The 62,694-nt window shown below is 34.3% G+C and overlaps 3 protein-coding genes and 1 long non-coding RNA gene across 5 annotated transcripts; 2 read left to right on the forward strand and 2 right to left on the reverse strand.

Annotated features, from left to right (window-relative positions):
* Positions 1-355: 355 nt before the first annotated feature.
* On the forward strand, positions 356-5,572 carry LOC139490111 (uncharacterized). Its single transcript, XM_071276963.1, has one exon. It carries the CDS (start codon positions 356-358, stop codon positions 5,570-5,572), a length of 5,217 nt encoding a protein of 1,738 aa, XP_071133064.1.
* Positions 5,573-11,568: 5,996 nt separating this feature from the next.
* LOC139488832 (uncharacterized) lies at positions 11,569-18,191 on the forward strand. The gene is made up of 2 exons (XR_011656089.1): positions 11,569-17,789; positions 17,865-18,191. It is a non-coding gene; the product is annotated as an uncharacterized lncRNA (long non-coding RNA).
* Positions 18,192-22,146: 3,955 nt separating this feature from the next.
* LOC139488833 (bifunctional arginine demethylase and lysyl-hydroxylase JMJD6-A-like) lies at positions 22,147-34,070 on the reverse strand. The gene is made up of 4 exons (XM_071274774.1): positions 32,857-34,070; positions 27,521-27,656; positions 25,305-25,434; positions 22,147-22,557 (listed from the first exon to the last, which is right to left on the reverse strand). The coding sequence occupies exons 1-4, from the start codon at positions 33,495-33,497 to the stop codon at positions 22,472-22,474; spliced, it is 993 nt and encodes a 330-aa protein (XP_071130875.1). The 5' UTR covers positions 33,498-34,070; the 3' UTR covers positions 22,147-22,471.
* A 14,115-nt stretch (positions 34,071-48,185) lies between these two features.
* LOC139488834 (uncharacterized) lies at positions 48,186-58,841 on the reverse strand. 2 transcript variants are annotated; one of them, XM_071274776.1, is made up of 7 exons: positions 58,687-58,841; positions 58,364-58,427; positions 57,928-58,027; positions 54,573-54,644; positions 53,989-54,237; positions 53,595-53,690; positions 48,186-48,445 (listed from the first exon to the last, which is right to left on the reverse strand). In XM_071274776.1, exons 1-7 carry the CDS (start codon positions 58,758-58,760, stop codon positions 48,390-48,392), a joined length of 711 nt encoding a protein of 236 aa, XP_071130877.1. In that variant the 5' UTR covers positions 58,761-58,841; the 3' UTR covers positions 48,186-48,389. The 2 variants fall into 2 exon arrangements, with proteins under 2 accessions (XP_071130877.1, XP_071130878.1); XM_071274777.1 differs by lacking the exon at positions 48,186-48,445 and adding an exon at positions 52,606-52,669.
* Between the last annotated feature and the right edge of the window lie 3,853 nt (positions 58,842-62,694).

Here is a 62,694-nt window from a genome sequence, read left to right on the forward strand (position 1 = left end):
GATCGGAAATGCCGACCCAAGCTAAACGCACTCGCTGACACATTCATCAAATGTATGACAAAAATATACATTGTCCTAATTAAATTACCAAGTTATTAACACCTTTGAAGTATTTATCATTGTAATTGATTGTAATGACATGATTAACCTGGGGGCAATCACACAGGTGTCGTGTATGTAATTAACTTGGAGATCAGAAATCGATGAAAAAAGGCAATTTTACTAAAACGGCACAAGAGAATTTTGGAAAAGGACATTAGGGCAGAAGGGCGCGGATGAAGGCACTCAGGGCGTGGCTAAGGGCACCCAGGGCGCGGCGCCCTTCTATTTTGGGCTAGCGAGACCACTGGAGTCCATGGTAGGAGAGGATGATGATCTAGACTCTGTATCTGAATTTCAAAAAGAACGAACAAAAGAATATGTTCAAAATCTACATATACCAGATACAAAACCAATTGCAATAGTGAATACACCAGAAAAGCAATCTCCACAACTTAGCGCATATGCAAATACATCTACACCATATGTGCCTCCTAATGTTAACAACAATAATTCACAAATGGAACTGTGTAATTTGATCACAAAGATGATGGCTCGGAAGGATATTGTTTTATCACGACTTATCAAATACAATGATAGCCCATTTCAGTTCCTATCTTGGAAAGAGACATTTAAAGATGTTATGAAAGAACTTAGTGTGACTCCTTCAGAAGAGTTGGATCTTCTCATAAAATGGCTTGGTCCAGATTCAGCAAGACAAGCAGAAAGTATCAAAGCTGCCAGTGCTAGTGATCATGTTGGTGGTTTACACAAAATTTGGGACCGATTGGATGTTCGGTATGGAAGTCCAGAATTGATTGAGCAATGCTTAAAAACCAAACTTGCTAACTTTCCGAAGTTAAGCAATACTGCCAAAGATTATGAACGCCTGTATGAACTATATGACATATTATGTGAAATCCAATTTGTTAAAAACAATCCACAATATTCACAAGTTCTCGCTTATTATGACTCCTCAACTGGCGTTAATCAGATCGTAAATTGTCTTCCTCATAACTTACAGGAAAAATGGTCAACAGAAGCTATTAAATACAAGAAAAGGCACAATATGTTGTACCCGCCATTCTCATTCTTTGTTTACTTTACTTATGACATGGCAAAATGGCGTACAGATCCGAGTTTTCAGTTTGCTCCGCAGACAAATAAAACTTCTAATCCTGCTAGTATGCAATCTAATTTGCGTGTATCTACTAGAAAAACTGATGTATACACAATAGATGAAAAGCAAGTTTGTCCTATTCATGGCACAAATCACGATCTCAATGAATGTAGAGCTTTCCGTCAAAAGCCAATGACTGAACGTATGGACTTGTTAAAGAAAAACAGGCTTTGCTTTCGTTGCTGCAGTCTTCAGAAACATTTACAAAGAAGCTGTAGAGAAAACATACATTGTAATATTTGTAAAAGTTCAAATCATCCAACAGCTTTACACATTTACCAACAAGACCAAAACATAGATCCATATAACGGCTCTCAATCTGTAAATGACTGTGAAAGTGAGAAGATTCACGAAGGGGAGCTTAATAACCTATCACATGTATCAGCTATTTGTACAAAGATTTGTGGAAATCCGTTAAGTAGTAGCAAGTCTTGTGCTAAGATTTTGCCAATTTATGTTTATCCAAAAAATAAAACACACATGGCTCAGAAAGTATATGCAATCATAGATGATCAAAGTACTCATTCATTAGGTACATCAAAGTTTTTCGATATATTTAATGAGAATGCTGAACATATAAATTTTACATTAGCATCATGCTCAGGCAAAGTATCTACAATGGGTAGAGTAGCAAGACATTATACAATTGAAGCGTTAGATCATAGTACTTCTATAAACATTCCATCACTAATTGAATGCAACGACATACCAAACAACCGTGATGAGATACCATCACCAGAAGTGGCAGCTAGTCATGATCATCTTAACAACATAGCGTCGCACATACCACCCATTGACCAGAATATCAAAATTGAATTACTTATTGGTAGAGATGTGATTCAAGCCCATCACGTTCTTGATCAACGCTTGGGAGGTGACAACTTGCCCTATGCTCAAAAGTTGCCATTAGGGTGGGTGATCGTAGGAGAATCTTGTCTCGGTCAGATTCATCGAACTGAAACTGTAACTGTAAACAAAACTTTTATTTTGCCAGATGGACGCACCTCTCATTTTCAACCTTGTGCAAATGCTTTTACTGTAAAACCTGAATTTATCTTTGAGAGAACACCTTACGATGAAACTATTGGACCTTCAATCGAGGACAAACTATTTATAGAATTGATGGATTCTAAAGTGAAACAAGGGTCAGATAATCGGTGGACTGCACCTCTTCCGTTTCGCAAAGACAGACCTGTGTTGCCTAATAATAGAGTACAAGCAGTGCAGAGAGTTAATTCGTTGGAACGTAGTCTTCGCATGAACCCTAACAAAAAAGAGCATATACTTGAATTCATGAATAAGATGTTTGTGAACAAACATGCTGAGAAGGCACCAAATCTACCCATAGGAAATGAATGTTGGTATCTTCCCTTTTTTGGGGTATATCATCCAAAAAAACCTGGAAAAGTGAGAATTGTTTTTGATTCGTCAGCTAAGTTTAGCGGAACTTCATTGAATGATGTCTTAATAAAAGGTCCAGATCTAACAAACAATTTATTAGGTGTTTTACTTAGATTCCGTAAAGAGGCTGTAGCAGTGACAGCAGACGTAGAACAAATGTTTTACAACTTTAAGGTAACAGATTCACATAGAGACTATTTGCGTTTTGTATGGCATGAAAACAATGAAGTTCATCGCCCTCTTATTGATTACAGAATGACTGTACATGTTTTTGGGAATAGCCCTTCTCCCTCTGTTGCCACATATTGTTTAAGGAGAGCAGTGCAAAATGCAGATAATGACATTCAGGACTTTGTTTATAACAACTTTTATGTTGATGATGGGTTGATGTCATGCCCAGATGTTGAGTCCGCAGTTGACCTTATGAAGCGAACTCAAAAGGCTCTTGTAGATGGTGGTGGATTGCGACTCCATAAATTTGTGTCGAATAGTAAAGCCGTTCTTCAAAGCTTTCCATCGGAAGACTTATCTTCGGACCTCAAGGACCTGGACCTTGGATCTGAAACTCCTCCTGTACAACGCAGCTTAGGACTTTCATGGGACATTTCTGTCGATCAATTTACATTCAAAGTGTCTTCAGAGAAAAAGCCGTACACTCGCAGAGGTGCATTGTCGGTCATTAATAGCATATTTGACCCTATTGGGTTTGCGTCTCCAATTACAATGAATGGAAAACTAATTCTCCGAGAGATGATGTCAGAATCTGGACCTGCAAATTGGGATGAAGATCTCCCTGATCATTTGAAATTAAGATGGGAAAATTGGGTATCCTCATTGGTTCATCTTCAAAACTTACAAATACCACGTAGATATTCAGATATATCATTTTTAAACTCTACACATTTGGAGGTTCATGTATTCAGTGATGCGTCAAAGGACGCGATAGCATCTGTGGCTTATTTGAAATTGTTTGGTGAGAATAAAAGTGAAGTCTCCTTTCTGATGGGCAAAGCTAAAGTGTCGCCAGTACACGGCCACACAATTCCGCGTTTAGAGTTATGTGCAGCTGTCCTTTCCGTCGAGATTGCAGATACTTTGAAAGAACACCTCAAATTAGACTCGACTTGTTTTCATTTTTATACTGACAGTAAGGTCGTTTTAGGTTACTTAACTAATGAAACACGTAGATTTTATGTTTATGTGAGCAACCGAGTTAACCGAATAAGAACATCAAGTTCTCCTAGCCAATGGAGCTACATTTCAACTGATCTGAATCCAGCAGATGTAGCAACAAGAAGCCTTAATACTGTAGATTTACCCAGTTCAGTCTACCTGCAGGGACCAACATTCTTGAGTCAAGATTCAGATATTGGAAAACAAATGTATCCACTTGTCGATCCAAATGATGATAAAGAAGTCCGTCCGTCTGTAGTTACTAATAAAACTGACATTAATGAGGAAGTAGGATTGTCAAGCAGGTTTTCGCGACTTGCATCTTGGAAAAGTCTAGTGAGAGCTATTCAGTTTCTTAAAGCCTTTATTAGAAAGTTACATCAAGAGAGTCCACCTTCTCGACAAGAAGTGGAACAATTTATCATCAAAACAGTGCAAGCAGAGGCATTTTCAAACGATATCAATGCAATTAGTTCCGTTGGTCAGTTACTTCCTACGTCAAATTTATTGTCGCTTTCACCTGTGTTAGACAAACATAATATTCTTAGAGTTGGTGGACGTATACGACATGCAAAAACTGTTGAGCTACATCTTCAGCCAATAATTATTCCAAAGAAACATCATTTAGCTGTGTTACTGACGCGTCACTATCATGAATTGACATGTCATCAAGGCAGACACATGACTGAAGGAGCCTTGCGTTCAGGAGGCTTTTGGGTTATAGGCAGTAAAAGGCTAGTTTCTACAATCATCAGACAATGTGTCACATGTAAGAAATTGCGAGGTCAGTTTAAAGTACAAAAGATGTCTGACCTTCCGGAAGATAGACTCACTCCAGGACCTCCCTTTACCTTTGTGGGAATCGATACTTTTGGACCATACCAAATCATCCATAGAAAAACTAGAGGCTCATCAATCAATCAGAAAAGATGGGCAATATTATTCACATGTTTGGTTTCAAGAGCGATACATATTGAAGTCATAGAAGAAATGAGTAGCGCCAGTTTTATCAATGCATATTGTCGTTTCATTGCTATCAGAGGATCTGTTCAACTTATTCGATCAGATAGAGGAACAAATTTTGTTGGTGCAATACAAGATTTAGGAATCACAGCTGAATTCATTGAAAAGGGCACTGTTGATATAATGCTATCACAACACGGAACTATATGGAAATTCAACCCTCCGCATGCTTCACATTTTGGTGGATCATGGGAAAGGATGATAGGTTTAAGCAGAAGGATTTTAGATTGCATGCTCATTCGTGAGAAAAATAGACTCACACATGAAATTTTAGTTACTCTAATGGCAGAGGTCAGTGCTATTGTGAATTCAAGGCCGTTAGTATCTGTCTCTACTGACCCGGATAACCCGGAAGTATTATCTCCGTCTATGCTCTTAACACACAAGAAAGGACAGGATGAACAAACTATGCTACAATTTGGAACTAAGGACATGCTACGTAGTCAGTGGAAGATGGTTCAAGGACTCGCAGATGAATTCTGGTCAAAATGGAATAAAGAATATTTACATACACTTCAAGTAAGGAAAAAGTGGGAATTGCCGATAAAGGACTTAAATATAGGAGACATAGTTCTCATGAGGGACAAAGAGTTACCAAGACCACAGTGGCCGATGGCAATAGTAACAAAAGTTTTCCCCAGTGCCAACATGAAAATCCGAAAAGTGGAAATTCGAACTATTAGAGACGACAAACCCAGTTCATTCATAAGACCAATTGTTGAACTCATTCCTCTCGTTCTTACTGATCCAAAATGACAGTCAGTTATTTTTGCAACTTTATACTATCTTCTTGTTCAGTACATGTATATTGCTAGATAAGCATAAAATTTGTATTTTTTTTGTGGTGATTTTTTAAAAATCAGAAGGGGAGTGTCGTGTTTCCGGAAATGAAACGGAGTTCACGTCTTTGTTTTTTATCTTCTTGTTATATACACTTATTTTTATATCCGGCACGTTTGGAAAATGTGTTCACGCAAAATTTCGTACAATTTCTCATGAAATTTGTAACTTCACGACACCAAAGCGTAAGTTAAAATGTAGCATATTTTTCTTTACATATGTATAAACCTTTTCTGACAAGTATATTATTTCAAGTCGTCTTAAACAGTTGACAAACATTCTTTTTGGTCATTTTACATGAACTGTTTATCATACCTTTTGTTTACATTAATTCTTAAATCCAGTGTGCTGATTTGTATTTCCATTGCTTTGATTAATATGTTTTCTCTTGAGAAGTATTTAATTTGCGATTTTTGTTATTGTAAACTACTCACTTCGATTCGTGAAAAAAGGCGACTATTTTCTACTGTAAACCACAAGCACATGTGCTACTGTTTTTTACTGTAACTGAATTATTTTATTACATCTATTATGAACTGTGAATTTGCTTAGACTATAAATGACAAGCATTGTATAACACAAGTTGAATATTGAACATTTCATTTGACAAAAAGAAAAAAAGATGATTTAAAACCAAATATTGTGTTTTTAGCATTGATACTTATTGTGTACTGTTATGCTAAATTTTTGTAATGCTAATTGTTAGTAAGAATTGCTTATTTTGTATTTTTCAGTTTTTCACCCTCTCCGGAGGTTTGTTTATCAAGTAAAGAATTTGAAGTCTTATTAGTCTTTCTTGTGATCCATAACAATATAGAATAATATATAAGGACATAAGAGAGTGATACATTGCTAAAAACGAGAGAAAAATAATACTTGTTTAAGAATACACACATGAAACACCGATGGCTGTTGAAACAGTAACGGATTGCGATGTACTTGTTTTGGTGACAAATTCTAGAAGTTTACATGCGCACAACTATGGTGGCAGGTTAATGCCATTTTGCGTTTTAGCGCTTTAGCGTTTTCGCCTTACATATTCTATATGGCGAAAACGCGAAATTGCGAAGTCGAAAACGCGAAAACGCGAAAGTTTCGAGTTTTTCGACTTCGCGTTTTCGACTTCACAATTTCGCCTTTCCGCGATTTCGCGTTTTTGCCCAATAGAATATGAAAGGCGAAAACGCGAGGGGACTTCACCGGCCACTATAGACAATTGTAGTTCTCCTCTGCACTTCTGTAGAAAGAAACTAAACGGAATAAAATGAATTGAAACTTAAAATAACCAAATGTAGCTGCATTCGCTCCTTTCCGTTTACTTCTTCAGAGTGATTTGTAAACAACATATGATTAAGTAATAGAAGAAAGGAACCATTTGATGATGCTGACGAATGAGGGTTTAACGTCCAGTGACAAATATCATGTTGATATGTGAACGAGAATACGTTATATGGTTCGCTACTGACCATAAAATCCATAGGGGGTGAGGCCGGAGGCCGAGTCCCCTATGAATTTTATTCCGTGACCCTCTATGGATCCGTAGGGGTCAGTAGTTAATCGTATAACGAATTTATCGGACGCTGGACTTTTTCTGCGGCGTTTTGTTGAAAAATAAACAATGAAACACAACAACATAAATAGATGACGTCGCCATTAACGCATCATGAACCCCATATGAAACTTACTAACCCCATACGGTCTCATAGGGGTCACCACGTGACGGCATGTAACCAACCACAACGTGATAATTCATCTGTGGTCCGATAAGATGTATTAGAAAGACACTTTTAGTCAAAATTGAGAACGTGCTACTTCGAACAGACACAAAAATTAGGGCTGATTGAAAACGTCAATTAAAAACTCATGCATATTCCAAAGGCCAATCCATATTACGCTATATTGAAGTGACACACCCTTTAATAAAATGCAAAGAAAGTCAAAATCAAATGCTCTTTCTAGGATACTGTGGCACCGTATTGTCATTTTTGTTTACTCAGGAACATCTCATTCTTAAAATTTTCAAGGGGAAAATATAAAGGTAGCAAAATTATTGTCGTGGCTAAAAAAACTCTTAACTGACACAATTTCAATTGTCCAACCCATTAACAGACTTTATTCCCATAATTTTCACTAAAACGTGGTATTATTAACGTTATTTTACAATTATGAAATATTGACTAATGTCAATTTATTTTTTAGAACCACAGTACTATTTTTTGTCCTTTAAATGATATCTAAATTTGTTTGTTTCGTCTTTTATTAAAAAGATTGCTATGCGTATAAGCATAAATACTACATACTTGCGCGACGCCTTTTAGTTTTACTGAAAACTGCGCAGACTAAGAAATGTTTTTACAAGTGCAAAATGTTCTACGATAGACATCATTTTGTCAGACAATTTTCTTTTTTTGATTTGGTTCGTATAACATGCCAAAAATCTGTATATTTAAAAGAGTTTAACATTAAATTAAGCGTTTTACTCTTAACAGACGTATAACCAACCCGATTAACAGACCAGTCGCCCATATAGCCGCATACTCAATATAGATTAACCGACCAATCTCTCGGTTAGCCGAGTGTCGGCCGTGTATTAGATATACTAGGAACGAAATAATATGTATATCTATTGTACAAAACCATAAAATAGAAAAGAATTCAAAATTGTATGTCGCAGGTGATTCAAATTTTATTTCACGTAGTGTGAAAATCTTTACTATTTAGCTAACCGAGAAACACAACAAATATTTTTATTACAATTAATATGAAATATGCCAAAAAAGTCATGAAAAATAATTAAAATTTTAGTTGACAATCATAAGACCATCATAAGTCATGTCGCGAGTGGTCTTAAGTTTACGACAAAAGTTATGACAAATCGTAACTTAGGACACTTTCGAAAACATATCTTACGACTATGACATGTCCTAAGACCATCATAAGACATGTCTTAGTCATAAGATACTTTCGAAAACCAGGCCCCAGATTGTGTACATTTAAAACAGAATTGATTATGAATATATAAAACATGTCCTTTTTGTACCATCTGAGGTTAAAATATAATTAACTTTTTGAAATAACATTGCAAAAAGTGTATAGATATATTCTATACTGTAACATCATATCATTCTGTTAGAATAAGTTTGAATAAAACCAATCAACAGACTTATGATACAGATTGTGTATATTAAACAGAATTGATTATGAATATATAAAACATGTCCTTTTTGTACCATCTGAAGTTAAAATATAATTTACTTTCTTGAAATAGCATTACAAAAAGTGTATAGTTCTATTATATTATACTGTAACATCATATCTATCCGAAATGCACTAGAGATTGAGGGTTCATACAATGTAAGGCCATTAAAAACAAACTGACAAACGTTATTATTTCAATTCCTTCTGAAGTCCAGAATCGGCAAATGATGTACCTGTGGGCATATCACAGGGATTATCTTAAAATAAGATGTGGGTATACAATTGTTGTACGTAAGGAGGACAGTAACAGTTTTAAAATTCACGAGACAGTCATTTTTAATCTGAACGACTACAGTCAATTTGAGAATACACGTATCTCATTCTGAAATTTTCAACAAATCTGCAATAAAAATGAAATCCTTTATTTGGCAAAAAGCATTCAGGAAAACAAGATTTCTGAGAGTATTGCATGGCAAAACATTGTCCCTACCTGCTAAAAATTCAGTACGCCTACTTAATCTGTACCTTGTCATGGTCCAGCTTAATAACAAATTTCATATCAATATCATCAAGCATAACAAAAAAGTGTGGAAAACTGATTATTTGAGAGAATTTGCTAAGCCCAAGAACCATATCTCTTCACAAAATATCATCAGAACCGAACAAATTAGAACGTGATCTGTGACTTGTCATGGTAAAACTATATACCAAATATCAAATCCATATCTTTAGGTATGACATTAACAATTCGGAAAATTGATTACTTGCGTGCATTTTCAAGTCCAAGGGACATAACGCTGCACAAAATCATTACACCGGAACAAAATTTAAATTTGATCTTTTACTAGTCGTCATGATACAACTATATCATGTACTTATAGATTATCGTTGATCATCTCAACGAAATTGATTTTCTCGCATGGATACAGATTGTGTATATATAAAACAGAATTGATTATGAATATATAAAACATGTCATTTTGTACCATCTGAGGTTAAAATATAATTTACTTTCTTGAAATAACATTACAAAAAGTGTATAGTTCCATTATATACTGTAACATCATATCATTCTGTTAGAATAAGTTTGAATAAAACCAATCAACAGAATTATGATACAGATTGTGTATATTAAACAGAATTGATTATGAATATATAAAACATGCCATTTTGTACCATCTGAGGTTAAAATATAATTTACTTTCTTGAAATAACATTACAAAAAGTGTATAGTTCTATTATATTATACTGTAACATCATATCTATCCGAAATAAACTAGAGATTGAGGGTTCATACAATGTAAGGCCATTAAAAACAAACTGACAAACGTTATTATTTCAATTCCTTCTGAAGTCCAGAATTGGCAGATGATGTACCTGTGGACATATCACAGGGATTATCTTAAAATGAGATGTGGGTATACAATTATTGTACGTAAGGAGGACAGTTACAGTTTTAAAATTCACGAGACAGTCATTTTTAATCGGAACGACTACAGTCAATTTGAGAATACACGTATCTCATTCTGAATTTTTCAACAAATCTGCGATAAAAATGAAATCCTTTATTTGGCAAAAGCATTCAGGAAAACAAGATTTCTGAGAGTATTGCATGGCAAAACATGGTCCCTACCTGCTTAAAATTCATTACGCTAACTTAATCTGTACCTAGTCATGATCCAGCTTAATAACAAATTTCAAATCAATATCATCAAGCATAACAAAAAAGTGTAGAAAATTGATTATTTGAGAGAATTTGCTAAGCCCAAGAAGCATATCTCTTCACAAAATATCATCCGCACCGAACGAAATTAGAACGTGATCTGTGACTTGTCATGGTAAAACTATATACCAAATATCAAATCCATATATTTAGGTATGACATTAACAATTCGGAAAATTGATTACTTGCGTGCATTTTCAAGTCCAAGGGACATAACCCTGCACAAAATCATTAGACCGGAACAAAATTTAAATTTGATCTTTTACTAGTTATGATACAACTATATCATGTACTTATAGATTATCGTTGATCATCTCAACGAAATTGATTTTCTCGCATAGGCCGGTTAGGCGAAAGCGAGAAAAGCAATCGAGTTGAGATGACCAAAGATATTCTGTTTATCGCTATTTTATCTATTACGACGTTGTCAATTTCATGTTAATTTCATTAGCAACGCCACATGCCTCCTTAGTTTCTAGCGATAAATACCAAATATCAAGCACATTGGAGGAAAGTGCGGAAAACTGATTAGTCGGATTGACGAATGGACACAGACGGACAGAGTGCAAACCTAAAGCCCCTTCGACTTCATAAAAAATAAAGGGAAACCTCGACGACTTAATTTGTGACCGTGGAACGCATATAACTTGTAGATTTTTTAATTGTGAGCTGTCAACCAACACTGTTTGTATGTCGATCGATAAAAAAACAAGAGGCACCAACAAAATCGGTCCAGAAAGCCGATTTTACTTACGATAACATAGTGGTACAAGTAAAAAATCTCCGTATGAAAATGATTTCAGAAAATTAAAATTTAGCTGAAATCGCTAATGAACTGTTATTACATCAAAATCTTGCAAGAAAGCCTCAAGACAGTTGTATATCTTAAGGCTTGGTTAATACCTAAACAGATTAGTAAATGTTCCATTTTCTTATCAAATTTCAATTTGTGCTTTCTGTCCTTGCATTTCTGAAGAAAATTTTTTATGGTAATTTAAAAATTAAATTATAGTTTATACATATTTTGATAAATTCCTTGGGTTAAACTTCCCCTGGTTTGTTTTCATAATGATAAGGTCAACTTGTTAGCTTGTCAGCTTGGCAGTTTTGTTTTAAATAAGAGATTAAGGGATAGGTATTAGATCATAGATAGGAAACAGCTTGATGACAGCATGGGTGTAATCAGAGAAACATCTGTATATCATTTTGATAGGATGGTCAGTTGTTGTTTGAGCATTGCACTGTTAGCAGTCATATTTTTATTTGTGGATAATTTAATTCAGGAAAAATTACTTTCCATTTTTCTTGAAAATAGCTATAATATTTTTTGATGCAAATCAAAACTGGACTTAAGACGTTTTAATGGGACTTTTAGAAACTTCTTTGTATTGAAGTGATGTTTGTAACATGGATATTGATATTTGTACCTGCTTCTAAAGATGCTGTTAATTATTAATTTCATTATCAACTTTGTTAGTTGTTAGTTAATGTGTTTGCTTCTCATTAACTATATTGGACCTCGCATGCAGTACATGTATGGGACGGTAAAAGGTTGGGATTTACAGTGAAATTGCAAGGTGAACCAAAAATAAATAAAATTGACATGTTTAAGACTTATTCAGTTACGGAACAATCTATGGAATAATAGTACCTTTAAATGCAAGGAAAAGGTGCTATTCAAAATATTGCTTTTCAGACTTTATTATCATAATGATAATATAATCGAAATGAAGGACATATTCCGTTATTAGCAGATAAAATTCAAGCTACACCTTATATGGTAGTGTGCGATCCCACATGCATCAGTTAGTACACAAGAGGACCACATGCTTTTGAATTCCACTTCTATTTAAATGGACAGAAACTCGGCCTCCATACTTTAATCAACCATGCTTCAGTGGAAATGTTATGTTTCATCACTGACTGGAGTTAGTATCATCAAAATCTTAGGCGAATAGAATACTTGACAGGACATTAAGCAGCCGATTTTTCTACTTTCACTTCAACCAGAAGTTACGCTGTGACAATGTCAATTTATCCCTACTATACATACATATGAAGGATCAGGATATGCAGCCTTTACTAGGAATTCAATTACAGAGACTGCAGCTAGTAGAAAAACCAGGAAGTGTGTGGTGTGACGGAATACAAGGTGATGGAGCTGAATGACTGCCTTTCTCCCAAACTGAGGAAAACAATTCACATCAGGTACGAACTCCTTATACTCAATCCTTATTATGCCGGGTATGACATAATGAAATTTCAATGGAGGCTTTACATTACAAATTCATCCCTAGGCTAACTAGGTTTTCATCAGTTATTATAGTGGTGTCTATTCACGTTTTTAGTATATTATATATCTTATATTTATATATAGTAATACCCCGATGGAGAAATAATGTTATTTCTATAAGAGGGATCACGTAGATACATTGTATGACCACTTATTACTTAGGTATAGGATTCTGCGGATATTACTACTGTTTATGTACAGCTCATATGCCTCTTTACAATATAGTGCAGAGTGGTCTGTTAGAAACATAACTCTCTTTTGTATCAATTTTTCGATAATACTCTTCCAAACCTGTGTGGTAACACATTTTCCACTCCTGGCTTGGTAACTTGCAACAGTCATATAAGCACAAGTGTAAGATAAACTAATCGTCTTAGTTTGGGAAATTCGTATTTTTTCAGGTATCAGAGGATGCGCAGCTGTGAGATGCTGCAATAGTCATAATATTTGTTGGGTTTGTAAAGGGGAAATCGGAAAATCATATATGTATATACTTACCAAAAACCCGAGAACCATATGAGCCCCAGAGTATCGAATCTGGCAACTTGAAGACACTTTAGTTCCCCAAGACAGTTTTGATTTTCAGTTTCCATTTTAAAACGTTACTAGTATCAGAATTTGAATGACCATCCGTACTATGAATTTTAAGTAGTTGAATTGATGGTTTAATATCAGGTTTTCATGCAGGATGGCCACAGGCACTGAACGGTAAGCAACCAACAATCAATCAATCAAACTTGCAGGTTTGAGTGCCTGACCGTCTAGCCCAAGTATTTGTTCAAATCTACCTGAGGAATTCTCATCTAAAACCTTAAGCTAATATTGTCTTTGATCAACCACAGGTGTTTTACACATGTATGTTTTTTTTTTTTTTTTTTTTTTTTTTTTTTTTCTTTTTTTTTGCTCACCTATCAGGGTTCTTCCATAGGTTTCAAGATTTTAACTGTCTGGGTTCTGGATATTGCATGTTTTCAACTGTCAGGGTTATACCACATTTTCAGATTTTACCTGTATGGATTTATCACAGGTTCACATATAGTTTTAACCTGTTAAGGTTGGACCAAATGTTTAAGACATGATACTGCTTTAAGTTTTATATTTCAGCAGGAACCTGGGACTTTTATAGTATAATAGTCCCAGCTGGTATGCTGTTTATGGTTCTCAGGAATGATAGTAGGTGAAATTGTAACTATAAATCCGCTTAGAAGTGCTAGATAACTTGTCAGTCCTTTGAAGTGAACTCAACTTATGGTATCTGGCAGATGCAGCTGTGCAGGATTCAACATTCATATATTTCCAATATTAGTGAACATTGGAACGTTAAGCAACCAACAATCAATCAATCAATCCAGTGAACATTGGGACCTTAAGCAACAAGCAATCTATTAATCAATCCAGTAACATCGTATCACATTATGTACATTGCACGTACATGTAGCAAGGCTTGCAGACCTGCACGCTTTCATATGCAGTCTCAGAATTTTTACCTTCTTGGTCTACAAAATGTTATTGTTGGTTTTTTTTTTCTCACCTATCTTAGTCTTACCACACGTTATTATATGTCTCACTTGTCAGGGTTTTACTACAGTATTCAAGTATTTTTACCTATTTGGGTTCTACCACAGGCTATTGTTGTTTCACCTGTGGGTTCTACCACAGGTTTCTAGGCATCCTTATGTATAAGTACAACCGGAGCAGACAACAGCCGAAAGCTACCAATGGGTTTTCAATGCAACGAGAAACTCCCACACCCTGAGGCGTTTTTTCAGCGGGACCTATTACATCTCAAATTTTGAAATAATTGTGCTGTATTTTACAGCTAGGAGTTTTTCTCCATTCGTCGACTTAATGTTACAGCGCTCTTTTAATCTAGCTTTTTTTGGATTTCTCCGATGTGGTGAATTTACGTATAGTAGTAAAATTGCCAGGCAGGACACACTATTAATTCAGAATATTGATTTTGACACAATTTTCAAAATTTCACAGTACATCTGAATTCCTCCAAATGTGACCCATTTCGAGAAGGTATTAACATTACTATTTTTGAAAATGATATTTTTGATTTGATGAGGAGATATATACAAGTAGAAAAAATTATGGAGCTAGACCAGATTCTTATTTATTTGTTAAAGTTGAGTATAATAACGCTCCTTTGTATAGAGATACATTTATAGCTCTGCTTCGAGAGTCCCTGTTCAGATTAGGGTATAATGATAATAAATTTTGTGGTCATTCTTTTCGAATTGGTGCTGCTACATCAGCTGCAGCAGCAGGGGTTGAGGACCATATTATTCAGACTTTAGGTAGATGGTCATCCGATTGTTATATACGGTACATTAGAACTGACCACAAAAAACTGTTTGGAAAGCACTAAGCAGATGTGTTGAATCTTTTTAGTATGGTTTTTTATTTTATGCGTTTTCATTTTCATATATGAAATTCTATTCAAGTACTTATTCTTTTTAATGGTATATTGAACATTTTGTATTATTATTATTTTTTTTTGTTTTTTTTTGTTATTCAACTTTATAAATATGTATATGTATCATTTCTTGGGGGCTTTCACTCATGCTACTCGTTTCAATTTGGCCTACTTAATTTCAGGGAAATTATTTTCCCCCAATTCATTAATACATTTTATAATTTATTTAGGCTTTGTTTTATTTAAGGGTGATAATTAAGTTATTTTTTGTACCTGTTGGAATCTACCGCAGGAATTCTCATTTTTCAAATTTATACTTGTCTGGGCTCTACCAGTCAGGTTCTAATAGTACCTGTTGGGATCTACCGCAGGAATTCTCAGTTTTCAAAATTCATACTTGTCTGGGCTCTACCACTCAGGTTCTAAAAGTACCTGTTGGGATCTACCGCAGGAATTCTCAGTTTTCAAAATTCATACTTGTCTGGGCTCTACCACTCAGGTTCTAAAAGTACCTGTTGGGATCTACCGCAGGAATTCTCAGTTTTCAAAATTCATACTTGTCTGGGCTCTACCACTCAGGTTCTAAAAGTACCTGCTGGGATCTACCGCAGGAATTCTCAGTTTTCAAAATTCATACTTGTCTGGGCTCTACCACTCAGGTTCTAAAAGTACCTGTTGGGATCTACCGCAGGTATTCTCATTTTTCAAATTTATACCTGTCTGGGCTCTTCCAGGTTTCTAAATTTAATTTTTCACCTGTCAGGGCTCTACTGCAGGTTCTTAAAATTGCATAATTTAGACAATTTACTTTTCAATTAATTTAAAATTGTTTTGAGTAGGTAGTGTTTTTCATATGGTTATTTTTATTTGTTTTATTGTAAGTTTTAACGAGTAGCCCCCTAGAAAGCCAAATGATACATTTATTATAAATGATACATTTATTATTATTTTCATATGTATTCAGTATAATAGATTTAGAAATGATTGTGAATATGATATTAGTATACCGTGTATACTATGGTGTCTTAGTATATTAGTTTGTTAATAAAATTAGAATAGTTATTATAAAGTTGCATATGATATCAAGTATCCAGTACGGCAGGATAATGTTCCATCCTAGTTGAACATTTCCTTTTCTACTCTAAGTATCTATAGTAGTATAGATAAATGTGGTATGATGCATTAGACTAGTTATGGTCTTAAGGACACATCAACTGTTCTCGTGGTATGGTATATGAGACTGGTTAGGTTTTGGGTTGAGACTTCTAATTGTTTTATGTGGTATGGTACATGAGACTTATTAATGTCCTTTAGAAGACATTTACATTTCTATGTGGATGGTATATAAGAATTGGTAGCATTTATTAGGAGACATCTATCGTTTCTTATGGTATGGTATATGAGACTTGTTTGTGTTCTTTAGAAGTCATCTACTGTTTTATTGGTATGGTATATTAGACTCGTCAGTGTTCAAGGAGACTTCTACGTTTCTGACAGTTAAAGGTATAAATGGTAATTTAAAAATTAAATTATAGTTTATACATATTTTGATAAATTCCTTGGGTTAAACTTCCCCTGGTTTGTTTTCATAATGATAAGGTCAACTTGTTAGCTTGTCAGCTTGGCAGTTTTGTTTTAAATAAGAGATTAAGGGATAGGTATTAGATCATAGATAGGAAACAGCTTGATGACAGCATGGATGTAATCAGAGAAACATATGTATATCATTTTGATAGGATGGTCAGTTGTTGTTTGAGCATTGCACTGTTAGCAGTCATATTTTTATTTGTGGATAATTTAATTCAGCCCACCCACCGAATCCCCAGCTGCACCTTAAAGAATTTAATAGTCTTATTTTAGTGTCAATTATTTTACATGTTTATTTAAAAAGGGGCTACTCATAACATATGTGTTTTTTGTTTGTTTTAGTTTTATGTTGTTTTTTTTTTTGTTTTTTTTTATTTTTTTTGTTTTTTTGTGTGTGTTGTTTTGTCATTCAATTTGGCCTACTTAATTTCAGGGAAATTATTTTCCCCCAATTCATTAATACATTTTATAATTTATTTAGGCTTTGTTTTATTTAAGGGTGATAATTAAGTTATTTTTTGTGCCTGTTGGAATCTACCGCAGGAATTCTCATTTTTCAAATTTATACTTGTCTGGGCTCTACCAGTCAGGTTCTAATAGTACCTGTTGGGATCTACCGCAGGAATTCTCAGTTTTCAAAATTCATACTTGTCTGGGCTCTACCACTCAGGTTCTAAAAGTACCTGTTGGGATCTACCGCAGGAATTCTCAGTTTTCAAAATTCATACTTGTCTGGGCTCTACCACTCAGGTTCTAAAAGTACCTGTTGGGATCTACCGCAGGAATTCTCAGTTTTCAAAATTCATACTTGTCTGGGCTCTACCACTCAGGTTCTAAAAGTACCTGCTGGGATCTACCGCAGGAATTCTCAGTTTTCAAAATTCATACTTGTCTGGGCTCTACCACTCAGGTTCTAAAAGTACCTGTTGGGATCTACCGCAGGTATTCTCATTTTTCAAATTTATACCTGTCTGGGCTCTTCCAGGTTTCTAAATTTAATTTTTCACCTGTCAGGGCTCTACTGCAGGTTCTTAAAATTGCATAATTTAGACAATTTACTTTTCAATTAATTTAAAATTGTTTTGAGTAGGTAGTGTTTTTCATATGGTTATTTTAATTTGTTTTATTGTAAGTTTTAACGAGTAGCCCCCTAGAAAGCCAAATGATACATTTATTATAAATGATACATTTATTATTATTTTCATATGTATTCAGTATAATAGATTTAGAAATGATTGTGAATATGATATTAGTATACCGTGTATACTATGGTGTCTTAGTATATTAGTTTGTTAATAAAATTAGAATAGTTATTATAAAGTTGCATATGATATCAAGTATCCAGTACGGCAGGATAATGTTCCATCCTAGTTGAACATTTCCTTTTCTACTCTAAGTATCTATAGTAGTATAGATAAATGTGGTATGATGCATTAGACTAGTTATGGTCTTAAGGACACATCAACTGTTCTCGTGGTATGGTATATGAGACTGGTTAGGTTTTGGGTTGAGACTTCTAATTGTTTTATGTGGTATGGTACATGAGACTTATTAATGTCCTTTAGAAGACATTTACATTTCTATGTGGATGGTATATAAGAATTGGTAGCATTTATTAGGAGACATCTATTGTTTCTTATGGTATGGTATATGAGACTTGTTTGTGTTCTTTAGAAGTCATCTACTGTTTTATTGGTATGGTATATTAGACTCGTCAGTGTTCAAGGAGACTTCTACGTTTCTGACAGTTAAAGGTATAAATGGTAATTTAAAAATTAAATTATAGTTTATACATATTTTGATAAATTCCTTGGGTTAAACTTCCCCTGGTTTGTTTTCATAATGATAAGGTCAACTTGTTAGCTTGTCAGCTTGGCAGTTTTGTTTTAAATAAGAGATTAAGGGATAGGTATTTATACTTTATTGAAAAGCACTTTACGCCCATATGGACCAATGGCTTAAAACATTATACATAATATACAGTTTACATAAAACAATGAAAATAAACAATGGACACACTTTGAACTATAATTTGTCTTTTTTTTTTAAATCAATATATATATATATATATATATATATATATATATATATAAGAGATTCAAATTATATCAAGGACTCCCTGCCCTCAGTCTTAGTGACTTTTTTAAAAAGGAGCCTAATTTGCAAGTGTCCTGTTTTGTTTCAGGATTGAGAATATGTTTTAATTTATCTATATCATTTAAGTTATTATATTTATTTTCATTTAAAAATTCTTTTCTTAATTGTTCATTTATTTTACATTTAAAAAAGAAATGAAACTCATCATCTAGTACATCACAATGTGTACATAGTCTTAAATCTCTGGGAATTTTCCTGTATCTTCCAGTTTCTATTAATAAGCAGTGGTCACTTATTCGAAATTTAGAAATTAGTTGTCTATATTCAAAGTTTTGAGAAAGTAGGTATGGTTCAAAGTTATAGCTTTTCTTTATTTTTTTAAAAAGTTGGAGTTTGCTATTCTCTTGTAAATTTAAAATTTTATCATTATATAAATTTTCATAGGAGTTTTCTAGATTTTGTTTGTATATTAGCCTATTATTTTTATCCTTATTTTGGTTAACAATTTCTAAATCATTTTGACTTCTGACATGATTTACATAGGAGTACCAAGAATAAATACCTGCATTATGTAAAGTTTTTGCCAAATTTAGTGTCTCTTTTAGTAAGGGACTAGTTTCTTCCCTTAATAGTCTATCATGAAAAAGAAGAGTTTGTCTTTTTATAAAGCAATCAATAGGGTAGCTGCCTAATTCAGATCGAGCAGCTATATTGCAAGAGCATTTTTTTACTCCTAAAGTTAACTTATTAAATTTATTTAGTACTTTATCAGGTGGACTTTTGTCAATGAAATTTAGAGTATCTACTTTTTTGTTATTTTTATCTCCTTTAATTGAAGCTTTATAAAAGGATGAGTATGCATCCATATACCATATTTCACTGTTATAAGTTAATATTGGTCTGACGAGAGAGTTAAATAAATGGTTTGACAAATTATTAGATCATAGATAGGAAACAGCTTGATGACAGCATGGGTGTAATCAGAGAAACATCTGTATATCATTTTGATAGGATGGTCAGTTGTTGTTTGAGCATTGCACTGTTAGCAGTCATATTTTTATTTGTGGATAATTTAATTCAGCCCACCCACCGAATCCCCAGCTGCACCTTAAAGAATTTAATAGTCTTATTTTAGTGTCAATTATTTTACATGTTTATTTAAAAAGGGGCTACTCATAACATATGTGTTTTTTGTTTGTTTTAGTTTTATGTTGTTTTTTTTTTTGTTTTTTTTTATTTTTTTTTTTTTTTTTGTGTGTGTTGTTTTGTCATTCAATTTGGCCTACTTAATTTCAGGGAAATTATTTTCCCCCAATTCATTAATACATTTTATAATTTATTTAGGCTTTGTTTTATTTAAGGGTGATAATTAAGTTATTTTTTGTGCCTGTTGGAATCTACCGCAGGAATTCTCATTTTTCAAATTTATACTTGTCTGGGCTCTACCAGTCAGGTTCTAATAGTACCTGTTGGGATCTACCGCAGGAATTCTCAGTTTTCAAAATTCATACTTGTCTGGGCTCTACCACTCAGGTTCTAAAAGTACCTGTTGGGATCTACCGCAGGAATTCTCAGTTTTCAAAATTCATACTTGTCTGGGCTCTACCACTCAGGTTCTAAAAGTACCTGTTGGGATCTACCGCAGGAATTCTCAGTTTTCAAAATTCATACTTGTCTGGGCTCTACCACTCAGGTTCTAAAAGTACCTGCTGGGATCTACCGCAGGAATTCTCAGTTTTCAAAATTCATACTTGTCTGGGCTCTACCACTCAGGTTCTAAAAGTACCTGTTGGGATCTACCGCAGGTATTCTCATTTTTCAAATTTATACCTGTCTGGGCTCTTCCAGGTTTCTAAATTTAATTTTTCACCTGTCAGGGCTCTACTGCAGGTTCTTAAAATTGCATAATTTAGACAATTTACTTTTCAATTAATTTAAAATTGTTTTGAGTAGGTAGTGTTTTTCATATGGTTATTTTTATTTGTTTTATTGTAAGTTTTAACGAGTAGCCCCCTAGAAAGCCAAATGATACATTTATTATAAATGATACATTTATTATTATTTTCATATGTATGCAGTATAATAGATTTAGAAATGATTGTGAATATGATATTAGTATACCGTGTATACTATGGTGTCTTAGTATATTAGTTTGTTAATAAAATTAGAATAGTTATTATAAAGTTGCATATGATATCAAGTATCCAGTACGGCAGGATAATGTTCCATCCTAGTTGAACATTTCCTTTTCTACTCTAAGTATCTATAGTAGTATAGATAAATGTGGTATGATGCATTAGACTATAGTTATGGTCTTAAGGACACATCAACTGTTCTCGTGGTATGGTATATGAGACTGGTTAGGTTTTGGGTTGAGACTTCTAATTGTTTTATGTGGTATGGTACATGAGACTTATTAATGTCCTTTAGAAGACATTTACATTTCTATGTGGATGGTATATAAGAATTGGTAGCATTTATTAGGAGACATCTATTGTTTCTTATGGTATGGTATATGAGACTTGTTTGTGTTCTTTAGAAGTCATCTACTGTTTTATTGGTATGGTATATTAGACTCGTCAGTGTTCAAGGAGACTTCTACGTTTCTGACAGTTAAAGGTATAAACAGATAGAATAGAGAGGATACGTTTGTTTTGTGTTTCAAACGTATAAATGTCTTGTGTCTCTTGCAGACAATGTATGTTTTGGCACTTTATATATAAGTTTCTTGTCGCATATAATAGCTCTTATGATCTTATGTTTATATGTTCAAATGTACCGTTTCTAAATAGTGCATTCCATGGTATTCTATTGTATACATAGTTTGAAGTCAACTTCGTTCATATTCTTTGGGTTTAAAATTCTAAACAAGTTTTTGCTAATTCAATAAACATGGTGAAATGATTGTCTTGATTTGTTTTTATTGTTGGAAGTTATGACACAAATCAAATGTGAAGTGTATGTACAGCTTTATCTTGCCACCAACTTGTTTAAAATATATCTTAATGGATTGGGGAGGGAGTTCGGATGATCCTTTGAACTTTTTTTATATATCATCTTACTCTTTAAAGATCGTTCGCAGTTATATCCAAAAATGAATTAGTTTTATTCTGCAATGATTGGGAATGTACAGAAAATACGATTTGTCGCAAAGCAAAAACATAATAAAATTTCAAATCAGAAAATATATTTAATGAGCACTTTTGCATGTGGACTGGTTCACAATTTTAAAATATAAAATATCATACATTCATAATATTATTCAAATTACTTTCAATGAGATTCGTATTTGAGTCAGAAGATAATTTTACTCTCCACTAAAACGGATACTTATTGCTGATCAGGTACTCAGGTTCCTATAGTGTATTCTTACACAGAATCAGGCTATATTTTATCCATTACAATATATAAGGTTTTATTTAATTTTAGCATTCATTTTAGTATTAAAATAAGTTCGAACAAAAGAAACATGATGTTTTACTGAAAAACACGTCGTCAGTCATATTCAGATCCAATTGTAATGCTAACTTCTCCTGGATGGATGAAGGTTGAATGGTACCATTGGTTTGTGTCTACCACAACTGAAAAAGAATGAAAAAAAATGAGTTTTATGTTAATAAATGTGTAATACTATGACCATACTTGACACATTTGGCTAAAATTCGGTATGCCACACACATACAGTGACTCCCGATCTTTCCAAATTGTTTGCAACTTTGCTTATTTGAAGACTGGTTTGTCATCGGAACAGTGATTTTACGCTCGATCAGTCTGTGGGAGGCATTGTGAGTTTATAACAGAAAATGAGTTTTTACCCGTAGCATTGTAAAAAAAAAATTAAATAATTAAATGTAGAAAACCTATACATACATTCTTAGGTCAAAAGTTTTTGATCACTCGGAAATACCCCTACATAGTATGAAATTCAAAACAGTGTAGCTGTGGCCATTGATTGACCCATCAAAATCATCCATTGACTGGGACAATTTACGTGAACGTTTGTCTGTAACAACCACTGTTCATGACGTACCTACGATAGACATTTAAACTGTGGGGTCAACAAAGGTTTCTTAACGCCTTTAATTATAAAATAATTCGAAAAATTAATCAGGAATAACCTTTGTGTTTTGATTTATATAATTGATATAAATCAAAATATCGTGTTATTTCTGATTAATTTTTCGAATTACTTTATTTAGGTGTTGAAAACCTTTGGTGACCCCATAGTTTAAGTGTCTTTAAAAAGTACATAGTGAGCATTGGTCGTTACATACAAACGTTCACCTAAATTGTCCCAGTCAATGAATGATTTTAATGTGTCAATCAATGGCCACAGCTACACTGTTTTGAATTTCATACTATTTCGTATAAAATTAGTTTTTTAACATTATCAAAAACTTATTTCAGGTGAAATTTTTATGAACTGTTAAACTCATCAATGTGTACATGTTTTTGTTTTGTTTTGGTATCATGAAATGTTTGTATGACACGTCATTACTTAGAAATCATTATTCATTTTTTATGGATAAAATGAAATATTTTGATTACACGCCATCCCAGAGAAATCATTATTTATAAACACATATTGTTTTCCTATGTAGCAATATGTTTGGGTATTTTTGGCGTCCGGAAATTCATAATTATCTATCTTTATAAACAAACAACAATTCTTCTAAAATTAGACAACTATCCACAAGAGACCATAATGACACAGACATTAACAACTATAGGTCACCGTACGGCCTTCAACAATGACCCAAGCTTATACCGCATAGTCCAATATAAAAGGCCCCAATATGACAATGTAAAACAATTTAAACGAGAAAACTAACGGCTTTATTTGTATAAAAAAAATGAACGAAAAACAAATATGAAACATATAAACAAAAGACAACCACTGAATTACTGGCTCCTGACTTGGGACAGGCACATACATAAATACTGTGGCGGGGTTAAACATGTTAGCGGGATCCCAACCCTCCCCCTAACCTGGGACAGTGGTATAACAGTAAAACATAAGAACGAACTATAAAATCAGTTGAAAATGGCTTAACTCATCAGATGGACAAAAATACAAGTGGACGTGGCCGCGGGTACTTGTACATACCGACAACCAGAAGAAGCATTAAGCTTTGATGTGGTTGTGATATGTTTGTTTACTATATGACTCTCTGTTGAGCGGATGGACAATAATATATTAAGTATTAATCGCAAGAAACTGCAGACACCAGTGGCGGATCCAGAACTTTTCCTAAGGGGGGCCCGCTGACTGACACAAGGGGGGCCCGCTCCATATATGCCCCCAGGCCCCCCCCCTGGATCCGCCTATGGACACTTTATTTACTGGACCATTATATATAAAATTTGGTCAAGAAATAACTAAAGTAAAACATAGATTAAAAAAATGATTTTATAGGAAATATATAACGTTATAAATGAAATATTCCAGCACGTTCGTTTGAATTATTCGAGCTCTTGGATCATAAAACTTGACTTATTGCTCGAAGTATCGTGCTCGAAATCTCATGTCCAGCATTTTGGGTCTGAGTAAGGTTATGGTGCTCGAAATGTTTATGACCACAAGGTCTGTACTCACAGATGTCCCCTTTATGAACTGTAATATTCATTGTATGACAGATATACTTAGTCTAGTACTCACAAATGTCCCCTTTATGAACTGTGGCATTCATTGTATGACGGATATACAAGTACTCACAGATGTCCCCTTTATGAACTGTGACATTCATTGTATGACAGATATACTCACAGATGTGCCCTTTATGAACTGTGACATTCATTGTATGACGGATATACTCACAGATGTCCTCTTTATGAACTGGGACATTCATTGTATGACATATATACTCACAGATGTCTCCTTTTTGAACTGGGACATTCATTGAATGACAGATGTACTCACAGATGTCCCCTTTATTAACTGGTACAATCATTGTATGACGGATATACTCACAGATGTCCTCTTTATGAACTGGGACATTCATTGTATGACATATATACTCGCAGATGTCCTCTTTATGAACTGGGACATTCATTGTATGACAGATGTACTCACAGATGTCCCCTTTATGAACGGTGACTTTCATTGTACCACAGATATACTCACAGATGTCCCCTTTATGAACGGTGACTTTCATTGTATGACGGATATACTCAAAGATGTCCTCTTTATGAACTGTGACATTCATTGTATGACAAATGTACTCGCAGATGTCCTCTTTAAGAACTGGGACATTCATTGTATGACAGATGTACTCACATATGTCCCCTTTATGAACGGTGACTTTCATTGTATGACAGATATACTCACAGATGTCCCCTTTATGAACTGTGACATTCATTGAATGACAAATATCCTCACACTCAGGTGTTGGTACCAAAGTCCACGTTTTCTTGCCAGAAATCTGAGCCTGCCATGATGGCCTTTGTACATAGTCTAACTGAAAAAGAATATGAATTTTTTTTATACATAGGTATTGCACTTGTTTATTTTGAAAATATCTACTTTAATGAACTTAATTTTGTAGTCAATTATTATTTCTTCCAACAACTTTGCCCCTCTGTAAGTCAATAATTTGAAGATGGGGGTGTATGCATAAGTAATAACATAGGAAAACAAAAGAGATGTCATGATTTCTGTCTTTATATCGTGACAGCGTCCCTTTAACCACAATTCAGTTTGAACAAATATTCTTTTGAAGCTATTATTCACTTGTTTTCCTAAAAGCTTCCAAGATAACAAAATATAAAATTGATTTAAACGTTGATGCGACTATTTCTATTGCTTTCGTACTAAGTTACAAAGTGAACATGCTATTTAATATAGATTATAAAATGTAGCATTACTAATCGGTGTATTTTTAGTGTAGCATTGCTAATCGGTGTATTTTTAGAAACTAAATTCATCCATGACTGCTTTATGTCGCAGTGATTGTCCTTTTTATTGACAATCCTAGTTACAACAGCTATAAACAAAGACATAAACGACCAAGAATGAAAGTGCATAAATGTTAGTTATAGGAATGATTGACAAATTAGAGTACAGGTGTTCTATTTAAGTACGTGATTGGAGGAGGCATCCATTCAACATTTTAATTGTTTCAGGATAAAGAAGACCAAGAAACTTTGAAATGTAAAATTCGCATTGTCAGCCTCTATTTGTATGGAAAGCCTCAGCTGTCATATATTAGAGATTTACATCACGTTATGCTGAAGCTTCCAATGTAAAGTTAATACAGCGTGATGATGAATTAAATAATCAAAATGAAATCTTTAAATAATAAAATGCTAAGTTGAATATGCGTTGCGTTGACTTGCAACTTAAAGTGTTGATGTTGTGAAAGCATCGTGGTATGAAGTTGTGCATGTATAGTATACAGTTCTTTTACCTAATAAAAATGTGTACTATTACGTATTTGATGACATGTATATATTTTTAAATGAGATATCCTTTGATAATTGTTCATTGTTGTTGAAGATAACGATCAGGAAAACTGCAATTAAACATTTTAATAACTACAATGTACAACATTAAAATTAGTACTTAACACCAAACGGAAGCCTGGTTGTCTTAAGTCAATAAGTTACATAGGATGTGGGGACAAAAATAAGTAAAATCTGCATATTTTGTCAGATTATCTATGTAATAAGGCCAAAAAAAAATGTGGGTTTCCAGTTACCCAACCAACCCTACTTTTTAGTCTAAATAATAGCCTACCGTAAAGATTTTTTTGTCATTTCTAATTAAGCAATGTTAAAGTCAGAATGTTGGTCTCATAGACTCAATGTTAAAAAAACATAAAATAAAAAAAAAAATCCTACCTACCTACTCTAGCTTTTTTTTTTAAATGTAACTGGAACCACGCATATTACTTTATTTGGCCTTAGAACAAATCAGTGTTAAAAATTTCACTTATACAGTCACAAATCCTGTATAAGTTTGGTGTGTATTTCTCCGCGGACTACTTTCTTTTAAAATGCCGTGGGTATCATTAGCTCAGCAGCCAGTATTTCGGTATTGACATGATTTTAACAAACCTTTCCAAAATTGTCCATTTATATAAAAAAAAAATATTTTAAGAAACTATGCTTTTAACTCCCTCAGTCAAAGTTGACCTTAGATGAATTTGGCTATTTTTTTAGGTATATATTTTTTTCATATAGCTCTTCAAATGTTTTGGTACTTATACATTCTAGGCTTTTATATATTCGGCTTTGAGCGTTCCTAGTGAAGGTAAATCCAGAAAAGCGCGTCGGACACATGAAAGTATTTATCGTGTTATTTACATTTTTTATTCCTGTAGAAAATGTCTTATAGGAAGAGAACGAAATCGGAATACCATCAATGCTTTATATTAGACTCTTCACAAAAACGCCAAATACTATTATTACGCATATTATGTCAATTTAATTGAAAAAAATGTATACTGTAACTAGTGTATATATAGCTGATCATATCTGCATCTCGTATCTGTACATTATTACTATGTCAGTCTAGGTGCAGCAATTTATCTATATCAAACTTACATGAATAAAAGCACCAAGACCAGATCCTCCCATAAATATCCAATCTAACGAACTGGATTCGGAATCATTTGGTAAAAAATACGGTCGGTTGTAATGTTTTCGTAAAATCGTTGATATATCAGGATGACAGTTACTCCTAAAAAGAACAACATTGAAAATTAAAAAAAAAATGTTATTAATTCAAGCGATTAAAGTATGTTTTCCTCACATTGTTTACCAATTGCTTATCACTTTTTACACTACTACCGAATCTCTTCGCTGTTATGTTAAATGGGGAAAACAAATACGATGGCATTTGTATCCGTTTTATATGTATAAGATCGTATCCATTTTTGTTATACTTGTTTTCAATGATTTGGGTGCAATTTATTTCATTTCTAAAAAATGTAAGAGATGCTTTGTGGTATCTTTCAATATTTTTTATTCACAAATCAAATAAAGAAACGGTTTCCCCGTGTTTAATGTGTCTCTCTTTATTTACAATCACTAGGAGAGTATAAGGACAGTTATAGACGGGTGAGGGGGCTAATAGAACTAGGAGAGTATAAGAACAGTTATAGACGGATGAGGGGGCTAATAGAAACCATGAAAAGAGAAGGACAAATGCAACCTTAGGTTTTAAAAATTAACGAACTTGTCAGCGAAAAAGGTTATAAAAGTGTATAAATCCTGAAACTATGACTACTAGTCAACCATAATGGACTACAATTCGCAAAATAGCGATATATCTACGTCGCAAAAAACTGTATAAAATACTAATTGACGATGGAGAGTTGCCTCAATGACAATCACAATTTTACATCTTCTTATTTTTATAATGAAATCTGTCATCTATGTTTTTATATTAAATTTTTCATAACATAGTGGTTCTGTCATACTTTAAGCGTAACCCGCTTTGAATAAAATCCCCTCATTGTAACCTATTAGCTACTCCGAGTGAATTATGTCAAAACAAACACTAACATCAATTTGTAAAGTGTATATTCATGTTAAAACTGATGACACAAGACCGTAACAGGTGTATATGTATGTAAGACTAGCTAAGATTATATAACTACATATGTTTCCAACACAATATTTTGACGAAAAAAAATAAACATGAAATCAATCTTAATACATATTAAATACAGAAGTGTTAGAACATGTTAATATCGATGCAATTTTGTAAATTTTTCAGCTGTATTTTCTCCACCATTTTCTACATAAGGTGGAAAATGTCTGTACCAAGTGAGGACTATGAAAGTTGTTGTCCATTCGTTTGATGTGTTTGAGCTTTTGATTTTGTCATTTGATTTGGGTTTTTTTCCGTTTTGAATTTTCCTCGGAGTTCCATATTTTTTTTTTTGGGGGGGGGGGCCTCGGTGACCGAGTGGTCTTAGTAGTTACTACTGTATTTACGGTTACACGCCATTGTTCCATCAGCCCATTAGTCCGACAGCCCATTAGTCCGACAGCCCATTGGTCCGACAACCCATTGGTCCGACAACACAATAGTCCGACAACCCATTGCTCCGACAGCCCAATACTCCGACAACCTGTAAGTCCGACACTTATCAAGTTAAGTAGCAGGGTATCAGGGTAAAATAAAATGTGTCTGTCGATATTATTACGTTTAGATATGTTATAACATATTTTAAGAAATAACTCCTTATATATAACATAAGGCTAAGGTAGTACGAATACTTTTATATACTCAATTCGAAATCTGTATATAGAGAATAACAGAAAAGAATATTTCATTTTCCAAATTAAAGGATCTTTAAAGAGCATATAAATCAAGAACAACCGGCCATTGATGGTACGAGCTACTGATGATACCCCGCCCAAACATGTCGGTAGACAGGAAGTTTTTGAGTTGTGAATCTGAAAAAGCATCACACCGTATAACTGACTTATATAAACCTTGACACCAAATTTCAGAAATCATGGTATTCTAGTTTCTGAGAAAAATGTGACGAAAATTTTCAACTTGGCTGTCATGTAATGAGTAATGAATTTGAAAACGCATCACACGATATAGCCGACTTCAATAAACCTTTTAATGTAGTTCATGGAAAAGATGCAACGAAAATATTTATGGGACGGACGGACGAACTGACGAATAGACGGTTTGGACGGATGGACAGACAGAGGTAAAACAGTATACCCCAACATTTTTGGAGCCGCGGTCTAATGATTGGGTCAACATTAAGACATTACAATACGATGTAATTATCTTTATAGCACTATAAGCCTCAGTCACAATCGGAGCCAAGACAAAATAGAAAAAACAACTAACACATTGATATCAAATAACAGTCAGTATCAAGACATGTAATACAAAATTCAAAAGAACTAACAATGTAATCATCATTTTCCTCCCATAAAAGTAAAGTTTTCTTGTGTTAACATCGAAAATTTTAAAGTTTTTACATGTGCTAGAAATATGGCGAAAGAGTTCCTCCCTCAAATTATTATGAAGTGAGCATTCGATTGAAAAATGACGCTCATCCTCAACTTTATCAGCTGTACAATACGATTTTTTGAGTATCTAGCATTTTCAATTCTTAATGTAATGGAAGAGCACCGATTCTGAATGAACATATGAACTACCTTTTTTGTAAAATCAATGATATATAAATATTTTGTTCTTCTTGAAAACAATCTTTAAATGAAAAATAAGTGTCCAGTTTCCAACAAAACACATAATGTACTAAGTTTTTAAAATTTGACAATTTGACAAAGACACAAGCGGGACAAGAATGTCACACATTGTCTTAGATTTTTTACTAGTTTGTTATTGGCTTTTATACTGCACTCGTTCTATTTGAGCAGTCAAAATGTGTTGACTGTATATTTCTATGAAATATATAGTCCCTGACCCGATATCACTTTTCCGTATGAATACTTAGATAGAAGTTGCCGAAATATTCATGTCCATCATATTTGTTTTTCGTAATAAGTTTTGTTGTAAATTATCATCCAACCATAAGAAAAGAGACATATTTTTCTAGATTTTAAAATAAGCTCAGGATATAAAATCGGTATCCCTATAAATATATTGAGTTTCATCTCCCAGACTATGTCTGATCGATCGCTTTTGGAAGTGCTGTGTACTGTCTCCGTTTTTCGTGGATTCACATTCCCGAACATGATACCGTATTCGTAATTGGAATTGCTCATCTTTTCTTAGCACATATTTTGTCCTATTTGTCATCTTATTTTTAAGGATCTGGGTATGTATTTGTATCTTTGTTTTTCTCATTTTGACTGACGCTACATTAGTCCATTATTTCTGCGACAAAATTAATTTAAATAAAACTCAGATGAGTGATACAAGGAGAGAAAGTGTTACGACCAAAGAGGGCGGGTAGTGTTATCCAACTCCGATATATTTATTTATGTAGTTAATAGTGGGGAAACCTCACTTCCCTGATACACGAAAAGGGGGGACCGAAGATCTAGTGAAAGAAGGTAGATCAAGACACACATGCAAAAATAGCGAACTAGAACAGCACAGACTGATAGTGGACACACAAACATCTAAATAAAAGATAAATAAAGTACATAGACACGTTAAACGAAAGTGGGACGAGGGTAAGGACTGAGCAGTTGCTATAAACATGTGTATCAACTCAAATATACTGAGACAAATATCTTGCATGGAAAGAATAATTATAATCAAAACGGACAACCACAAATATCATAGAGAACGGAGTTGGTCTTTTTAGAGAAAATTTACCCATACTCATAAGAAAAATGCATTGTCGGAATAATGGGCTGTCGGAGTAATTGGTTGTCGGAACAATGGGCTGTCAGAGTAATGGGCTGTCGGAATAGTGGGCTGTCGGAGTAGTGGGCTGTCGGAATAATGGTTGTCGGACTAATGGGCTGTCGGAATAGTGGGCTGTCGGAGTAGTGGGCTGTCGGAGTAGTGGGCTGTCGGAATAAGGGTTGTCGGACTAATGGGCTGTCGGAATAGTGGGCTGTCGGAATAATGATTGACGGACTAATGGGAAGTCACCGTATTGGTTAGCCAGTAAATACTGATGTGAGTTCAAACCCTGCTCGTGCGGGTGAACTCGTCTCCAATCTTAATTGACTAGGATTGTCAGTTTTCCTATCGAAGATCGGTGGTTTTCTACGGGCACTCCGGCTTCCTCCACCAATAAAAACTTGCCGCCATAAAATAACCTAAATGCGGTACTTAAAAGTGGCGTTAAAACACCAAAAAATCAAATCAAATCAATATTTATGTGATTTTCCTTTTTTGCATTGTCTCATCCAAAGGCCGTTTTATAGATGACTTTCCGGTATGGGTTTTGTTCATCGCTGAAGGTCTTATGGTGACCTGTATAAAGTTGTTCACATTCTTTTTGCTTTCTAATTTTGCTTTGTTGTCTCATTGGCTGGCAAACTTACCACCTTACGCTTTTATTATACATAACTTAATTTTAAATATAACTTATCAACTGGTAATATCTTTATATAATGTTTGATCGTTTGGAAGAATAGATACGATTGTTTGTAGTGTCTTTTTTACACCATGACATTACTTAGATATTCACTTCCGTTTTATCGATTTGATATCATAAAAGGAAAGAAAGAACATTATTGATGTTTCATGAATCTTTAATTGGGAATTTAATGAATTTACAAAGAATTATATATAGCTTCGATAGAAAGAATGTAATCAACAAGTTCTAACAGACCAACTTTCATCCAATTAAGACAAACTGTTACAGTATTTAGTTTCCATAGTTTACCGAATTTGGTATACTTGCACCGCACGGAAATGCATTTTTATTTCGAAAAAATGCAATTAGAGTCGAACTTGACTCGAGAGAAAAAAGTATTATGATTTTATCTTGTGTTCTCTGGTAAATAAAAAAACTATGTGATTTTTATTAACAACAAAAAATTGAATGCTACTATTATGTTAACATATTTTAAATGATAGAGCTATCCCCTTAACAATGGATCTAAAACAAATTACAGTTTGCACGTTGTTCACAAAATGTTCACAAACCAATGCCTCAACTAACGGGAAATGAAAAACAACTGTTCAAAAACATATGCTATGAAAATGACTCCACGTATAAGGAACTTAGACTCAATTCATATAAGCAACTAGGAAAATATCAGCCAACATACTAGTAAATTCAGTGGCGGATCCAGAACTGTTTGTAAAGGGGTAGGGGGAAACTGACAAACGACAAAAACTAAGAGGACCCGCTCTAGTCATGCTTCAGTGATTCCCTATATAAGCAAACAAATTGTTCCCATAAAAGGGGGAATCGGGCCCCCAGCACCGTCCCTGGATCCGCCTATGAAATTAATGTACTTTAGATTCTTACCACCCAAAGTACCACGTTTCTTCTCCCTCTTTAAAGTGAGCTCTGTCATCAGTCATATTGAAGGCATCTTCTAAGGATTCAAAGTCTGTTTTGTAAGGGAAGAACTGACATTCCTCTTCGGTCACTTCAAAGGCATCAGTCGTATTGACGTAAAGTTCTTTTAAAAAGTCGTAACTGAAAGTGTTCATGGCGGTCCAGTTTTTCGTTGCATCTTTTATTAGCACCGGCACTGCAGTATATGCGTATTTCTTTGAGAAATCTTCTACAGAAATTTCATATTCATTAGGCACTTGGTATAAATTTCGGCACATTTCACAGTTAGTTAGAGGTCTTGCAACTTCTATAAACATTCCAGAATTGTCTATTGCACATCTTGCTTCTGTGATTGAGTGAACAAAATCTTCCTTCTGGTTGTAAAACATAAACAAAACTCCGAATATAATAGGAAGTATTCCTCCTAAGAAAATCAGTCTAAGGTTTCGCTTTTTACTTCTTTCGTCAACTTTGGGTTTTTGTTCGTTTTGATTTAAATCTTTTTCTTCTTTGAAAACCTTATAAACTTCATCATCTGAAATTCCTTTTAGTTTTGCTTCCCGTTTTAATTTCAGAAATTTAGTAACCAACTTTATTTGATTATCCATTTTGTAAGTCACTTTAATAAATGATCCTGTTTAAACAACAGATCCGGTTGAAATACAGTAACATATGTCACATATATAAACATGAAACAAAAAACTTCATTTCAGTCGATTGTCATTTGATCCCTTTGGAGCGTAAACGAACTATGCTAGTTTTAGTTTCTTATGTTGAACAAGTCCTACACTACCAGGAAATAAAATAACGTGGCCAATGTTTATATCTATTCGGAGTCCAATTGTAGTTTATAATAAACACAGAGATCGAGTAAGTCATTAGATAAGTTTATCTTGGATACCGGTATACCCTTTATATAGTCTATTTCAAATTTATTTTTAAACGTACGAAAAATCGATTAAACATTTTAACCTCACATAACTGTATTGTCGGAGTAGTTGTCAATTGCTAAAGGTCAATAGAGAGTGACAAAGTGTATTGTCCATGCGAATTTCAAATAACCATATGTAAAAATTCATTTTTTTAAATACCTGTTAAATGGTTTAGTGGTATTATACTATTTAAATAGCTGCGAAAAGAATCCTATTTGTGTATAGGATTATTTTCTCCTAAACTGACTACACATGTATTAAACATCCTTGTTTAGGTAAGGATGGAATACCAGAGCCATCAGAGAGTCAAATAAACAGGGACACGACCACTGTTGGGTCTAGGTCTTGTTATCAAATTTTAAGTTATAGATATGTTAAGATATCATAAAGTTTTTATGAACAAAATTCCTCAAAGAAACCAGGCTTATGAATTATGATTATTATTAGTATTATTCTCTTTGTTCTTTTGGTGCAAATACAAAATTTCAATCACGGTATTATAAGATAAGTTTATTAAAACAGGACAAATCTAGAAACCGCAGTCATTTGATTTGATACTCACATAATAAAATACACCCAACAACACTTTCTCTTTCAACAATCGTAATTCATCTTCAGTTTTAAAAAAAAGATGTGATATGATTGTAAATGAGACAACTATCCACCTAACTTCAAGTAAGCGGAAGAAGGGATCCCGTAGACCGCCCTACGTCACGATTCTTCTTCCGCTTACCATTTGGGTAAGACTTCAAATGAAGTGAAAGATTTGCACGTTTTCGTACGGAATAATTTTTGACTACATGGCATGTGTTTATAAAAATTAAATAAACCTTTTTGAGTCGACTTTTCTTGTAAATTTATCTTTCAAATTCTTAATATGCATAAAGTATAAAGCAGAGCACTTTATTCTAATATGATTACCGTCTTCAATATGTATGCTACACAAAGTTTTATAGTGCAATGACATGACCGTATTCGTTCGTTTGTCTGTTCGTCCATCTTTTATTAATTACATAGCTTTAATTCTGGGGAATCATTGGATATTGGTTTAAAACTATAATTTTGAGAAGCATCTTGCAAATGAGATTCAGATTTTTACTTCGATATTGTGAATTTTAGTCATTTCCCACTAATCTATGCAGGGATTTTTTAGTTACAAATTACACAGCTTCAATATTAAGGAATTATTATTATCCATGCAGTATGAGGCTTTATGATATTGCATGAGTTGTATATCATGATTTTAGAGATTATCTGGCAGCTGCTATTTTCTAAGTTACGACATTTCCTAGTTTATTTAATCCCCAGTTAGTAATTTAGTTTTCATATGATTTTTAAAAAGCATATGTTTACATACCGGTCCTAAACATTTGTTACCATATGTTTTCAGAAATATGAAAAAATATTATAAGCATATGGAAACATGTGATGCAATTTTTCTTGTGTATAGGTCATTGTACGACTGTCGACGACGAACAAACCAAACCTATGGTCAGTTTAATTGAAAAGCATGACTGAGTATGAAACATTTTTCTGTGTTCTTTTAAATTGGAACCATCGTCCTTTGAAATAAAAGCAGACTTCTTCTGGAAATAAAGGCTAATATTTATATTGTCATTATTGATATGGAAACTGAAAACAAATTATCTGTTTACAAAACTTTCAATTGTTAAAAATACTAAGGATTATCTACCCCCAGGAATAGATTACCTTACCTGTATTTGGCAAAACCTGTTCTAATTTTGGTCATCAAGGCCTTCAATTAACTTCATTCTTTATTTGGTCTGTTAACATTTTTTAATGTGTCGCTGGAAGTGCGTATCTGGAGTACACACGCATACTAGGCCTGATGTCGTTGGTGGGGAACGCACGTCTGGAGTACACAATCATACTAGGCCTGGTATCTTTGGTGAGGAACGCACGTCTGGAGTACACAATCATACTAGGCCTGGTATATTTGATGAGGAACGCACGTCTGAAGTACACAATCATTCTAGGCCTGCATGGTATCTTTGATGAGAAACTCTCGTCTGGAGTACACAATCATACTAGGCCTGACCAGTATCTTTGATGAGGAACTCTCGTCTGTGGAGTACACAATCATACTAGGCCTGGTATCTTTAATGAGGAACGCACATCTGGAGTACACTTTCATACTAGGCCTGGTATCTTTCATGGGTCATGCTCGTCTGGAGTACACAATCATACTAGACCTGGTATCTTTGATGAGGAACGCACATCTCGGGAGTACAAACTCATACTAGGCCTGGTATCTTTGATGAGGAACGCACGTCTGGAGTACACAATCATACTAGGCCTGATATCTTTGATGGGGAACGCACGTCTGGAGTACACAATCCGACTAGAACTGGTCTCCTGACGAGAAACGCGCATCTGCAGTACACAATCATACTAGGCCTGGTATCCTTGGTGGGGAACGCACGTCTGGAGTACACAATCATACTAGGCCTGGTATCTTTCATGGGTCATGCTCGTCTGGAGTACACAATCATACTAGACCTGGTATCTTTGATGAGGAACGCACGTCTGGAGTACACAATCATACTAGGCCTGATATCTTTGATGGGGAACGCACGTCTGGAGTACACAATCATACTAGGTCTGGTATTTTTTTATGGGGAACGCACGTCTGGAGTACACAATTATACTAGGTCTGGTATCTTTGATTATGGTCGCTCGTCTGGAAGACACACTCATACTATGCCCGGTATCTTTGATGGGGAACGCACGTCTGGAGTACACAATCATACTAGGTCTGGTATTTTTTTATGGGGAACGCACGTCTGGAGTACACAATTATACTAGGTCTGGTATCTTTGATTATGGTCGCTCGTCTGGAAGACACACTCATACTATGCCCGGTATCTTTGATGGGGAACGCACGTCTGGAGTACACAATCATACAAGGTCTGGTATCTTTGATGAGGAATGATCGTCTGGAGTACACAATCATATGTCTGGTATCTGGGATGAGGAACGCACGTCTGGAGTACACAATCATACAAGGTCTGGTATCTTTGATGAGGAACGATCGTCTGGAGTACACAATCATACTAGGACTGGTATTTTTTTATGGGGAACGCACGTCTGGAGTACACAATCATACTAAGTCTGGTATCTTTGATGAGGAACGCACATCTGGAGTACACTTCCATACTAGGCCTGGTATCTTTCATGGGTCATGCTCGTCTGGAGTACACAATCATACTAGACCTGGTATCTTTGATGAGGAACGCACATCTGGAGTACAAACTCATACTAGGCCTGGTATCTTTGATGAGGAACGCACGTCTGGAGTACACAATCATACTAGGCCTGATATCTTTGATGGGGAACGCACGTCTGGAGTACACAATCCGACTAGAACTGGTCTCCTGACGAGAAACGCGCATCTGCAGTACACAATCATACTAGGCCTGGTATCCTTGGTGGGGAACGCACGTCTGGAGTACACAATCATACTAGGCCTGGTATCTTTCATGGGTCATGCTCGTCTGGAGTACACAATCATACTAGACCTGGTATCTTTGATGAGGAACGCACATCTGGAGTACAAACTCATACTAGGCCTGGTCTCTTTGATGAGGAACGCACGTCTGGAGTACACAATCATACTAGGCCTGATATCTTTGATGGGGAACGCACGTCTGGGGTACACAATCATACTAGGTCTGGTATTTTTTTATGGGGAACGCACGTCTGGAGTACACAATCATACTAGGTCTGGTATCTTTGATTATGGTCGCTCGTCTGGAAGACACACTCATACTATGCCCGGTATCTTTGATGGGGAACGCACGTCTGGAGTACACACTCATACTAGGCCTGGTATCTCTGATGAAGAACGCAATTCCTGAATACACAATCATACTAGGCCTGGTATCATTGATGAGGAACGCACGTCTGGAGTACACAATCGTACTAGGCCTGGTATCTGGGATAAGGAACGCACGTCTGGAGTACACAATCATACAAGGTCTGGTATCTTTGATGAGGAATGATCGTCTGGAGTACACAATCATATGTCTGGTATCTGGGATGAGGAACGCACGTCTGGAGTACACAATCATACAAGGTCTGGTATCTTTGATGAGGAACGATCGTCTGGAGTACACAATCATACTAGGACTGGTATATTTGATGCGGAACGCACGTCTGGAGTACACAATCATACTAGGCCTGATATCTTTGATGGGGAACGCACGTCTGGAGTACACAATCCGACTAGAACTGGTCTCCTGACGAGAACGCGCATCTGGAGTACACAATCATACTAGGCCTGGTATCCTTGGTGGGGAACGCACGTCTGGAGTACACAATTATACTAGGCCTGGTATCTTTCATGGGACATGCTCGTCTGGAGTACACAATCATACTAGACCTGGTATCTTTGATGAGGAACGCACATCTGGAGTACAAACTCATACTAGGCCTGGTATCTTTGATGAGGAACGCACATCTGAAGTACACTTTCATACTAGGCCTGGTATCTTTCATGGGTCATGCACGTCTGGAGTACACAATCATACTAGGCCTGATATCTTTGATGAGGAACGCACGTCTGGAGTACACAATCGTACTAGGCTTGGTATCTGGGATAAGGAACGCACGTCTGGAGTACACAATCATACAAGGTCTGGTATCTTTGATGAGGAATTATCGTCTGGAGTACACAATCATATGACTGGTATCTGGGATGAGAAACGCACGTCTGGGGTACACAATCATACAAGGTCTGGTATCTTTGATGAGGAACGATCGTCTGGAGTACACAATCATACTAGGACTGGTATTTTTTTATGGGGAACGCACGTCTGGAGTACACAATCATACTAGGTCTGGTATCTTTGATTATGGTCGCTCATCTGGAAGACACACTCATACTATGCCCGGTATCTTTGATGGGGAACGCACGTCTGGAGTAAACACTCATACTAGGCCTGGTATCTCTGATGAAGAACGCACTTCCTGAATACACAATCATACTAGGCCTGGTATCATTGATGAGGAACGCACGTCTGGAGTACACAATCGTACTAGGCCTGGTATCTGGGATAAGGAACGCACGTCTGGAGTACACAATCATACAAGGTCTGGTATCTTTGATGAGGAATGATCGTCTGGAGTACACAATCATATGTCTGGTATCTGGGATGAGGAACGCACGTCTGGAGTACACAATCATATACAAGGTCTGGTATCTTTGATGAGGAACGATCGTCTGGAGTACACAATCATACTAGGACTGGTATATTTGATGCGGAACGCACGTCTGGAGTACACAATCATACTAGGACTGGTTTCCTGACGAGAAGCGCGCCTCTGGAGTACACAATCATACTAGGCCTGATATCTTTGACGAGGAACGTGCGTCTGGAGTACACAATCATTCTAGGCCTGGTATCTTTGACGAGGAACGCGCATCTTGAATTAACAATCATACTAGGCCTGATATCTTTGATGAGGAACGCTTATCTGAAGAACACAATCATACGAGGACTGGTATCGTTGGTGGGGAACGCTAATCTTGAGTACACAATCATATTAGGCCTGGTACCTTTGATTTGGAACGCTCGTCTGGAGTACACAATCATACTAGGCCTGGTATCGTTGATGAGGAACGCACGTCTGGAGTACACAATCATAATAGGCCTGGTATCTGTGATGAGGAACGCACATCTGGAGAACATAATCGTACTAGAACTGGTATCTTTGATAAGGAACGCACGTCTTGGGTACACAATCATAATAGGACTGGTTTCCTGACGAGGAACGGGCATCTGGAGCTCACAATCATACTAGGTATGGTATCGTTGGTTGGGAACGCACGTATGGAGTACACAATCATACTAGGCCTGGTATCGTTGTTGGGGAACGCACGTCTGGAGTACACAAACATATTAGGCCTGGTATCTTCGATGTGGAACGCAAGTCTGGAGTACACAATCATAATAGGACTGGTTTCCTGATGAGGAGCGCTCATCTGGAGTACAAAATCTTACTAGGACTGGTATATTTGATGAGGAACACACATCTGGAGTACACAATCATACTAGTCCTAGTATTTTTGATGAGGAACACACATCTGGAGTACACAATCATACTAGTCCTGGTTTCTTTGATGAGGAACGCACATCTAGAGTACACAATCATACTAGACCTGGTATTTTTGACGAGGAACGCACGTCTGGAGATTAAAATCATAATAGGCCTGGTATCTTTGATTGGGAACGCACGTCTTGAGATTACAATCATACTAGGCCTGGTATCTCTGATGATGAACGCACTTCTGGAGTACACAATCATACTAGGACTGGTATCTTTGATTAGGCACGTCTGGAGAACACAATCATACTAGGCCTGGTCTCTTTGATGAGGAACGCACATCTGGAGATTACAATCATACTAGGACTGGTATCTCTGATGATGAACGCACGTCTGGAGTACACAATCATAATACATGTAGGACTGGTATCTTTGACGAGGAACGCACGTCTGGAGTACACAATCAAAAGCCTCAAGTTTTATTGGAATATTAACTCTATATCCGAAATCAGGATAAGGATTGACAATGGGACAACTATCCACCACAGTTCAAAGGAAATGGGTGACAAAAAGTATAACAAAAAAACCGAACTCCCAAGCAATTCATAACAAAGCAAATTACACATAATAAATATGATAGACATAAACCAACAACTCTTGCACTATATTAGTTTCCTGACTTGGGAAAGGAACACAAACAATGTAGCAGGGTAAAACAAATTTGCTTCCGCAACACCCCCCCCCCCCCCCTTTTCGGGCCCCTTCCTTTTACCCGGAACAGTGCAAACGTACAACATGAGAACAAATAGAAAATCAGTGGAATAGGGCTTAACTCTTCAGATCGATACACAGCAGAAAAACTAGAATGTAAAAAGTATGAAACAAATAATATCTAACCCAATGTTCCCTTCTTTAGTAAAATATTTCTATTTTTTTTAAAGATTTTTGTTCGATTGAATAAACTAAAGGATTTATTCTGGCTATTCCTACATTTAGAATTTTATAGGTCAAAATGTGAAATTTTATGTTGGAGTTCCTTGAAACAATGGGATTATGAAGGATCATGTTGTAACAACACTAAACTTAGTCTAATGAATCAAGGTAAATCCAGGTCATTCATCATGTTCATGTGGAAAAAAAGAAAAAGAAAAGTTTATATTACAATATTTTTTAACAATTTCATCATTGTTCATTGCACATTTTGTGTAAATAATATTCAAAAGCCCAATATGAATTTGAAGGCAAAGTGTTATTCACAAGCAATAATTTAGGTGAAAACATTAATATAGAGCAGTAAATAATATCAATTAAAGTGTTAACGCTAAATTTTAATAATTAGTCTTTGAATCAAAGCACTAAATTATGAATTACACTAAACAAAGCACCGAAAAGTACACTAAATTGACATTAAACATAACACTCACACAGTAATACATTGCACTTAATGGAACATACAAGAGAATACAAAGTCTTAATCAATGTGCAGGAGATGAGAAACAGCATCTCCATACTCGACTGGAGAAAGCTCATCATTCTGTAACCTTGTTTTCAGTGTTTGCAGTCTGTCATCTATTTCCGCGTATTTTCTCTTTTTTGAAACATGTTTACCGTAGGCTCTGTATGAATAAGTGTGAGAACATGGAAAGCTTCTTCTTATCTCAACAACTTGATCATGCTGAAGATGTTTGTGTGAGATGCCATGTAACAATGCGTCACAAGAACGAACTATAAAAATCAATTAAAAAAAACCCTCTTATATTGATCAGATGGATACAAATACAAATACTACACAGAGTGGACGTTGTTAAGTTTACTATGCCAATCTTCTAAATAATTTGTTGTTTTTTAAAAGACCTTCTGGTGCGAAGAGGTTCCGTTGGTGTTATCATCTGCAAGTCGGAAAGATTGTCCAGTAGTAGTTTCAGCCAATTAACCATCTACTGTGATTTTTGCTACTGATGTTGGTAGTGCTGGTGATAGCTTGTGTTTCTCGTTGTAAAGCTGGTGTTTGCATGAGAAGAAGGTTGGTATATGTTGTACAAGTTGGTGTGTGTTACGTAGTTTTTCAATTATTCTTCCTCTGAAGCTATTTAATGCATCCTAACGAGGTGTCTTTGTGCAATAAGAGTACAATTTCTAATAGTTTGAATTTAATCCTATATAAGAAGAGGATTCCTTTTACAGTTTCAATTTGTTCAGATTTATTCAAAGTATGATTTGACACTACAAAAATGCGAAAATGAGACTACAGTTTTAACACAAATATATGTATTGCCTATATAATATAGGAATCACAAGATTTAAACAGGCATTAGCTACGAGATATAAAACAATTAATTGTTTTAAATATATATGCCATAATATCTAAGTAGCATGAACTAACTGAATCCATATTCATGTGACCTTTAATCTAACCCCTTAGCCAGAGTTGAGGCCTCTGTAGCCCAGTGGGCTTAGTAGTTCATGTAATGAACCCCTAGCCTGTCAGCACTTAAGTTGTGAGTTCGAACACCTCACGTGGTAGGTGTATTTGACTCCAATTTTAGTGACTATAGGATTGTCAGTTTTCCTGTGTAATCTCCGGACTCTTCGGCTTCCTCCACCAATGATCACCAATAAAAAAAAACTGACCGCTGTAGATATACCCTATAGTCATGAAAGTGGCGTTAATTTCCAAAAATAATCAAACAATCTACAAAGGGGTGGAGGTGGGATTCAAACTGCGTCTGAAAAACAATGACTTGATTGACATCGTTAATCCAATAGTTTATTGTCACAATGACAATTTGAAAAGCTCTTAGAACTGAAAAGATCACTGCACTCTAGTAACTGGTGACGGTACATTTGATTTGAAGTCGCTTAATTATTATCATTTACTTAAATTTTCAATCGGTGTTTGGCACTGCTAAATCGACAACATATTTAGTGCAAGAACACTGTTTAAAATATTAATCGCATTTAAAAATTTTGTCCTTCCATCAATAAATCCTGGCAATATACGTCAACGGAAATTCTGTCAATTACTACAGTCGTTCGGTAAATGTAAAACTCCCATTGTCTTTAAAATATACCCCAAAGCGGAAGTCGTTTTTCCGTCTCGTCGTCTGCTAAATTGGCCCATGAAGTCGTAAAGTAATACAAATGTTATGAGACCATACCATAAATGGTGCTTTCTTTACTGGAAATGGCGGTTAAAGTACTTCTACTTACTTTTTATTGTAAAATCTTTAGTAAGGTATTCTATCAAATTGTATAGATTATGATATGTCATGTAATAATTGCCTAATAATTTCACTAATGTATCATAACCAGAGTATTTTTTTAAACGCAACTGTTAGCTATGGGTCAATTATGCAATGAGTAATGTACTAATTGCTGCCAACAAGGATAGCTTAGTATTATGTTTCTAAAAACCATGGATGTGGACCGGATCTTTTATCGTTTGCACTGCCGTGCGGAAAGATTCTTCTTTCTTTTATCATTCACGATCTTTTTTGTATTCTTATTATATTTTACAGTATCGAGTGTGATTTCGAGTCGGTAAAGTTTCAAATTTAAAAACAACGAGGCTTTGCGAGCGTTTAGATACTTGTAGAATGAAATTCAAAACAGTGTGGCTTTGGCCATTGATTGACACATTAAATTCATCCATTGACTGGGACAATTTACGTGAACGTTTGTCTGTAACGACCACTGTTCACGACGTACCTTCGATAGACATTTAAACTGTGGGGTAACCAAAGGTTTCTTAACGCCTTTAATTATAAAATAATTCGAAAAAATAATCAGAAATAACCTTTATGTTTTGATTTATATAATTGATATAAATCAAAACATCGTGTTATTTCTGATTAATTTTTTGAATTACTTTATTTAGGTGTTGAGAACCTTTGGTGACCCCATAGTTTAAGTGTCTTTTAAAAGTACATAGTGATCAGTGGTCGTTACATACAAACGTTCACCTAAATTGTCCCAGTCAACGGATGAATTTAATGTGTCAATCAATGGCCACAGCCACACTGTTTTGAATTTCATTCTATTTGAAATTTAACTTGTCTAGAGAGGAAAACTAGTGTATTGCATGCTACAGTGGTGCTTTTTGTTTCTCGTGTGATTTTATGTCTTTCTTTTTCAATTGTTTAAAAAGGTGTGATCTTTCTAGGTGACTTCATCGGATATGGTTGACTTTAGATTATGACACCACAACAGCTTAGTCAGAGGCCATAAAAGCCAAAATGTTATACCACCGTCCCAGGTTTGAAGAGGGTTGGGATCCCGCTAACATGTTTAACCCCGCCACATTATTTATGTATGTGCCTGTCCTAAGTCAGGAGCCTGTAATTCAGTGGTAATGTATTATAATGTCTCTGGTCATATGGATATTTTATGCAACTGGCAAGCAAGATTTTATCATGGAAAGAAATAGTGAGTGAGTGACGTTCGGAAGTTGACAGTCTTTCTGTCTGAACATAGCATCTGCCTTTTAAATGATGTTGCGCTAAGGTACACAAACGAAAAATCGGGTTACCGTTTTGCTCTAGCATACGAGAACCAAAAATATTGAATTTGTTACCCGAAGATGTTTTCTTGTAATGCCTATATCTTTTAATACATAAACTTTCGGACTACATATGCCTTTAAGATGTTGTTTGTAATGTGAATTTGGGTGAAACGTCTAGTCATGTAAACCTTCTCATATCTGTCGCGGCATCTGTCACGAACAGGTACTTGTGAAAATGTCTTCATTAAATATGCATCGAACATGTATTTCTAAAACACATTTTTAAGACACCATATGTTCTCATTCGTGCAAATCTTTCAAAAATAAACATGTATATATCTTAGGAAATAATAGAAAGTCTTCACTATGTTCTCACCTTCTATATATATTAAGCAATAATCAAAGAAAATGCAAAAAAAAAAATATTAACAAAAACAAATCATTAACACATGAAATATGAGAAATAAACGAGTATTCCAAAATATTTCATTATTTCAAATACTCAAACAGATAAACATTTCTTATTATACGTATCACTTTCCCCCCTCCATCTGACTCCTTCTCTATATTATACGTATCACTTTCCCCCCTCCATCTGACTCCTTCTCTCTAGTATACGTATCACTTTCCCCCTCCATCTGACTCCTTCTCTCTATTATACGTATCACTTCCCCCTCCATCTGACTCATTCTCTCTATTATACGTATCACTTTCCCCCCTCCCATCTGACTACTTCTCTCTATTATACGTATCACTTTCCCCCCTCCATCTGACTCCTTCTCTCTATTATACGTATCACTTTCCCCCTCCATCTGACTCCTTCTCTCTATTATACGTATCACTTTCCCTCCTCCATCTGACTCCTTCTCTCTATTATACGTATCACTTTCCCCCCTCCATCTGACTTCTTCTCTCTATTATACGTATCACTTCCCCCCTCCATCTGACTCCTTCTCTATATTATACGTAGCAATTTTTTCATCTGACTCCTCTATTTCATGTTACGGATCCTGAATCGTGGACGAGCAACACTAGTCAACCCCCCTTTTTTGCCACCGCCTAAAGAATCATTTTGGAATAGTCGTATAACCTGAGATCGAAGATATAAGAAGATGTGGTATGAGTGTAAATGAGACAACTCTCCATCCAAGTCACAATTTATAAAGGTAAACCATTATAGGTCAAAGTACGGTCTTCAACACGGAGCCTTGGCTCACACCAAAGAGCAAGCTAGAAAGGGTCCCAAAATGACTAGTGTAAAATCATTCAAACGGGAAAAGCAACAACGGTCTAATCTATATAAAAACAAGAGGCTGTCACAACGACAGCAAACCGGATTTATTAATATTTATTTGTGTCCTGACAATATCACAAGAACCATTACTGATGAATGGTGAAAGTGAAAATCGTCAATATCAAATTTGACCTCCATTTTGTCATCAGTATCAACATCTTAAAATTTGAAAAGCTTATAATATTAGCTTGAATGGTTCATGAGTAAATGCAACAACGTGAATGGAAACGCCATTTCAAAATCTTTCAAGAACCATAACTCCTGAACGGTAAAAGTCAAAATCGACATTATTTAACTTGACCTCTAATTTGCCATCAGTAACAACATATAAAAATTTCAAAGCTTTGGTTGAATGGTTAATGAGAAAATGCACGAACACGACTGGAAACACCATTTTTCAATCTTTCAAGAACCATAACTCCTGAACGGTAAAAGTCAAAATCGTCATTATTGAACTTGACCTCTATTTTGTCATCAGTAACAGCATATTAAAATTTGGGAAGCTTTGGTAAAACAGTTCATGCGTAAATGCACGGACACGACTGGAAACACCATTTTTTAATCTTTCAAGAACCATAACTCCTGAACGGTAAAAGTCAAAATCGTCATTATTGAACTTGACCTCCATTTTGTCATCAGTAACAACATATTAAAATTTGGGAAGCTTAGGTAGAACAGTTCATGCGTAAATGCACGGACACGACTAGGAACTCCATTTTTCAATCTTTCAAGAACCATAACTCCTGATCGGTAAAAGTCAAAATCGCCATTATTGAACTTGACCTCCATTTTGTCATCAGTAACAACATATTAAAATTTGGGAAGCTTAGGTAGAACAGTTCATGCGTAAATGCACGGACACGACTGGAAACTCCATTTTTCAATCTTTCAAGAACCATATGATAACTCCTGAACGGTAAATGTCAAAATCGCCATTATTGAACTTGACCTTCATTTAGTTGTCAGTAACAACATATTAAAATTTTAAAAGCTTTGGTTGAACGGTTCATGAGTTAATGCACGGACAACATTTGATTGCCGCCCGCCCGCCCGCCCGCCGTACATCCCCAAATCAATAACCGACATTTTTGTCACAAAAATCCGGTTAAAAACGGGAAACGAGAAACACCTGTGAACCATATCTACTGAACATCAGATTCCTGACTTAGAACAGGTGCAAACAATTGCAGCGGGTTTAAACGTTTTAATGGTACAAAACCTTTACCCTTATCTGAAACAATAGTGTAACATCACAACATAGAAAGACACACTATAACATATCAATTGAAATGGCTTCACTCAATCAAAAGATTAACACAAATAAACATACACTGAACGAATAAATTCGATCTTTGATACAATGCAATTACAAAAGTTAAGAAAAATTAGGGATGAACAATTGTGGTAAAAGTATTATACCGCTGTAAAAATGTCAAACAATTTCAGAAAAAAACACCAACCTTGAAAAAAAATCAGCCATTTGCAATAAAATTAAACACAGGAACTTGTGTGTCAATAAAACTATAAAAAATATATGTTTTAAGTTTTTGGAGAAATGACGTCGCATAAAAGTGAAAATAATACTGAACGATCGTTACATATTTTTTTTTGAGACAATCAAAATTGTAACATTGACCGAAAGTAACTTTGAATGTTAAACAACACAAAAACAGTTAAACATTTCGTTTGTTGTATATGAAGCAATCTGTCTTTGAAGGTGGTTATACGTTCAAGCTTTAGTAACTTATAACTTATAAAACTTGTTCGGATATATAAATTTACAATATGTAATGTAAAAAGAACTGATTCATCCTTCATAATTTTTTTTCCAAATAACACTCTATTTGATAAGAATTATTAATTGAAAATAAATGACTCATAACACAACAGTGATATAGAATAAACAAAATGCATCTATTTTTGACATTTAACGTGTCTAGAAAAATTGAAAATCAAATAATAGGATATTCAGAAGAGAAAACACGCCGATAAAGGCATTCCGAAAAGTAATCAAAAGATATAAATAGAAAGATAACTGGCATAAACAAATCGATCTCCATCAAACTATCATACGACATTCCATATCTTCCTACCTGTATTCTCTTCATAAATGCTTTTCATTTTTTTTATTACTTATTTCATATTTTGTTAGTATGGTTATTCAGATGAAATACAAAGAGCATAACAAACATGATAGTAGTAAAACAGTCACAATAATTTCTCCTTTGTGCCGCTTTTTCTTACAAACAATTAATATCGAAAAACTGAAAAATTACTCAATTTGAAAAATTAAAAAAATTGCCTCAACCCGTCTCAATATACCAAATGTATGCATACATTTGTAATCATAATCATAAGTGAAAAAAATAGACAAAACTCAAACACAAAGACAGAAAAGTAATATATATATATATATAAATTTTTAGTAAAATATCTTTATGATTGTGATAGAAATACCTTAAAATTTGTAATTTTCTACTTTTGAAAGTCCAAGATTATATACTATAATAGTTCCAGGTTATAATTCATGATGAAGTTAAATGTCTGACATACTAGCACAATCCGACTGCATTCGATATTTGTGAACCTCCTGGTGTTCAGTGTTTGTCGTTTGTTGATGGTGTTCACAAGTTTTTCTCGCTTCTCGTTTTCAGACTGTTGCTTTTCCCCGTTTGAATGGTTTTACACTAGTTATAGCGGGTGCCCTTTATAGCTTGCTATTCGGTGTGAGTCGTTGCTCCGTGATGAAGACCGTACTTTGACCTATAATGCATGATGAAATTTACCTTTACAAAGTGTGACTTGGATGGAGAATTGTCTCATTGGCACTCATACTACATCTTCTTGTATCTAGTCAATTATCATTTCTATGTACAATGTAAGTAACAGGGAGATAAAAGCATTTTATTTTTTGTTTGAACCAAACATTATTTGTCCATTGACCAAATTTGTTTTGCTTTCACCAGCTTTGAAGGAGATATTATCAAATAATTGATAGAAAACAGCACAGAAGCTTACTTTCTAGCTCATCAGGCCCAAGCATCATGTAAGGCATTGTCATTACTAAAAACCAATAAATTTCTTCTAATCTGAGGATCAATTCAACATTTTAAAGTGTTTTACTAATGATACTGACAAGCCACCACAAAGATATACTGAGTGCCAATGAAAACGCAACACTTTTGTTTTTCAAAAAAGTCTGATAATTTTTATTTATTTTATATTAGAACTTTGTAAAGTTGGTTGAAAATGACTTTAAAGACAATTGTCGACAACTTTACGGTTGGGTGATTTTTGGAACAAATGCGAAGTAAGGGTTATTTTGAACGGACATAAACCGAGTTCACCGCTTTTCAATATACCCACCATTTTCACGATTTTGTCATTTAAAGCTTGGCTAATGTCATGAATTTTCCCGCCCTTATTGTAAGGAAACTGCAATAAACATCTGAGTAAATGCCAGGACTTTCTGACAACCAGCGACATGCAGTTTCCGGCATGATCCAATGAAGCCTTTCACAGCATACAATTTCGAAAAGACTAGCCTCTACAATAACCCAAATCATCCACTAATTCAACAAAAATGGATCAGTTAATGATAAGCCACATCCCGGGGTTCAAAAAGCAAGAAACGCTCAGCAAAACCGATACATTTGGTCTTTAACATATCCGATATCGACTCTGATGGATGTCCAAAGGTCACGAGAGTTCAATGGTAGTCACGGTAGATCCTCTGAAGCAATTTCAGTAAAGCACCATTTGCGCAGAAATTCAACAGTTAAAGAACACCACAGCCGACATCTTAATGGCCGTCTGGCGTAAACATCGAATTCTGTAGACCAAAAATCATTCATTATGTACCAAAAATCGTCAGTGGTGGTTACATAGACGTTTGGCACCCGCCTTGGCCAAAAGTCGTGCGTTTCGCCAGATTTAGGTCCGATAGAGCAAATTTTGCATCAGATTTGACATGGTTTAGACGATGAAAACCACCACCAATATCAAAAAGTCAGCTTGAGTTTGCTTTGCGGGACAAGTGGAATAACATTCCTCGAGATCACATTAAACGTCCGGGATGATCAATTCCGCGGCCCTGTCGAGATTGCGCTGCACAACAGGGTTGTAACATTTTTTGTAAGGACTGTGATTTGATGATTCGACATTGGATGTTTCGTTTATCTATTGCGCCCGTAAGATGACAATGAAACATTTTTGTTTGATATCGATCTATTGTTAGAATTGTTAATTTTCAAGAACAATTCATTTTGAAAGATCATGATTTCTAATATAAATTTTATTTTTGAAAAACCAAGTGTTGCGTTTATTTTGGCACTCAGTATATATAAATAGAACCATACAAATAGTTAGCAAATACATATAAAAAAAGATGTGATATGATTGCCAATGAGACAATTCTCCACAACAGACCAAAATGACATAGAAATTAACAATTACAGGTCGCCACACAACCTTCAACAATGAGCAAAGCTAATGCAGCATAGTCGGCTATAAAAGGTCTCAAAATGACAATGTGAAACAATTCAAATGAGAAAAATAACGCTTATTTATGTACAAAAAATAAAGAAAAAACGAATATGTAACGCATAAACAAACGACAACCACTGAATTACAGGCTCCTTATATCATGTTCTCAGATATCATCTCCCAATTTAAAAAAAATCACGAAAAATTGAACCTATTATGTGTTGCTCTCCTAGCTATAAAATGTATCCAAAATCAAAGATGTGGAACATATTCTATCATAATCATTTGGTAACTAATGCAATTAGTGTCTCTTCCATGCCCGTCTTGAACATAAAAACTAAACTACATATAAAATAAACAATACTCCTAATGCTCCGGTTGGTTGTCATCGTGCAACACAGTTAATAACACATATAGGAAAATCATAGAACTTCATTTATCATAAAACACTGTCAAACATTCAAACATACTATCCACACTCATCTGTGTCCACACTTGTATCTAGTCAATAAATCATATTTTTAGCCATGTCGGTCCTGTTGTTTGGTAGGTAGTGTCATCAGATACATTTTCTATACTAGACACCCTAATGATGATTGTGGCCGAGTTTGGTTAGCTTCCCAGTAGTTTCAGGAGTTTTTAAAAAACCAAAATGGTGAAAACTTGACAATAAATAGATGATAAAAGGCAATAACTTATTTTGCTGTACTTTATTGCTGTTTACAGTTAATCTCTATCTATTATAATATTCAAGATAATAACCAAAAACGTCAAAATACAAATTCAGGAGCAGCAACCCAACAGTTTCAGAGGAAAAGACTTTTGTAAAATTTCCCGGACGACGACGACGACACACTGGGCCGGATTATTAACGTGCTAGTTCACAAGGTAAACGTTCGCAAAAAGGCTTGTCACTTTACCCAGACACTTTAATACAGCTCCCTTCCGAGCCAACCTATTTTTGCTCTTATTCCTTTATGCTTTGCGGAGAAGCCACAAATACCATTTGTTGCGAACACACATCCTTTACACTTTGTCTTTTTCTGACGAACTTAACTTTTCCTTTCTGAAATATTGATAGCTATTGTCCTCGCAGAAACTTTGATTAACCATTTTGGTTTTAATTTTCATTGAATATACAATCATTTGTGCTGTTACTGTACAATCGCTTGGTCGTAATATGTTGTTTTATTCTTTTCTACACTGTAATATAGATTCAATTGAATTCATTAGACCATTTCAAAAGTGTTACGTCTTTTAAGCTACCATCAATTAATCATTTGTAAGGCAAATATGCATTATCCATACCAAAGACAGCATCTAAAGTCGAGCATAAAATACACAAGTATTTAAAAATACTGTAGAACAGAAATTATCAAAACAAAAACACTTTGCATTTACGAGTTAACCAAGACATTTCGTTTTTTATAATGTGTTCTGGTGTGATTGCCTTTCTTCTTCGTGGTGATCATGAACTACTGTAGTATATAAATCCGGGTCAACTCATGGAGTCTGACTTTGTGTACACATATAAGTTGCCTGCAATCTCTTAGCGTTAATATGAAAGTAATACTTGAAGAAGAAAAACTTTAAACAGTCGTTTCGTGATTATCTTCAAATGGATATATCTAAAAATCAGTAATGATTTCGGTGTGTTTAGCATGTACTCTGCAGAAGAGATGCATCGCCTGAATATATACCCTACACTCCTTTTCGAGTCGTTCACTATGTATTCAACCTAGAATAAATTGTTTTCGCAAAATTAAAAGGTAACACAATATTGCTCGTTGAATATTTAACGTTCATAATAGGTAATCGTAAATGATATTTCTATAGTGCTTTTTGTGTTCTTCTCTGTATAGCAAATAAGTCAGCCGAGGGATTTGTGAAAATACAAGAAAAATATAACTGTTCGTCTTGCCCCAGTATCTTACTATAAAGGCAAACAAAAATTTTATTTCTGTTGTACACATTTTCAAACAATTTGGTACATATTCCATATAAGTTTGTTTTTTTACAAAATTGGGCAAACACATCAATTTTGAAGATCCCGCGGGAATTTATTCAAATTTTGGCAGAGCGATGCACGGAAGTGCATGGTATAAAACATTGTCATTGTGAGAAGCGGACGTCAAGGGAACGTAATAACCCACTGTGTCGTTCTGTCTTTTGGCTAGAAGGAAAGGAGAATTAAGAGAATCCAAAGATAGACAGAACAATGGCAAAAGAGAAAAAGATGAGGACAAACAACATTCCACAATACTTGTTAAATCTCAAAATATATTCTACGTGACATTTCAGTCTTCACAATGGAAACAAAATCAGTTGCTGAATCGAATGGAATTATCAAGGTTCTGAAGTGCTTATATTGTATGGGTCTTCAGTTTTAATGTAATTTTGATTTACATATTTTCGCAGAACAAATTGTGACTTGTTAATGCAATGGAATGTTTTATTTAATAACTAACAGCCAGTCTTCTTTGGTTGCAATCCTTTAAATACCTACAAATCAAGTGTACATATTTAAAACAATTATATCATAATTATTCAATATAATGGAACGTAGGAACACTCCAAACATGTCCATCTTAGATTTCTTTATCAATCTGTACATGTACATGTAAATTCTTTTTCAATATAGTTTAGTGTGTAATTAAAAAAAATCTAGATTCTTCTAAAAATTGATGCGAGTGGGATTCATGTCAAGGCTTCGTGTTGAAGGCCGTGCTTTGACCTATAACTGTTAACTTATATAAAAAGTAAAATCACAAAAATACTGAACTCAGAGGAAATCCAATCGGAAAGTCCATAATCACATGGCAAAATCAAATGACAAAACACATCAAAAACGAATGGACAGGAACTGTCATACTCATGACTTGGTACAGGCATTTTCAAATGTAGAAAATGGTTGATTAAACCTGGTTTTAAAGCGCTAACCCCTCACTTTGATGACAGTCTCATCAAATTCCGTTATATCTTCAATGATGCTTGAACTAAACAGACATAATAAATGAAATAGTCAAAATATGGGTACAGCAGTCATCATCGTGTAACAATTTTAAAAGGAACAATTTAACAGAACACAAAAAACATCTATCTACAAACACATTCATTGATTCGCGTGTCTGACGTCAGAAAATTTTATAATTTTTAAACTTATAACTTTATGCATTGCGACTTGAATGAAACGTTCTTGTACTATATATTTTTATAATTATTTATAGGATCATTATTTGTGTGGAAACGCCTAGTAGAAAAAATGAAATAACCACAAATACAAAAGGATCCTTTATAAAATTAATTTTGTTTCTCGTATCCACTGAAAAGTAAGATGCAAATGGTATTTCATAATTTTGAATATTGAAGACGTCTCATAAAAGTATGAAAATAAGATGATAATATCATGAATAGAATAATAAATTACCTTCTGATATTAGCAGCTGTTCAACAGCTGATTTTGCTGTGTCTAATGAGGATCGATTGCTTTCCATCGCTATTCTAAATTTGTCCAGTGCATCTTCTGAAGAAGAAAAATAAGATTATAAGCAAGAGTTAGCTATATTCCATTACCATTCTTGATCTCTAAAACAAAACAAAAATGTTAAATTCAAAAGTACCTGAGCATAAAATTGAGAATGGAAAAATGAGATTGTGTCAAAGAGACAACAACCCGACCAAAGAGCAAACAACAGCCGAAGTCCACAATGATATGAACTTAAGTAATATATAATCAAGTCTCATATAAAAAAAAAATAACCCGTAGAACTCGTTTATCTGCAATATTTGTAATTAAGGTTGTTAAAATAAAATAAAAATACCTATATACTCTCGAAGACTGGCCAGTTCGTTTGCTATCTGTGGAGCTTCAACGCTGGATACTATAACACTTTCCGGTATATTTACATACAGTTGGGATTGCTCAAGCCATTCTACTTTGAAACTTGTAAATTGGGTTTGAATTTTTTCCAATTCACTGTTGTGGCTTTTAATATCCGAGACTAAATAATCTATACTCCTATTCAGTTTTCTCAAAGGCATTTCAATCCCTGAATTTCTGCTTCGAGAGTCTGAAAAAAATTAAACAAGGATTGTCAAAAAATGATTTTAAATCTAATTAAAGTTAAGAAATTTAAAATAGAAGCATTTGTAATTTCGTGGCCTTTAATAGCTGAAAATGCGGAATGGGTTTTCTTCATCGTTGAAGACCGTAAGGGTTGCCTATAACTGTATCATTTGGTCTCTGGTGCAGAGATACCTCATTTGCAATTGTATCACATCTTCTTATTTTTATATAAATAATTATAAACAATAAACTTTAAGGAGACGTCAACCGAACAACACAATAAAGAGAAACTGTCTTCACAAGCAAATGTATCTTGAAAGAATAAGTTGACATACATACCTTCGAGAAACGGGGATAATCTACTGATCAATACATCGTGGTTCACTGAATTTCTCCTCAACAGTTGAACTTCTGCAAAAACACATTCATATAATAGTTAATTTTAGTTTGAAAGCAGCTCTGAGTATGAAACATACCATGGGCCGTATGCATAAAACATCTTAACTTAAGTATTCCTTAAACTTAGATTTCACTAAGAATTTCCTTAGTTAAGTCAAATTCTTAAATGGTATGCATAAACTTACTAAAGTATTCACTTAACTAAGGAATACTTAAATCGGAACCTTTCTCTAGTTACCGTATGATAAATATTAGCTCATCACATGTACTCATCCGTGTAAAAGTTTGTTATGATTATTTTAATTTATTGATCAATGCATGCTTTTATTTTAAAAAGCTGGGGTTAAATTGATATACCACTGTCCCAGGTTAGGGGGAGGGTTGGGATCCCGCTAACATGTTTAACCCCGCCACATTATTTATGTATGTGCCTGTCCCAAGTCAGGAGCCTGTAATTCAGTGGTTGTCGTTTGTTTATCTGTTACATATTTGTTTTTCGTTCATATTTTTACATAAATAAGGCCGTTAGTTTTCTCGTTTGAATTGTTTTACATTGTCTTATCGGGGCCTATTATAGCTGACTATGAGGTATGGGCTTTGCTCATTGTTGAAGGCCGTACGGTAACCTATAGTTGTTAATGTCTGTGTCATTTTGGTCTTTTGTGGATAATTGTTTCATTGGCAATCATACAACATCTTCTTTTTTATATAGGCATGTAAAACAATTCAATAGAAAGTAACATAGTTTAATGATGAACAATTGGCGCATATAAGACAACGCTTTTTATGGTTGATGCTTTGACGGATGAGCATTGGTAATCCAAAAACTTTCCTCTACTTAATCTTTAATTATCTTTCATGGGTGTAATATTTTCTGGAGACAACAATATGTTTTAAACTCTAACAAAACATGATCAAGGTTAAATCAGTGGCGTAGCACAAGACTGAGTACAGCATTGTAAGCATGCATGTGCTAACAAATAATTTTACAAAACACTTTTTTTCAATAAAATGTTCACTTATCGTTGAGCTTATTATGCGCTGCCATCTCCCTGTCCAGAACCCTTGCCTACATTTGCTTATAGTTTAAAAAAAATCTATTTTGATGTGAAATTAAAATTTTTATCACTTCCCTTTTACAACAAAAAAAGGGGGAGGGTAGATTGTTTTCCAGAAATCCATATACAATCTAGGATATATTTCAAAAGTCCTACAATTTTTACTTAAACAAATTATTACAGTAAGTATATTCTCCTGGTCCAGACTCCACATCTTAACGAACTTAGAAATATTTTCGAACCGCAATGTATATCTCTCTGAATATATAAGGTAATATGAAAAAATAATTTAAAACGAGTAAGGTATCACAAATACCTTATATAACCGACGAATTCCATGGGGACTTCTGACTGCCGTAACAGTGATTCAAAACAATCAACCTAATTGTTTCATACCCCCCCCCCCTTTTATGAAAGAAATCCACCTCATGAATTACATGTGTGTAACACTCAGTACTTTTCGGTATACATAACATCGAGATTAGGAAATAGTATATATAACTACCCACTGTTATCTCTTGATTTGTTGATTATACGTGATTCGAAGAAAATAACGATGATCTTTAATATTTACTTATTATTTAGCAATAAATAAACGAATAATGAGTTTATTACTGATATATATATTAATCAATCAAATTGTAGGTAACATAATAATGTTCTACCAAAAACGCAAACTTTCGACTAATTTTTAACTATTTTTGAAAATTTAAGGTAGCTCTATAGGTACCTTAGACTTAAGTGTTATCTTATGCGTTTCCTTAGTATAAGGAGTTTTATGCATACCACTTAAGTTTTGTGGGCGTGACTTAAAACAACTAAGATTTTACTTAGGAAATACTTAGTTTATGCATACCACTTAGATAAAAAGGGCGGAGTTTCCTTAACTTAAGTGTTTACTAAGGAAAATCTTAACTTAAGTAGCTTTATTACTATAACTCAAACAAATGAATTGGTTAGAACATATTATGTAAGATATCTTTAATGTTATATAATATATCTCATAAAGTTTAAAAGATATCTCATAAACATATTATGTAAGATATCTTTAATGTTATATAATATATCTCATAAAGTTTAAAAGATATCTCATAAACATATGTTATATAAGATAACTTATTTACTTTATAAGATATATCATATAATTTATGAGATATCTTATTATCTTATCTCCTATACATTTCCAGGGATATGATTGGTTAAAAGCATCCGCGTGCAAACCGTGTATATTTGATATTAGGTTAGTAGGGAGGCGGGGCTTATCTCATACACGGTTAGTAGTGGAGTTACGTCCCTTTATATTCCATATTAGGTAAGAAGGGGGCAGGGCTTATTTTATACACGGTTAGTAATGGTGTTATGTCCCTTTATGAAAAAATGGTACTGAGAAAAAATCTTAAAAGTTCCAACAGACGAAGAAATTGATGATTAAGATTGAAATAAATTCATAAAACACATTTAAACCTTACAAGTCGTTATTGTTGGTATCTGTTTTTGTAGGATCAATGGAAGTATTTTCTTAATGCTAACAGTATTGAAGACTTGCTTATTTTGAGAATCACTAGTCTTAATTTCACACGTTCAGATAGTCGGCAAGATAAATTGGTTACATAGTGTGCTAGTGACGTAATACGGTATAAATGGGATCAGTAAATTCCATATGGGGATTCGAGCCGCTTCGCTCTCACCCCATATGGAATTTACTGACCCCATATATACCGTATTAGGTCACTAGTACACTATGTAACTAATAATATATAGTTTATAAGATATCTTATACAGTTGATAAGATATCTTATACAGTTTATAAGATATCTTATACAGTTTATAAGATATCTTATACAGTTTATAAGATATCTTATACAGTTTATAAGATATCTTATAAAGTTAAAAAGATATCTTACATAATTCAGAAGATATCTTATAAAGAAAATTAAATGAGATAGCTTATAAACTATATAAAATATCTTATAAACTATATAAGATATATATTATAAAGTTTCATGAGACATCTTGAAGTAAGAATAAATAGCTAAACGGCTTGCCATAAGAACATATTATTGTTTTTAAACTGGCAAACGATGTAAATACTGTAAACAATAAAGGCAAAAATATAAGTTTTGCATGACTTATTTTACAAGATTTATGTCATTACTAAAATTAAATCTGGTAAATAGATTATTATTTCAAGTTTGAATGAAAGATTTAAGATTTTGATTATATAAACGTAAACCTACGCTTCTTCAATTTGTTGTTGACGCTGTATCTTTCGAATACAACGAAAGAAACAATAAAGCACAAAAACACCAATACTACATCCAAGAAGTTCAAACCAATCTGAAAAGAATTGATAAAGTTATATCGGCAAACTATAAGGCTTCAGATATCATGAATGTAAGAAGGAATTAAACATAGTACAAATATAAAAACATGATATGCCAAAGTCACTATGGCTTTTTCTTACATAAATGAATAAGAAAAATACCACAATAAGTATTAAGCAACACAACAAAAAGGTCGCACTAGAAATAATGAAAAAAAATTAATTAGAGCGTATATCAATTCACTGAGAAAAACTATTCCAAACTTATTGTGACTGTCGTATGGAATTGAAGTTTTATCGGACACTATATATGTAATAGACAATACATGTACTTATCATAGTCATCTTACCTTACTTATACCATCCTTTTGAAGATCATGTGCTGTGACAATGTTGTATGATTGGACCTTTAGCCTGAAACCAAGAGACTGTCAATTAGGACTTTAATAATTCGATGTTTTATGTTGGTTTTTGTAAACGATAAAATGTCAGTTCAAAAAGAGCCTCTTCAAAGTTTCGGATTGATAAGTTTACTTTTAAAACTCATCTTGCATTTCCACGAGACAACCGAGAAACAACCGAAAGAGTATCTTATTTTTATCGACAAAATATGCTATCTAGAAGTATCAAGCAAAATTAAAAATAGGTACTTTAAAAAGAAATATTGACTTACCTTGAGGTAGTATTTCTATTGATGACAGTCAGTTGTATAAGAAGACACAACAGAATTAGGAAACTTTTCATCATCTTTATTATCGTGGTATCTCTCTGACAAACACAGAATAGATCAGAATAAGACTGGTTGCTGACAGGAACGTTCACGTCATAATCAGAAATGGTCGAGACGCCATCTGATAATACAAAGTTAACCAATGAAAATGAAAATGAAAATAACGTTATCATTGTATTTCGGTACCTCAAAATATCAATATGCATGCAATTGGACAATTTTATAGAGACAAACCATTATTATGTTTTATAAGAATGAATTTACTTTAAATTTTTTAGATATGTTAATAAAGTTCCATTCACATGTGCATGTAGATTTCTAAGAAGCATGATCACAAAACTTAGATTTTTCTGAAGGTTTTCGTTTATTTTATTATAAAAGTCGTGAATAAATGAAAAGCAACATGTAAAGATTTTCGGCTGAATCACAATTTTAAGTCTTTTCAGATTACTAGATTATTTGTACGTATGGAATCAAATGTATGGAATACGTCAATGAAAAAGCAACCTGGCAACATAAATAAGGAATCATATATATCAATATTCAATGTATTTTAGAAAGAAAACAAGAATGTGTCCCAAGTACACGGATGCCCCATCCGCAATATCGTTTTCTAAGTTCAATGGACCGTGAAAATGGGATTAAATCTCTAGTTTGGCATTGAAATTAGAAAGATCATAACATAGGGAACATGTTTGCTAAGTTTCAAGTTGATCGGACATCATCGAAAACTACCTCGACCAAAAACTTTAACCAAAACTTTAACCTGAAACGGGACAGACGGACGGACGAACAGACGAACGAACAGACGAACGAACAGACGGACGCACAGACTAGAAAACATAATGCCCATAAATGGGACATAAAAAACGAACTTGTATAACCACATATATTAATTCCGCGCTAAAGTACGTCCATTATACATTTTTCATTATTCCAAATTCAATAATGAATAAGGAAATATAGTTCAGTATTCTCTTTTCGATGGGGAATAATGAATAATGAAATAGTTTATACTCCGGTATTCAAATTGAAAAGTGAATAATGAAATAGAATAATATTTTTTTACTATGACACTATTACTGAATTCGTCAATTTGGTGTTATGTAACAAATATTCAAATTAATATCAGACACAAAAATCAAAACACTCTTTGAAATTTTAAACTTTGTTTATTTATCTAGTTTCAGAGGATAAACTAGATGGATTCCCTAACTATTTTTAACAGAAATTTATGGACAACCTTAGTACCATAAATATATAAAAGTAAAAATACCCTACGTTTTCTTTTTTTATTTTCACTGGACCTTTGCTATTGCTCATCCCTTGATTGTAGATATAAAGCAATGACCATTAGAGTGGTTACATCATTCGTTAACTTAGTAGACATGTCTTTGACAAGCAATACTGCATGTGAACCTATGACAAGGTCTTTAAAAAATCTAATGCGAAACAAATTACAAAATTAAAAGTTTTGCCCCTGCTAACATAAAAAGTGAAGGTTTCAGCTCGAGCGTTCCCAGTGAAGACATTTTTTTTAGTTAAAATATTAGAGGTACAGAAAATCAGATCATTTCGTCTTTTTCCATTTAGTTCTTTGTGTCTCTTTTTTTCTTTTTTGCTTTTCTATACTTTATTATGCATGACATAAAACTTTAACTCTATGTTCTAAAATAATTGTAACGTGTGCATTACATGTGCTTCAATATGAAATTTTGGGGTAAACGTCAATGATACAGCCACCTATAGTGACAGAAACATCAAACAGACATGTGCTTGGTTTGACGGTAAACCAGATATATGGGTCATTTTAAAAAAATGTCGAATTTTGAAATTGAAAAAAATATTAAAAGTTACTTATTCAAACAACCCTCTGCATAAGCAAATCAAAATAGACAGTACTTTAAGAACAACATATTAAAAGATGCAATCTTAATGATGTCATACAAGAATATTTTGAAACATTTTTTGATCGGTGGTACATTATTTTGTCTATCCTGCTACCATTTTCAAAAGAAATTTTGGGTTATTAAGAAAAGGTTTAGATAAAATGTTAAGCTTGTTTTACGTAGTCAATTAGATGGTTTTAAAGAGAATACTTCTATATATATTCATTCTGTAATATAATAGATTATTTGCCAATTTTCCAGGTTGTACTGAAAAATGCCTCTACTAATTGGTTTTCAAAGGTTGTAAAAATTACCACCAGTAATGCAAGTCTAAGATAGCAATTTATATTGTTCGGCATTTTTTCACCCTTTCAAATAAACCCAACATCAAGTAAATCCCTCATAAGTTAGTTTGCTTTTCTCTTTATTTATGCCTCTGTCATCTTGTGCATACCAAGACAAAAACATCATGAAAAACTGTCAACAGATGAGTTCAAAACTACTTTCTATATTAAAGCTATGTCATGGAAAGACATCACCCCAAGCCTTTGTCTTCAAGCACAAAGACTAAAAATTCCAATAAATAAGAACAAACTACCAAGAATCCTGAAAACATTTTTGCTACTTGCACTTATATTATCAAATGACATTCATCAAAATCCAGGACCCATAAAATATCCATGCGCAATCTGTGATAAATCAGTCAACAGCAACCATAGAGCTGTGTCATGTGACAATTGTCAACTATGGGTTCACATCAAATGTGGTAACATTAGTCCAGAAGATTATAACAAACTGAGTAAATGTGAGAACATAACATGGTCATGTCCAAAATGTAAAATAATTTTAACTGGTACAACAATCGAACAAAATAAGCATACAGAAGCAATAGTAAACAGCAAAAACAACAGCTTAAACACCTCCAGTACATCAACCGGAAGTGATAGATCAGAGATGAATAATGAAAATGATAAAGGATTACTTACCATACTTACAATGAATTGTCGTAGTTTGCGAAGTGAAGCTAAACGAAACATGCTCCAGACAATAATTGAAACACATGAACCACACATAGTTCATCTGCAAGAAACACATCTTGACAAAACCATATCAACAGCAGAAATATTAGACCCAGAACAATATGAGATAGTCCGTAAAGACCGAATAACTGAAAAAGGTCATGAAGGCGGCGGCATAATTAATGCTGTACGTAAGAACATTGTATGCAACGGAGAAGACACACTAGACACTAACTGTGAAATAGGATGGACAAAGATACAACTGAAAGGCTGTAAAGCCCTCTACACTGGCTGTTATTATCGTAAACCAGATAATGATCCTACACCATTACAGAACTTGAATACTTCAATTAGTAGATTAACGCATAATAATACTCTGCCTAACATAATACTTACTGGAGACTTCAATTTACCAGATATTGATTGGGATGAAGAAGACTCAAATGGAGGATACACCATCAAATCAAGCCATAACTATTCCAACGAAATAAACAAACTAGCATTAGACATTGTTGAGGAACACTGCTTGCAACAATGTGTCACAGAACCAACCAGGGAAAAGAACATTCTAGATCTTGTTCTCACAACTAATGAAAATCTGGTACAGAAAATGAGCATTACTGATGGAATGAGTGATCATCAGATGATAATTACAACTGTCAATGCAAGACCAAAGGTAATTAAGAACAAGCCCAGAAAAGTCTATCAATATAAGAAGGGAAATATGGAAAAAGTTCAAGAATATTTGAACAGCAAATATGAAAATTTCAAGGAGAAGATAACAGAAATGAACATCGAAGAGTACTGGACTCTATTTAAAACTCACCTTTTTCAAGCAATGGACCTACATATACCATCCAAAAATCTGACATCGAGATTTAACCTACCTTGGGTGAACCAACACATCAAGAAGATGATACGTAAAAAAGAACGACTATATAAAGTTGCAAAGAAATACCAAACTAAAGAGCACTGGGATAAATTCAAGCAATATAGAAAAGCAGTAAAGACAGAACTTGGTATATCACATAAGAAGTATATAT

Source organism: Mytilus edulis, chromosome 9 (assembly GCF_963676685.1).
Source record: "Mytilus edulis chromosome 9, xbMytEdul2.2, whole genome shotgun sequence".
Lineage (NCBI taxonomy): Eukaryota > Metazoa > Mollusca > Bivalvia > Mytilida > Mytilidae > Mytilus > Mytilus edulis.

Bases quoted from the DNA above. Each gene is read 5' to 3' on its own strand.
- LOC139490111 (XM_071276963.1), top strand. From the start codon at position 356: ATGGTAGGAGAGGATGATGATCTAGACTCTGTATCTGAATTTCAAAAA.
- LOC139488833 (XM_071274774.1), bottom strand. From the start codon at position 33,497: ATGGATAATCAAATAAAGTTGGTTACTAAATTTCTGAAATTAAAACGG. The intron at 27,657-32,856 runs GTAAGAATCTAA...TGTTCTTTTTAG, and splicing joins GAAACGTGGTACTTTGGGTG to GAGTAACTGTCATCCTGATA. The intron at 25,435-27,520 runs GTAAGTTTGATA...ATTCTTTTTCAG, and splicing joins GTCTTGGTGCTTTTATTCAT to TTAGACTATGTACAAAGGCC.
- LOC139488834 (XM_071274776.1), bottom strand. From the start codon at position 58,760: ATGATGAAAAGTTTCCTAATTCTGTTGTGTCTTCTTATACAACTGACT. The intron at 54,238-54,572 runs GTATGTATGTCA...AATTTTTTTCAG, and splicing joins ATTATCCCCGTTTCTCGAAG to ACTCTCGAAGCAGAAATTCA. The intron at 48,446-53,594 runs GTAATTTATTAT...CATGCATTATAG, and splicing joins ACAGCTGCTAATATCAGAAG to GTCAAAGTACGGTCTTCATC.